Genomic DNA, 72089 nt, shown 5'->3' with positions numbered 1-72089 from the left:
CCAATACACTGTACTTAATGGGAACAGACGCGAGTGCTATTTGCAATGTGTATGGCAATGGGAGCGCAATAGTGACTCTTCTTACCAGAAAACAACTCTTGCTCGTAGGACCAGAAACTGCATGGGATTCAACTCCATTTAGGACTGGGAAACAAACGCTAGCTCGCCTTACAAGAAACACACTCTGCTTTTGAGTAAAGAGCACTCTTCTACTCTACTGTGTTTCCTATGGGGTCCGAACAGTGAGCTTGCTCAGAACAAAAGAACTGTGCTTCCTACACACACGGCCATATATAGTTCAATTCTGCATAGGAACCTGACAAGAACAGTAGATCCTTTTCAGTCCAATACACTGTACATGTAGGGAACAGACGCCAGTGCTATTTGCCCTGTGTATGACAATAAGAGCTCAATAGCGACTCTTCTTACCAGAAAACAACTCTTCCTCATAGGACCAGAAACTGCATGTAACTCAACTCCATTTAGGACTGGGAAACAAACGCTAGCTCGCCTTACAAGAAACACACTCTGCTTTTGAGAAAAGAGCACTCTTCTACTCTTCTGTGTTTCCTATAGGGCCAGAACAGTGAACTTGCTCAGAACAAAAGAACTGTGCTTTCTATCACAGGGTCCATATCTAGTTCAACTCTGCTTAGGAAACTGACAAGAACAGTAGCTCCTCTTCAGTCCAATACAGTGTACATGCTGGGAACAGATGCCAGTGCTATTTACCCTGTGTATGACAATGGGAGCGCAATAGTGACTCTTCTTACCAAAAAACAACTCTTGCTCGTAGAACCAGAAACTGCATGTGATTCAACTCCATTTAGGACTGTGAAACAAACAAGTGTTAGCTCGCCTTTCAAGAAACACACTCTGCTTTTGAGAAACGAGCACTCTTCTACTCTGATGCGTTTCCTGTGGGGTCCGAACAGTGAGCTTGCTCAGAAGAAAAGAACTGTGCTTCCTACACACACGGGCCATATCTAGTTCAACTCTGCTTAGGAAACTGACAAGAACAGTAGCTCCTATTCAGTCCAATACACTGTACTTGCTGGGAACAGTCGTGAGTGCTATTTGCAATATGTATGCCAATGGGAGCGCAATAGTGACTTTCCTTACCAGAAAACAACTCTTGCTCCTAGGACAAGAAACTTCATGTGATTCAACTCCATTTAGGATTGGGAAACAAACGCTAGCTCGCCTTACAAGAAACACACTCTGCTTTTGAGAAAAGAGCACTCTTCTTCTCTATTGTTTTTCCTATGGGGTCTGAACAGTTAGCTTGCTCAGAACAAAATAACTGTGCTTCCTACACAAATGGGCCATATCTAGTACAATTCTGCGTAGGAACCTGACAAGAACAGTAGATTCTCTTCAGTCCAATACACTGTACATGCTGGGAACCGACGCCAGTGCTATTTGCCCTGTGTATGTCAATGGGAGCGCAATAGTGACTCTTCTTACCAGAAAACAACTCTTGCTCGTAGGACCAGAAACTGCATGGGATTCAACTCCATTTCGGACTGGGAAACAAACGCTAGCTCGCCTTACAAGAAACACACTCTGCTTTTGAAAAAAGAGCACTCTTCTACTCTACTGTGTTTCCTATGGGGTCCGAACAGTGAGCTTGCTCATAATAAAAGGACTGTGCTTCCTACACACACGGGCCATATCTAGTTCAACTCTGCTTAGGAAACTGACAAGAACAGTAGATCCTCTTCATTCCAATACACTGTACATGCTGGGAACAGACGCGAGTGCAATTTGAACTGTGTATGTCAAAGAAAGCACAATAGTGACTTTCGTTCCTAGCAAACAACTCTTGCTGGTAGGACCAAAAACTGCATGTGATTCAACTCCATTTAGGACTGGGAAACAAACGCTAGCTCGCCTTACAAGAAACACACTAAGCTTTTGAGAAAAGAGCACTCTTCTACTCTACTGTGTTTCCTATGGGGTCTGAACAGTGAGCTTGCTCAGAACAAAAGAACTGTGGTTCCTACACACACGGCCATATATACTTCAATTCTGCTTAGGAACCTGACAAGAACAGTGGATCCTCTTCAGTCCAATACACTGTACATGCTGGGAACAGACGCCAGTGCTATTTGCCCTTTGTATGACAATAAGAGTGCAATAGCGACTCTTCTTACCAGAAAACAACTCTTCCTCATAGGACCAGAAACTGCATGTAACTCAACTCCATTTAGGACTGGGAAACAAACGCTAGCTCGCCTTACAAGAAACACACTCTGCTTTTGAGAAAAGAGCACTCTTCTACTCTACTGTGTTTCCTATGGGGTCCGAACAGTGAGCTTGCTCAGAACAAAAGAACTGTGCTTCCTACACACATGGGCCATATCTAGTTCAACTCTGCTTCGGAAACTGACAAGAACAGAAGCTCCTCTTGAGTCCAATACACTGTACTTAATGGGAACAGACGCGAGTGCTATTTGCACTGTGTATGGCAATGGGAGCGCAATAGTGACTCTTCTTACCAGAAAACAACTCTTGCTCGTAGGACCAGAAACTGCATGGGATTCAACTCCATTTTGGACTGGGAAACAAACGCTAGCTCGCCTTACAAGAAACACACTCTGCTTTTGAGAAAAGAGCACTCTTCTACTCTACTGTGTTTCCTATGGGGTCCGAACAGTGAGCTTGCTCAGAACAAAAGAACTGTGCTTCCTACACACACGGGCCATATCTAGTTTAACTTTGCTTAGGAACCTGACAAGAACAGTAGATTCTCTTCAGTCCAATACACTGTACATGCTGGGAACCGACGCCAGTGCTATTTGTCCTGTGTATGGCAATGGGAGTGCAATAGTGACTTTCCTTACCAGAAAACATCTCTTGCTCGTAGGACCAAAAACTGCATGAGATTCAACTCCATTTCGGACTGGGAAACAAACGCTAGCTCGCCTTACAAGAAACACACTAAGCTTTTGAGAAAAGAGCACTCTTCTACTCTACTGTGTTTCCTATGGGGTCTGAACAGTGAACTTGCTCAGAACAAAAGAACTGTGCTTCCTACACACACCGGCCATATCTAGTTCAACTCTGCTTAGGAAACTGACAAGAACAGTAGATCCTCTACAGTCCAATATACTGTACTTGCTGGGAACAGACGCCAGTGCTCTTTGCACTGTGTATGGCAATGGGAGCTCAATAGTGACTCTTCTTAACAGAAAACAACTCTTGCTCCTAGGACCAGAAACTGCATGGGATTCAACTCCATTTAGGACTGGGAAACAAACACTAGCTCGCCTTTGAAGAAACACACTCTGCTTTTGAGCAAAGAGCACTCTTCTACTCTACTGTGTTTCCTATGGAGTCCGAAGAGTGAGCTTGCTCAGAACAAAAGAACTGTGCTTCCTACACACACGGGCCATATCTAGTTCAACTCTGCTTAGGAAACTGACAAGAACAGTAGCTCCTATTCAGTCCAATACACTGTACTTGCTGGGAACAGTCGGGAGTGCTATTTGCAATATGTATGCCAATGGGAGCACAATAGTGACTTTCCTTACCAGAAAACAACTCTTGCTCCAAGGACAAGAAACTGCATGTGATTCAACTCCATTTAGGATTGGGAAACAAACGCTAGCTCGCCTTACAAGAAACACACTCTGCTTTTGAGAAAAGAGCACTCTTCTACTCTACTGTGTTTCCTATGGGGTCTGAACAGTGAGCTTGCTCAGAACAAAAGAACTGTGCTTCCTACACACACGGGCCATATCTAGTTCAACTCTGCTTAGGAAACTAACAAGAACAGTAGCTCCTCTTGAGTCCAATACACTGTACTTAATGGGAACAGACACGAGTGCTATTTGCACTGTGTATGGCAATGGGAGCGCAATAGTGACTCTTCTTACCAGAAAACAACTCTTGCTCATAGGACCAGAAACTGCATGGGATTCAACTCCATTTAGGACTGGGAAACAAATGCTAGCTCGCCTTACAAGAAACACACTCTGTTTTTGAGAAAAGAGCACCTTTCTACTCTACTGTGTTTCCTATGGGGTCTGAGCAGTGAGCTTGCTCAGAACAAAAGAACTGTGCTTCCTACACACACGGGCCATATCTAGTTTAACTTTGCTTAGGAACCTGACAAGAACAGTAGATTCTCTTCAGTCCAATACACTGTACATGCTGGGAACCGACGCCAGTGCTATTTGTCCTGTGTATGGCAATGGGAGTGCAATAGTGACTTTCCTTACCAGAAAACATCTCTTGCTCGTAGGACCTAAAACTGCATGAGATTCAACTCCATTTCGGACTGGGAAACAAACGCTAGCTCGCCTTACAAGAAACACACTAAGCTTTTGAGAAAAGAGCACTCTTCTACTCTACTGTGTTTCCTATGGGGTCTGAACAGTGAGCTTGCTCAGAACAAAAGAACTGTGCTTCCTACACACACCGGCCATATCTAGTTCAACTCTGCTTAGGAAACTGACAAGAACAGTAGATCCTCTACAGTCCAATATACTGTACTTGCTGGGAACAGACGCCAGTGCTCTTTGCACTGTGTATGGCAATGGGAGCTCAATAGTGACTCTTCTTAACAGAAAACAACTCTTGCTCCTAGGACCAGAAACTGCATGGGATTCAACTCCATTTAGGACTGGGAAACAAACACTAGCTCGCCTTGAAGAAACACACTCTGCTTTTGAGCAAAGAGCACTCTTCTACTCTACTGTGTTTCCTATGGAGTCCGAAGAGTGAGCTTGCTCAGAACAAAAGAACTGTGCTTCCTACACACACGGGCCATATCTAGTTCAACTCTGCTTAGGAAACTGACAAGAACAGTAGCTCCTATTCAGTCCAATACACTGTACTTGCTGGGAACAGTCGGGAGTGCTATTTGCAATATGTATGCCAATGGGAGCACAATAGTGACTTTCCTTACCAGAAAACAACTCTTGCTCCAAGGACAAGAAACTGCATGTGATTCAACTCCATTTAGGATTGGGAAACAAACGCTAGCTCGCCTTACAAGAAACACACTCTGCTTTTGAGAAAAGAGCACTCTTCTACTCTACTGTGTTTCCTATGGGGTCTGAACAGTGAGCTTGCTCAGAACAAAAGAACTGTGCTTCCTACACACACGGGCCATATCTAGTTCAACTCTGCTTAGGAAACTAACAAGAACAGTAGCTCCTCTTGAGTCCAATACACTGTACTTAATGGGAACAGACACGAGTGCTATTTGCACTGTGTATGGCAATGGGAGCGCAATAGTGACTCTTCTTACCAGAAAACAACTCTTGCTCGTAGGACCAGAAACTGCATGGGATTCAACTCCATTTAGGACTGGGAAACAAATGCTAGCTCGCCTTACAAGAAACACACTCTGTTTTTGAGAAAAGAGCACCTTTCTACTCTACTGTGTTTCCTATGGGGTCTGAGCAGTGAGCTTGCTCAGAACAAAAGAACTGTGCTTACTACACACACGGGCCATATCTAGTTAAACTTTGCTTAGGAAACTGACAAGAACAGTAGATCCTCTTCAGTCCAATACACTGTACTTGCTGGAAACAGACACGAGTGCTATTTGCACTGTGTATGGCAAAGGGAGCACAATAGTGACTTTCCTTACTAGCAAACAACTCTTGCTGGTAGGACCAAAAACTGCATGTGACTCTACTCCATTTAGGACTGGGAAACAAACGCTAGCTCGCCTTAGAAGAAAGACATACTGCTTTTGAGAAAAGAGCACTCTTCTTCTCTATTGTGTTACCTATGGGGTCCGAACAGTTAGCTTGCTCAGAACAAAAGAACTGTGCTTCCTACACACACGGCCATATCTAGTTCAATTCTGCTTAGGGACCTGACAAGAACAGTAGATTCTCTTCAGTCCAATACACTGTACATGCTGGGAACCGACGCCAGTGCTATTTGCCCTGTGTATGACAATGGGAGCGCAATAGTGACTCTTCTTACCAGAAAACAACTCTTGCTCGTAGGACCAGAAACTGCATGGGATTCAATTGCATTAAGACTGGGAAAAAAGCACTAGCTCCCCTTACAAGAAAAACACTCTGCTTTTGAGAAAAGGGCACTCTTCTACTCTACTGTGTTTCCTATGGGGTCCAAACAGTGAGCTTGCTCAGAATATCAGACCTGTGCTTCCTACACACACAGCCATATCTGGTTCAACTCTGCTTAGGAAACTGACAAGAACAGTAGCTCCTCATTAGTCCAATACACTGTACTTGCTGGGAACAGACTCAAGTGCTATTTGCACTGTGTATGGCATTGGGAGCGCAATAGTGACTCTTCTTACCAGAAAACATCTCTTGCTAGTAGGACCAGAAACTGCATGTGATTCAACTCCATTTAGGACTGGGAAACAAACGCTAGCTCGCCTTACAAGAAACACACTCAGCTATTGAGAAAAGGGCACTCTTCTACTCTATTGTGTTTCCAATGGGGTCCGAACAGTCAGCTTGCTCAGAACAAAAGAACTGTGCTTCCTACACACACACCCATATCTAGTTCAATTCTGCTTAGGATCCTGACAAGAACAGTAGATTCTCTTCAGTCCATTACACTATACATGCTGGGAACCGACGCCAATGCTGTTTGCCCTGTGTATGACAATGGGAGCGCAATAGTGACTCTTCTTACCAGAAAACAACTCTTGCTCATACGACCAGAATCTGCATGTGATTCAACTCCATTTAGGACTGGGAAACAAACGCTAGCTCACCTTACAAGAAACACACTCTGCTTTTGAGAAAAGAGCACCCTTCTAATCTACTGTGTTTCCTATGGGGTCCAAACAGTGAGCTTCCTCAGAACAAAAGAACTGTGCTTCCTACACCCACGGCCATATCTAGTTCAATTCTGCTTACAAACCTGACAAGAACAGTAGATCCTCTTCAGTCCAATACACTGTACATGCTGGGAACAGACGCCAGTGCTATTTGCCCTGTGTATGACAATGGGAGCTCAATAGTGACTCTTCTTACCAGAAAACAACTCTTGCTCAAAGGACCAGAAACTGCATGTAACTCAACTCCATTTAGGACTGGGAAACAAACACTAGATCGCCTTACAAGAAACACACTCTGCTTTTGAGAAAAAACCACTCTTCTACTCTACTGCGTTTCCTTTAGGGCCAGAAAGGTCAGCTTGCTCAGAACAAAAGAACTGTGCTTCCTACACACAGGGACCATATCTAGTTCAACTCTTCTTAGGAAACTGACAAGAACAGTAGCTCCTCTTCAGTCCAATACACTGTACATGCTGGGAACAGATGCCAGTGCTATTTGCCCTGTGTATGACAATGGGAGCTCAATAGTGATTCTTCTTACCAGAAAACAACTCTTGCTCGTAGAACCAGAATCTGCATGTGATTCAACTCCATTTAGGAATGGGAAACAAACACTACCTCGCCTTTCAAGAAACACACTCTGCTTTTGAGAAACGAGTACTCTTCTACTCTACTGTGTTTCCTATGGGGTCCGAACAGTGAGCTTGCTCAGAACAAAAGAACTGTGCTTCCTACACACACGGGCCATGTCTAGTTCAACTCTCCTTAGGAAACTGACAAGAACAGTAGCTCCTCTTCAGTCCAATATACTGTACTTGCTGGGAACAGACGCCAGTGCTCTTTGCACTGTGTATGGCAATGGGAGCGCAATAGTGACTCTTCTTACCAGAGAACAACTCTTGCCTCTAGGACCAGAAACTGCATGGGATTCAACTCCATTTCGGACTGGGAAACAAACACTAGCTCGCCTTTCAAGAAACACACTCTGCTTTTGAGAAAAGAGCACTCTTCTACTCTACTGTTTTTCCTACGGAGTCCGAAGAGTGAGCTTGCTCAGAACAAAAGAACTGTGCTTCCTAAACACAGGGACTATATCTAGTTCAACTCTGCTTAGGAAACTGACAAGAACAGTAGCTCCTCTTCAGTCCAATACTCTGTACATGCTGGGAACAGACGCGAGTGCTATTTGCACTGTGTATGGCAATGGGAGCACAATAGTGACTTTCCTTACCAGAAAACAACTGTTGCTCGTAGGACCAGAAACTGCATGGGATTCAACTCCACTTAGGACTGGGAAACAAACGCTAGCTCGCCTTACAAAAAACACACTCTGCTTTTGAGAAAAGAGCACTCTTCTACTCTACTGTGTTTCCTATAGGGCCAGGACAGTGAACTTGCTCAGAAAAAAAGAACTGTGCTTCCTACACACACGGGCCATATCTAGTTCAACTCTGCTTAGGAAAGTGACAAGAACAGTAGCTCCTCTTCAGTCCAATACACTGTACTTGCTGGGAACAGACCCGAGTGCTATTTGCCCTGTGTATGGCTATGGGAGCGCAATAGTGACTCTTCTTATCAGAAAACATCTCTTGCTCGTAGGACCAGAAACTTCATGTGATTCAACTCCATTTAGGACTGGGAAACAAACGCTAGCTCGCCTTACAAGAAACACACTCAGTTTTTGAGAAAAGGGCACTCTTCTACTCTACTGTGTTTCCTATGGGGTCCGAACAGTGAGCATGCTCAGAATATCAGACCTGTGCTTCCTACACACACGGGCCATATCTGGTTCAACTCTGCTTAGGAAACTGACAAGAACAGTAGCTCCTCTTCAGTCCAATATACTGTACTTGCTGGGAACAGACGCCAGTGCTCTTTGCACTGTGTATGGCAATAGGAGCGCAATAGTGACTCTTCTTACCAGAAAACAACTCTTGCCTCTAGGAACAGAAACTGCATGGGACTCAACTCCATTTCTGACTGGGAAACAAACACTAGCTCACCTTTCAAGAAACACACTCTGCTTTTGAGAAAAGAGCACTCTTCTACTCTACTGTGTTTCCTATGGAGTCCGAAGAGTGAGCTTGCTCAGAACAAAAGAACTGTGCTTCCTACACACAGGGGCCATATCTAGTTCAACTCTGCTTAGGAAACTGACAACAACAGTAGCTCTTCTTCATTCCAATACACTGTACATGCTGGGAACAGATGCCAGTGCTATTTGCCCTGTGTATGACAATGGGAGCGCAATAGTGACTCTTCTTACAAGAAAGCAACACTTGCTCCTAGAACCAGAAACTGCATCTGATTCAACTCCATTTAGGACTGGGAAACAAACGCTAGTCGCCTTTTAAGAAACACACTCTGCTTTTGAGAAATGAGCACTCTTCAACTCTACTGTGTTTCCTATGGGGTCCGAACAGTGAGCTTGCTCAGAACAAAAGAACTGTGCTTCCTACACACACGAGCCATATCTAGTTCAACTCTGCTTAGGAAACTGACAAGAACAGTAGCTCCTCTTCAGTCCAATACTCTGTACTTGCTCGGAATAGATGCGAGTGCTATTTGTACTGTGTATGGCAATGGCAATGGGAGCTCAATAGTGACTCTTCTTACCAGAAAACAACTCTTGCTCGTAGGACCACAAACTGCATGTGACTCAACTCCATTTAGGACTGGGAAACAAACGCTAGCTCTGCTCACAAGAAATACACTCTGCTTTTGAGAAAAGAGCACTCTTCTACTCTACTGTGTTTTCTCTATGGCCAGAGTAGTGAGCTTGCTCAGAACAAAAGGACTGTACTTCCTACACACGGGCCACATCTAGTTCAATTCTGCTTAGGAAACTCACGAGAACAGTATACCCTCTTCAGTCAAATACACTGCACTTGCTGGGAACAGACACCAGTGCTATTTGCCCTGTGTATGACAATGGGAGCTCAATAGTGTCTCTTCCTACCAGAAAACAACTCTTGCTCGTAGGACCAGAAACTGCATGTGACACAACTCCATTTAGGACTGGGAAACAAACGCTAGCTCGCCTTACAAGAAACACACTCTGCTTTTGAGAAAAGAGCACTCTTCTACTCTACTGTGTTTCCAATGGAGTCCGAACAGTGAGCTTGCTCACAACAAAAGAACTGTGCTTCCTACACACACGGGCCATATCTAGTTCAACTCTGCTAAGGAAACTCACAAGAACAGTAGATCCTCTTCAGTCCAATACACTGTACTTGCTGGAAACAGACGCGAGTGCTATTTGCACTGTGTATGGCAAAGGGAGCACAATAGTGACTCTTCTTACCAGAAAACAACTCTTGCTCGTATGACCAGAATCTGCATGTGATTCAACTCCATTTAGGACTGGGAAAAAAAACCCTAGTTCGCCTTACAAGAAACAGACTCTGCTTTTGAGAAAAGAGCAGTCTTCTACTCTACTGTGTTTCCTAATTGGCCAGAACAGTGAGCTTGCTCAGAACAAAAGAACTGTGCTTCATACACACACGGCCATATCTAGTTCAATTCTGCTTAGGAAACTGACAAGAACAGTAGATCCTCTTCATTCCAATACCCTGTACATGCTGGGAACAGACGCCAGTGCTATTTGCCCTGTGTATGACAATGGGAGCTCAATAGGGACTCTTCTTACCAGAAAACAACTCTTGCTCATAGGACCAGAAACTGCATGTGATTCAACTCCACTAAGCCTGGGAAACAAACGCTAGCTCGCCTTACAAGAAACACACTCTGCTTTTGAGAAAAGAGCACTCTTCTACTCTACTGTTTTTCCTATTTGGCCAGAACAGTGAGCTTGCTCAGAACAAAAGAACTGTGCTTCATAGACACACGGCCATATCTAGTTCAATTCTGCCTACGAAACTGACAAGAACAGTAGATCCTCTTCAGTCCAATACACTGTACATTCTGGGAACAGACGCCAGTGCTATTTGCCTTGGGCATGACAATGGGAGCGCAACAGGGACTCTTCTTACCAGAAAACAACTCTTGCTCTTAGTACCAGAAACTCCATGGGATTCAACTCCATGTAGGACTGGGAAACAAACATTAACTCGCCTTAAAAGAAACACACTCTGCTTTTGAGAAATGGGCATTCCTCTACTACTGTGTTTCCTATAGGGCCAGAACAGTGAGCTTGCTCAGAACAAAAGAACTCTGCTTCCTAAACACACGGGCCATATCTAGTTTAACTGTGCTTAGGAAACTGACAAGAACAGTACCTCCTCTTCAGTCCAATACACTGTACTAGCTGGGAACAGACGCGAGTGCTATTTGCACTGTGTATGGCAATGGGAGCCCAATAGTGACTCTTCTTACCCGAAAACAACTCTTGCTCTTAGGACCAGAAACTGAATGTGATTCAACTCCATGTAAGACTGAAAAACAAATGCTAGCTCGCCTTACAGGAAATAAACTCTGCTTTTGAGAAAAAAGCACTAATCTACTCTACTGTGTTTCCTATGGTGTCCGTAAAGAGCTTGCTCAGCACAAAAGAACTGTGCTTCCTACACACAGGGGCCATATCTAGTTCAACTCTGCTTAGGAAACTGACAAGAACAGTAGCTCCTCTTCAGTCCAATACACTGTACTTGCTGGGAACAGACGGGAGTGCTACTTGCACTGTATATGGCAATGGGAGCACAATAGTGACTTTCCTTACCAGAAAACAACTCTTGCTCGTAGGAACAATAACTGCATGTGACTCAACTCCATTTAGGACTGGGAAACAAACGCAGGTTCGCCTTACAAGAAACACACTCTGCTTTTGAGAAAAGAGCACTCTTCTACTCTACTGTGTTTCCTATGGGGTCCGAACAGTGAGCTTGCTCAGAACAAAAGAACTGTGCTTCCTAAACACAGGGGCCATATCTAGTTCAACTCTGTGTAGGAAACTGACAAGAACAGTAGCTCCTCTTCAGTCCAATATACTGTACTTGCTGGGAACAGACGCCAGTGCTATTTGCACTGTGTATGACAATGGGAGCGCAATAGTGACTCTTCTTACCAGAAAACAACTCTTGCTCATAGGACCAGAAACTGCATGGGATTCAACTCCACTTAGGATTGGGAAACAAACCCTAGCTTGCCTTACAAGAAACACACTCTGCTTTTGAGAAAAGAGCACTCTCCTACTCTACTGTGTTTCCTATAGGGTCAGAACAGTGAGCTTGATCAGAACAAAAGAACTGTGCTTAATACACACGGCCATATCTAGTTCAATTCTGCTTAGCAAACTGACAAGAATATTAGATCCTCTTTAGTCCAATACACTGTACATGCTGGGAACAGATGCCAGTGCTATTTGCCCTGTGTATGACAATGGGAGCACAATAGGGACTCTTCTTACCAGAAAACAACTCTTGCTCGTGGGACCAGAAACTGCATGGGATTCAACTCCATTTAGGACTGGGAAATAAACGCTAGCTCACCTTACAAGAAACACACTCTGTTTTGAGAAAACAGCACTCTTCTTCTCTACTGTTTTTCCTATGGGTCCGAAAAGTGAGCTTGCTCAGAACAAAAGAAATGTGCTTCCTACACACAGGGGCCATATCTAGTTCAACCCTGCTTAGGAAACTGACAAGAACAGTAGCTCCTATTCAGTCCAATACACTGTACTTGCTGGGAAGAGACGCGAGTGCTCTTTGCACTGTGTATGGCAATGGGAGCGCAATAGTGACTTTCCTTACCAGAAAACAACTCTGCTCGTAGGACCAAAAACTGCATGAGATTCAACTCCATTTAGGACTGGGAAACAAACGCTAGCTCACCTTACAAGAAACACATTCTGCTTTTGAAAAAAGAGCACTCTTCTACTCTATTGTGTTTCCTATAGGGCCAGAAGAGTGAGCTTGCTAAGAACAAAGAACTGTGCTTCCTATACACACGGGCCATATCTATTTCAACTCTGCTTGGGAAACTGACAAGAACAGTAGCTCCTCTTCAGTCCAATACACTGTACTTGCTGGGAACAGACGCGAGTGCTATTTGCACTGTGTATGGCAATGGGAGCGCAATAGTGACTTTCCTTACCAGAAAACAACTCTTGCTCGTAGGACCAAAAACTGCATGTGACTCAACTCCATGTAGGACTGGGAAACAAACGCTAGCTCGCCTTACAATAAACACACTCTGCTTTTGAGAAAAGAGCACTCTTCTACTCTACAGTGTTTAAATAAAATTTATATAGGATATAAGATATAAAGGTTTTAGATATAAAAATAAAAAATGTTTTAAAAAATATGTAAAATGCAAGTCATTAAAATATGTAAAAGCAAGGTATAAAGGTGTGAGGATAAAAAGGCTTAAATAATGATTTAAAAAATGACTTGAGATATATAAAAAAATGAAACATGTTTCAGATTTCTTTGTCTTGCTTTTCTGCTGTTACATTGAGACTCTAAAGGGTCATAGTTGTAAAAATGTCTGTCTACTCTACAGGTATGAATAAAAAATGTGGCCACATGTATGTGTGGTTTTGAATGTCTGAGTTTGCATGTCCTTTGTGTTAAGGAATACAAGTTAATACTAGTCATCTGGCTATTCAGATACTAGTTTAAAGCATAAACTCTTCTATTTAAATAAAAAAAACTGAAAGGTATATTTGACTAATATATCTATAGGAGAACAAATTGGCCTGATTATTGTTACCAAACTTAGAGATATTTTCAAGATTAAGCCTAGATTTGTTTGGCTCAGATACATTTAATAGATAATGGTTCTCAAACCTGTCAAAGATCTGATGAATATGGCATTTACATTATTTGATAAAAAGCTTACTATAGCAAACAGAGACTCCAAGCTCCCCAGCTCCTAGCAATGACTCCCAAGGTCTCCAAAGAAGATATGGAAAAACAACAAGAAGATGCCACCTGAATTGCGGGCAACACTGACCACTGGGCAAGACGCTCTGACTCAAAACCTGCTGCCAGGGATCCAGCATAGAAGAATGGACAAATGAGACACTGACAAGATAAGGACAGTCTTTCTCTTCCACAGGGAAAATTTCACACTATGGGCCCAGCAGCCAAGACTGATGCTGTCCTGACACCTGTCCAGCCAACACTATGAAGACTATAGGAGCCTTGGATGATGGCAGTCTGGGTAATGGATAGTCTCTGTTGTTTTTAAATAGATTTAAAAGTCTGCACTCAGGTAGAGTTTATCCTTTTCAGATCTTTGATGACATTGATGACTGGGCTAGCAATACCTTTGTCAGCTTAGTATTTGATTGATCAATGGATTAATTAATTAAAGATAATAAAGAGAATAAAGCTAATAAGGAGGAGAATAAAGCTGGAAAATGGAAGGCTGAGAGGCATTGCCAGCCGCCACGATGACAAACAGCATGTGAGGATGCTGGTAATCCACGAGCCACGTGGCAAGATATAGATTTATAGAAATGGATTAATTTAAGCTATAAGAACAGTTAGCAAGAAGCCTGCCACAGCCATACAGTTTGTAACCAATATAAGTCTCTGTGTTTACTTGGTCGGGTCTGATCGGCTGTGGGACTGGCAGGTGAGAGAGATTTGTCCTGACTGTGGGCCAGGCAGGAAAACACTAGCTACAAGTCTCTTTAAAAAAGATAAACAGGCCGGGAGGTGGTGGCGCACGCCTTTAATTCCAGAACTTGGGAGGCAGAGCCAGGTGGATCTCTGTGAGTTCGAGGCCAGCCTGGTCTCCAAAGCGAGTTCCTGGAAAGGCACAAAGCTACACAGAGAAACCCTGTCTGGAAAAACCAAAAAAAGAAAAAGAAAAAAAGATAAACAGGTTCTAAATACAGACTTACAGATGCTTTTCATTGGGCCAAAGAAATTTTAGGCCAATCTATACTTGACTCTCTAGATAGAAAAGACACTATGGATTTCAGGGCAAATTGATAATACTACAATTACTAAGACTATGGGTCTAAAAGTTCCAATTAAGTTCATAAGTTTTAACTTCTGTTCCTAGTTTGTATGTCTCAACAGGTTTCTATTTGGCTGACAGATACATTCAAGCATCATTTGCTGGTGACAACCTACTGCAAATGACTGTGAGCCCTGAACTTGCTGAAAGCTGATATGGACCTATTCAGCCGATACACATACCTTCTCTTCAGCTGGTCAATAGAACGTTCCCTCTTGTCTTTGACTAACATTCTGGCTTTCCATGGTCCTGACAACAATGTCCCAATGTCAGCAGGAAGTAATTACAGAAGAGAAAACATCGCCCTTGTTTCCCCCCCTTGGAATGTTAGACGAAAAAGGAATTTCTTGTCATAGGGAAGCTGAGATAAAGTTCCAAGTTCCTTGAGGATAAAAAACTGTCAGCCATCACAAGGCTTTTGGCCCTTGTGCTTCTGCTAATTGCTGTTGGCTCTTATATCACTGGTGTCTTAACTAAATGAAGATTCCTGTCTGGGTACCACTAAACTGAGGATGCTAGAATTCCAATATCCACTTCTGAACCCATGACACACTTAAAGATGGCAAAAACTGAATAAGGAAAAGCTCATTTTGCCATTGATAATGAAAAAACTCTTATGTTCTGGTCCAATTAGTCTCTGATATGATCTACTACCCTGATGATAAAGTCTTTTACCAAAAGCAACATCTCCATAATTGGAGATGATATACAACTCAAGGGGGGAATGAAAGGACCAAGCAGATGCCATAACAGGCTGCTCAGTGTTCTCTCAGAGATCAGGCCTCAATTTCAGTTTCCTGAGACTTGAGCAAGCAGTTTCTGGGAGGGCCATGAACAATAGAGTGCTCAAAGTTCATCCAGATGTTTACTGTCTGGGGCCCCTCACCTACTTAGAGTTATGTGCAGTATGTGCTTGGCCAACAAGCCCCCATAGTGGCTCAAGGACAAAGCCTGGGACTTGTGCTGGACTGCCCCCAAAGCAATAAATTGTAACCACCAACCAGTAAATTCAAAGGTTACATACCCTCACCCAATTAAAAGAGAACAGAGATAAAAATAAATCAATCCGAGTTGCACCTGTGCAAAACTCCCCCAACCCCCCTGAAGGGCTTGTGGATATTGCCTTTAAAAAGCTAGCCACACAAAGAAAAAGCAAGTTCCTCCTGGCCTCACAGTTACTACGAATGAGTGCTTTGGATCAAGCTTCCCTGCCCGCAGCTTGTAAACAAATAGAAATAAACCATGCTATTGCATTCTGTACCTAAGGTCTGTGGTGGAATCTCTGGGGTCACAATCTGGGCATAACAAAATGACTGTGGTATCTGCCCCTGTATCCAAGATACCCTGAAACTTCTTTCCCTCTATAGTAAGGGTGAGAGTAGGGTGATCCTGAGTAACAGGCTGGACCCATTAGGCGTCCGAGGAGCCCAATCCAGCTGACCCCTGAGGGGTGTTTGTAATTGAGAGATTATCACAGACAGAGGAGGGTAGAGGAACTAGCTGTGCCAAGCGCGTACCTTGAGGAATTGTGACCATGCCGTTTTCAGCAGTGGCCAGAATCTTAATTTCACCTTTGAAATCACTATCTATTACGCCAGGGTAGACCTGTACCCCTCGGAGGGCCACAGAAGCACGGCCAAGGACAAGCATGCAAACATTAGGAGGCAAGGGCCCTGTCACCCCTGTAGGGGTGACCTGAGCCCCTTCAAGGGAGTTTAATACTGTTTCAGCGGCGGCACACAAGTCCAATCCAGCACTGCCTAGAGTTGCTCTCAGGAAGGAGGAGAATGGAACTGGGGCAGGAGAATTTGTTGTGGCTGGGGAGGCAGGTGGTGAGCAGACCTCAAGGCCCCAGGGAACGCTCTTGGAGGCATTGTGGCCAGGGGCTGGCCCCTTTGGAAGTTTCCCAGCACCTGCAGAGGAAGAGGCTGACCGAGATAACTGATTTTTGACCTGCATTTTGTAGCCCAATAACGGACCTTGTTGCAGCAAGGGCAGAGAGTGGAAGGCAGGGGCCTCATAGAGGTGGCCTCCTGAGCAGGCTGGGCTAAGGATGCAAGGTTGTTACCTTTCTGGGGACATTCCCTAGCAAAATGTCTGGGTTGTTTACAGAAGTAACAGGTGCAGCCTCCAGGATGTTGTGAAGCCCTGAGGGCAGCACCTATTGCTCATCCCATGGCATGGGCAGCGCCAACACCTGAACAGAGTCTCACATATTCAGAGAGGTCTGCTCTGTTTTTATGAGGGTGGAGGACTTCCTGGCAGGCTGGGTTTGCATTTTCAAAGGCCAAGTGTTTAACAAAGGACTTTCGTGTTCGTTTGGCCCCAAAAGTCTCTCAGTTGCATCATTTAAGCGAGAGACAAATTCACTAAAAGGTTCATCAGGGCCCAGACAAATCTTTGCTAATAGGGTGGTAGCCGAAACCTTTTGGGGCAGGCGTTTCCACGCCCGGACTCCTGTGTTTTGAATCTGGGCCAGGAGGCCAGGAAGGAATTTTGCCTGTGCTGCATTTGTATCGTAAGGGGGGTTGCCAAGGAGTTTCTTTAGTGTCCAAGTTTTTGAGCACACCTGTTCAATATTTTTTTGAGCAAATTCTTGACAATTTTCTGTAAATTCTATTTTCCAGAGGATAAAGTCACCCCCAGAAAGAGCAGCACGGGCAAGAAAATACCAGTCATTAGGGGTCAACCAATGTTCGCTCTGGTTTTCCACCAAGGCTAATGTAAAAGGAGCCATAGGACCATACTGAGCATAGGCGGATTTCAGCTTTTCAACAAGGCAGAAATTTAAATTGTGATAAGTCTGTCCTGGCGGGGGGGGGGGTCCTCTGGTGACAGCTTCTCCTCTTCCTCCATCTCCCCCTCCTCCTCCTCCTCCTCATTTTGATCTTCCAAACCCCCTGAGGGGCCGCTCTGGGCAGCAGCCTCAGATGAGTCCCCAGAGGTCTGGCTTCTGGTAACAGGAAATGCCAGGACAGGCTGAGGCTTACTCTTCAATATACTAGATTTTTTGGATGGTTTTAGCGGACCAGGAGCCACCACTTCAAGGGAAAGATCTTTAAATTCTTTGTCAAGATTTTTCAATTCCCTTAAAAGCTCAACATGTTCCCTACGAGCCTGGAGGGCCCATCGCAGTGAGCTGAGATCTGGGACAGGGGGAGCCAACCCATCAAGAATGGGCCCACAAAAATGGGAAGACAGAGAAACAGGCAGGGGGCATTGCGGAATGGGGAACTGCCGGAGATTTTTGAGGTAGTAAAAAAGGGCCCAAGGACTCCTGTGTTAAGGGGAGATTTTTGCAAGGGGTCAGTCTGGATTATGGTAACTGGGCAACCATTTATCTGGGGAAGCCTCCTTGGTGGGTTCTAGAGGGGAGATAGAGGTCAAATTAACAGAGGAATGAGGATGAGCAGAAGCGGACTTCTGGAGATTGTTAGGTTTAAAAGTCGTGAGCATCCCCTCTTCCATAGAGCTGAGGTCGTGAACCCAGGGACAGACTTAAGGCAGACCAGAAATCTCTGGGGGGGTTGTCTTAGGGCAGGTAGAGGGGGAGCAAAAGGCTTCTTTGAAGATTTTTTCTCCTATATTAATAAGCTTTTGTATGTTAGGGGAATATTTATAGACCCTGAGAATGTCATTAATAATCAACAAAGGCTTTAAGGTCTTTTTTTTTTACCCTAGTTCCTTGTATCTTGAGGGGCTCATTTAGGCCAGAAAGAAATAAAACTTGTGACAAAATTGCCTGTCCCATGGCTCATCACTTTCTTACCTGCATCGTCTCCACTCTCCTCCGGGATCCAGTCCTGAACCGGGCAATTTCAGGGGGATCCAACAACTTCACCAAGGCCTTGATCTTCCTCCGGGAGATGACAATCCAAATCCTCAAGAGGTGGTTTCATCCATGTGGGGTGCCAGTTGCCCAACCTGCAGGGCTTCAATGGGTTCTCGACCACCCTAAGGATGGAATAATAGGGACAGGAGATACAAAGGAAATACACCAAGTCTAGATTCTGATCAAGGTGCCACTTTATTTTTCTCCAAGAGGGTTTATATAGTTCCTGCAGGGTGGGGGGAGCAAGAAGCTGTTATTTGCATAAGGTGGGGCAAGCTAACAGGATGTTTGAATAGGATGTTTACAGGGTGAAAGGGTCAAGGGCTCTGCCTCAATGTCCTCTTGCTAGGCAACCTGATTGTAAGATGATCTAGTTGCCTGTCCTTAGAGATTCTGTCCTTGTCCCAGACATTGTCAGGGCCTTGGAAGGTTAGAATGTTAGTCAAAGGTAAGGAGGCAATTTAGAAACTTCTGGTTCATTGACCAGCTGAAGAAACAGCATTTGCATCAGTTGGATTAGTTTATATCAGCTTTCATGAAGTTCAGGGCTCATAGTCACATGGAGCAGGTTGTCATTAACAATTGATGCTTGGATGGGTCTGTCAGCAAAGTGCAAACCTGTGGAGACAGATATAAACTAGGAACAGAAATAAAAATTTATGACCTTATTTGGAACTTTTAGAGCCATATAATGCAAGCTTTTATGTCATCAGACTTTTACATTTCTCAGACCCTTTTCAGGAAAATCCAACATGTCAAACAATACCTGAATAGGGGAGTGTAGATTAAGAAAAGACAGAAAAAACAGAGACATACAAGAAACACAGAGACATAGGATAGATTTGGGAGGACTATCACTGAATACTGTTGTATCTAGTTTATTCCACCCAGTGCTCATATACAGCTGAGCAATAGACAAGAGAGCATCTGCAAAGCATACTACATTGTTACAGACTTCTTTATATGAAGATTGATTGGGTTCAAGGAGCAGTTAAGCGACTTCCCTGCAGCACAGATCTTAAAAGGTCTTATTAATAAAAAATCACAAGCTAGATATTGTGGTAAAAGCTGGAAGATTAGAGAGGTAGAGAGCAAGCTACTACATCTTAGCCCTATGAAATCCTGTGCCAAAAGAGAGAGTTAGCTCCTCTATGCACCCTGCCTTATTACTTCCTCTCTTCAGAACCTCTCAACATAGTTACTGAATCTCAGTATGCAGAAAAAGTGGTCCTACATATTGAAACTGCAGAATTTATCCCTGATGAGTCAGAATTAACTTTGTTAAATAGGCAATTGGAATTAAGCTTAGAAATGGAAACCTGTTTTGAACACCTTTCCTACTCTAAATATCATGTTATGTATTGCTTATTTTTTATTATAGAAGTTTAACAGAACGTTCTTGATTTATTAGAAGTTGACTTAAGGTGATAGATCACAATCTACCTTCATTCTACTATTGGAGATGCTATCTTTTTATCCAGCATGCATGTTTGTCATTTTTATTAAATAAGTATCTATAGTTTTGTGCACATATATTTGGATCTTATAATTTTTACATTGATCTCTATGTCTGTTTATATACCAGTGTCATACTTTTTTTTAAATTACTATATCTCTGTAATTTAGCTTACAATCTGATACAGTAATGCTGCCAGCCTTATGTTTTTAGCTCAATATTACTTTGTATATTCTGAGTCTTCTTTGCTTCCATACAAACTTAAGATTTTTTTTTCTATTTCTTTGAAGAATGTGGCAGTATTTATAAATATGTTAAAGAGTTTTTGGGTATATAATTCATAATGGTATATTATTGAGATTCATCTGAATAATAAAACCTAATATTTATACAACTGCAAAAAGTCATGTGTTAATAAATAAAATTGGGGACTTTCAAGATAAAAAAAAAAAAGACATAATCAGAAACAGGAAGTATCCCTTATATATAACTCACATCCAATACCATCTGAGTCTGTCAGGCCCTTTAGCACAAGAAAATGAGGAGATTGATCAACTATTGATAAGAAATGTACAGGAGGCCTCAGAGTTTCATAAAAAAAAATCATGTCAATAGTGAGGTTTTAAAAAAGGATTTTTCCATAACTTGGAAACAAGCTAAGGAAATTATATGGAAATATCCTACTTGTTCATTTTACAATCAGACTCCACTACCCAAAGGATGTAACCCAAAGGGCACTCAGAGAAATGAAATCTGGCAGATGGATGCATTTCATTTTGTAGAATTTGGAAAATTGAAACATGTGCACCACACCATTGATACCTACTCAGGATTTCCATGAGCAACTGCTCTGAGTTTCAAAAAGGTTGATTCTGTAATCCAGAAATTGCTAGAAGTTATGGCCATCATGGGAATACCTATATATGTTAAACCTAACAATATCTAGCCTATGTCTCTGGTAAAATGAAACAGTTTTTTGCTTATTACAATATAAAACATATTACAGGTATACCAAACAATGCTACAAGAGAAACAGTCAGAGAAACATCAAATTGAACTCTAAAGGGTATGCTAAATAAACAAAAAGGAGCAACAAAATCCCCCAGAAATAGATTACATAATGCTTTATTAACTTTGTATTTTCTGAATGATAATGAGAAAGGAACAATAGCTGCAGAGAAACATTGGACATTAGGAAAAAAAAAACTACAGAGTTAAATCAGCCTGAATATTTTAAGGATGTGCTGACCTCAGAATGAAAACCAGGATATATGTTACATTGGGGATGAGGTTTTGCTTTTTTTTCTGTCAGAGAAGGTAAGCTATAAATACCATCAAAATTGATAAAGGGCCCAGCAGTGGTGGCAGTGCATGCCTTTAATCCCAGCACTCAGGAGGCAGAGCCAGGCTGAACTTTGTGAGTTCAAGGCCAGCCAGGTCTACAGAGTGAGATCCAGGAAAGGCACAAAGCTACACAGAGAAACCCTGTTTCAAAAAAAAAATTATGGGCTTAGGGATTTAGCTCAGTGGTAGAGTGCTTGCCTAGCATGCACAAGGCCATGGGTTTGATCCTCAGCTCCAGAAAAAAAAATTGATAAAAGTTCGATTTGAACAAGACAGACCTCTTAATTAGAAGAGGTGATAGTTTCTCAACCAGCATGACCATCCAATTGAAAGTAAGTTGGCCTATTGGTATTACATCACACGTAAAATTCATAAGTCTTCCTAAATGTTTGTTTTTGTTCTTCTCTACAAACACTTATCACAAATGGTGTTTATGTAGTCCCAGATCAATTAAAAATTAAAGCTGGCTTTGGAGTTGGATAATGACTCTCTCCTTCTTTAAAGCCAAGCATGTTATTAAAAAGAAAATGCATAATCTCTGTATCATGTCAGAAGAATCAACTGATATGGTGCAGAAGAAAGCCAAAATTAAGGGATGATTCTATCGCCACTGTTCTCATAATACTTTGATGCTATTTTGATTATTTAAACTTTCCTTAAAGTATGAATTTTATATCAAAATTTATATATATATTTGTAACTCAACATAAATCCAGTTACTCTGATCCTGATAGAAGAGAAAGTAGGAAATAGTCTTGAACGCATTGGCATAGGAGATCACTTCCTCAATATAACAGCAGTATCACAGTCGCTGAGAGAAACAATCAATCAACGGGACCTCTTATACCAGAGAAGCTTTTGTAGAGAAAAGGACACAGTCAACAAGACAAAGTGACAGCCTACAGAATGGGAAAAGATCTTCACCAACCCCACATCTGACAGAGGGCTGATATCCAGAATATATAAAGAACTCAAGAAATTAGACATCAAAATATCTGACAGTCCAATTAAGAAATGGGCTATAGAGCTAAACAGAGAATTCTCAACAGAGGAAGCTCAAATGGCAGAAAGACATTTAAGGAATTGCTCAACCTCCCTAATCATCAGGGAAATGCAAATCAAAAGGACAATGAGATACCACCTTAAACCCATCAGAATGGCTAAGGTCAAAAACAATGGAGAGGATGTGGAGCAAGGGAAACACTCCTACATTCTTGGTGGAAATGCAAGCTTGTACTTTTCCACTTTGGAAATGAATATGGCAATTTCTTAGAAAATTGGGAATCAATCTCCCCCTAACACACCTATACCACTCTTGGGCATATACCCAAGGAATGCTCAATCATACCACAAGGGCACATGCTCAGCTATGTTCATAGCAGTATTATTTGTAATAGCCAGAACCTGGAAACAACCTAGATGCCCTTCAACTGAAGAATGGATAAATAAAATGTGCTACATATACACAAAGGAGTACCACTCAACAGAGAAAAACAATGACATCATGAGGTTTGCATGCAAATGGATGGATCTAGAAAAAATCATCCTGAGTGAGGTAACCCATACTCAGAAAGACAAACATGGTATGTACTCACTCATATAAGGATAACAGATGTAAAACGAAGGATGACTAGAGTGCTACTCACAACTCCAGGGAGGCTACCTAGAAAACAGGACCCTAAGAAAAACACAGGAATCACCCAACAACAGAGAAATGAATGAGGTCTACATGAGCAAACTAGACATGAGGGGAGTTAATGAAGTGCAAGTGTCAGGAGAGGAAAGCTTCGGGGAGCAGGAGGTCCCAGCTGGATCAGGAACAGAGAGGGAGAACAAGGAAAAAGAGACCAAGATAAATGAAGACCCCATGGGAATAGGAAGAAGAAAAGTGTTAGAGAAGTCCCCAGAAAACAACAAAGATACCTCCACAATAGACTACTGGCAATGGTCAAGAGAAAGCTGGAACTGACCTTCTCTGGTGATCAGATGGCTAAACACCCTAACTGTAGTGGTAGAACTCTCCTCCAATGACTGATGGAAGTGGATGCAGAGATCCAAGGCCAGGCCCCAGGTGGAGCTCCAGGAGTCCAATCAGCAAGAGAGAAGAGGGATTGTATGAGCAAGAGATATTGAGACCATCATTCGAAAAATCACAGGGACAAATAGCCAAACTAGTGGAAACACATGAACTATGAACCAATAGCTGAGGAGCCCCGAACTGGATCAGGCCCTCTGGATAAGTGAGGCAGTTGATTAGCTTGAACTATTTAGGAGGCCCCCAGGCAGTGGGACCAGAACCTATCCTTAGTGCATGAGCTGGATTTTTTGGAGCCCAGGGCCTATGCTTGGACTCTTTGCTCAGCCTGGGTGAAGTGAGGAGGGGACTGGACCTGCCTCCACTGAATCTTCAAGGCTGAGCTGAATCCTCAGGGGAGTCCTTGCACTGTTGCAGATGGGAATGGGGGGTGGATTGGGGGGAGGGCGAGGTGGGGGACCCGTAGTAGGGAGGACAAGGCAATACATGGCTGATACATAAAATTAAATTAATTATAAAATTAAAGAAAATGAAGTGCTTCTTCCATCAAAGTGCTAAAAGAAAAAAAAATCTGTTTTTGCAAGCTTGGCTGACTCTGATGTCTGCCCCCAGCATGTAACAGGATCCTCTTAAATTCTGATTTTTTTTTCAGTGGAAAAACTTTTATAACTCCCAAACATATTCTGTTACAGTAGTTTATTTAAAAATTTTTCTCCCATTTAAATTGGAGCGGTTCACTTCCACTCAAACAAACAAATGTTCCAAATAAGAATACCAAGACAGAGAAGAAAATATTAATAGCTGGACTCAATACATACTACATGAGTTATAGTAAGTCACCAAAATCATTTATGTGCTTTTATTAAAATACAACAATGGGCACAGGTGGAATTTATTTGTTATTAGATTAGCCAGATAAGGATTAGAATTCTGAGATTGGAACAGGCAAACACAACTCTATATTTAGGATCAAACATGTTGATTTCTACCTTCCCTCTCCATCTTCTTTACTTTTAGCACCTGAAAGTGGCTAATCAATAAAGAATAGCTAGCTGGTGAGTCCTTCCAAATGGCAAAGGACAGGAGGCACACACAATATTTGGTAATGGTCATGAAAAGAAGTGTTATTTTTTTTCAACCAAGTGAAGTGATTCTCTGCTCTAAAGTATCATTTTCAGCATTTTTGCAAGTTTAATATCTGATTCCTTTGTTCCCAGAAAGAGATGTTCTCCAGAAATAGATGTGCAGCTTAGGTCATATAAATGCTAGCTTGTAACTCCACACACAAAAAGAAACATGAAAAAAAAAACAAAGTCCCACTTATGAAGGAAGTGATTTTGTAAGTCATGCCTTGTGACAGCACCCATCTCCATGGTGTATCCCAACCCATCTTTCTCTAGGTAGAAGAAACTGGCATGCAGAGAGGCTAAACTGCCAAAGACATAACCAAAAGTTTCCTGGGTGTGCCTGCTGTCCTGCCCTTGTTTTGCACTCTGTTCCTCAGACCTGCATTCTAAACCTGTACCTGTGGCTATTTCAGACCTTATTTTCCTTGGATAACCTTTCATGTAGCTCAAAAGGGCCTGTTTCATGTCCTAGGAGGAGAAAGACAAAAAACAAAGTGACTTTTCACATCTGATAAGGTCTATTTACTTTCAAAGGAAGAAATTTGTCAAAGATCCGTTTACAGAAACCTTGTTGAAGAGGCACAGAAGTTAGAGTGATACTGACAAATTTTTACAGGGATCTACATACATCAGCCCTGGAGTTAATCTCCAACATGAGGTAACTAGTGGACACATTGCCAGTCATTACTTACACCCCCACTTACCTGGAATTTATGGTGCTACATTGCTCTCAGCTTTAAGGAGCCTCTTCTGACCATCAATGAAGGACATAGCATAAGATTGAAATTCATTGTCAAGGCAGTGAATTCAGACCCAGTTTCCCATATCTGAAAATTCCAATGGTCAGGAAATTCAAGGAAAAATACATTCTTTGAAGTGAAGCTTGTATATTAAACCATTAGAAGAATTTAGCATGGTACTTGTTATGGCAAGACAATTTCAGGGCACACATTGACAGGGTGAAGTGGTTTGTGAGTCTTTGGGTGTCTCTGGGTCTTTGTAAAACTGTGACAGGGAAACACAGGTTGGATTCAGGAGGAAGTAGAATCTCTTCCTCTGAGACAGATAAGGTGCTGTTGAGCATTTCATGAAACACACATCTCACTGACTTGTGAAAACCCCTCTGTCATATAGTGCTTTCTTAATATCTTTATTGCACTGAATTATCAGGCACAACAACTTAGAATGGAAGAAATTGATCATAGCCCACAATTCCAGGTAATAGTTCCATTTTTGGAAAATCAGGATAGGAACTCAGCTAATCATATCACATCCACAGCCAAGAGCAGAGATAAACAAATGTACTCATGCTACCTGTTTGCTTATGCTTATGCTCTAGCTTCTTCATACTTACACAGTACAGGTTGCAGACAATGAAATGATTCTGCCCATTTTAGGGAGTCTTATCTCAATTGACAATTAATAAAATCCCACAGAGACAAGTTCAAAGAAAAATCTGATCTATATAATTCCTCATTGAGTGTCCTTCTTCCCAGGTGACTAGTTTGATTCAGTCTGATAATAAAAACTAAGAATCACACCATCCCAGCATCACTGCCAGGATTTTAGGAGATTTCTGCCTGCATTCAGAGCTGTGGTCCTCAACCTGTGTGGGTCACCACCCCATTGGGGGTCACATATCAGATATACTGCACATCAAATATTTGAATTACAATTCATAACAGTAGCAATATTAGGGCTGGAGAGATTGCTCAGAGGTTAAAAGCACTGCTTGCTCTTCCAAAGATCCTGAATTCAATTCGCAGCAACCACATGGTGGCTCACAACCATCTGTAATGAGATCTGGTGCCCTCTTCTGGCCTGCAGGGATATGTGTATACAGAATACTGTGTACATAATAAATAAATAAAACTTTAAAAAAAAACAGTAGCAAAATTAAAGTTAAGAAACAACGAAAGAGTTATGTTTAGGGCTCACCGTAATGTGAGAAACTACTGTTCATGCTATTTAAAGATTTAAAGGGTCAGAGAATTGGAAAAAAATAACCATTGATCTAGAGTGTCCAGTGGAACCTGAGTGTCTATGTTGCTAACTATGAAGGTGCTTGCAAAGGATTTTCCTGAATATCCTTTGCTCTAAGGGAAACTCATGTTCTGTGTGGAAGACTCCAGCTATCTGGCCATCTTTACTACCCAGTAATAGCAGACCACTTTGAGCTACTGAACAGAAAGTACAACACCATTACACACATGCTGATGACACAGATTTTAGTCACACTGGGCTCCATGACCATATCACGCTCTTATGAGTGCTTGTTCCTAGACTGTATCAGACTCTTCCTCTAGCATAACTCTGCCTAGCTGTTTCCTGTAGACTCTTCACCAGGAAGTTCTTTAACAAGTGTCCTTCTCAATCAGCATTAAGTCTATAATGTCTTCTGGCTAAGGAGATAAGGAGATGTAGGTACTTTTTTTTTTATTTTACATCTTTTTTGATATTGTTTTGTTTTTTTTTTTCATTTTACATTATTAAGAAATTTTCTCCTCACCCCACATACTGTCCACAGAGCCCCCTTCCTCCCTCTACACACCCCCATCCCTCTCTCCCAAGCCACTGCACATCCCTACATCCCCCAAATCCAGGTCTCCCATGTGCAGTCAGCAGAGTCCAGAACACTGAGTCTAGGCAGGTCCAACCCCCTCCACACTAAACCAAGGCTGTTCAAGGTGTCACACCATAGGCACTGGGTTCCAGAAGCCTGCCCATTGAACATGGATAGATCCCTATCCCCTGTCTGGGTGCCTCCCAAACAGTTTGAGCCAAACAACCATCTTTTGTATCCAGAGGACCTAGTCCAGTCTCATGGGGGCTCCACAGCCACCAGTCCACAGTTCATGGGTTTCCACTACTGTGGCCAGTCACCTCAGTTGCAGGTACTTATGATGTACTTTAGCATATATAAATTTCTACGATATTATTACCTTGTGTACATTAAATTTCAGTAGGAGATAAAGATTCAGTTCTATACAGGGAAAGAACTGAAGGATGTTCAATCAATCAGGGAGAGATCTCTGGCTTTGGATGAAGGGGATGCTGAAGGGCTTACCTTGTATCCCAGGAGAGGCTCCTGCAAAGGACAACTTGACATTTAGCGTAAGGAAAGCTCTTAGCAATCTCAGTTCCCATGACATCTGCAGCTCTTCCCTAGACATTCTATTGTATCCTGGAGAGCCATGGCATCCTCTGTGATGTCACTATGTTGTGGCAACACCCACTGTCCTTGGGAAGTTTATTCAGTACTATCACCATTTACTGATGAACATGTTGGCATACTGAACAGTCTAATTCAGAAAGAGAATGGAGAGGTTAGAGAAACCAGAGAGTGACTGAGGAAAGCTGACATTCAGGCTCAATGTAAAACATCAAGAAAGAAGTGGTCAAGAGAATCATGTAATGAGTTCTGTGCAAGAAAAGGGAATCTTTCTGGAGAAAGTGGGCTTGTGCTGAATCTTCCAGTAATGGGGAACAGAAAGCTGGAGTCTCTGGGAACCAACAGAACTTCCCTGCTTGTCATGCCTCTTGAAATTCAAGGATTCCAGGATAGTAAATGTTCTGGCTCAGAAGTCGGAAACTGGTAAGGCCAATGCTTTATGCTGGGAAATTTTGGCTTTCATTCCTTTGGTAGATAGGCATTGATGTGTGAACATGACGCCGACATTAAAGCGGGAGGGATTAATGAGATGTGCCCATTTCAAGGCAGGACATCACTCTACTTCAACCACAGTGGCTAACTTTAGTTACTTCCCAGCTGCTCTGTGTTCCTCAGTTGTCAGTGAGGAGACTTGTTGAGTCTGGTGACCATGTTCTCCCCTTATATGTCTTCTCCATCAATAGTTATATGGTTAAAGTGACCTGTCAAGATATTTGGGGAACCTCTAAATGACTGGGGTGATTATGAACTATTGCAATTTTTTCCTGACTTATAAACCCAAAGGCTTGTGGACTCTGTAGCCAAGTTGAATTCTGAGTCTGCAGCTGTGAATCAGCCTGAAGAGGCTATCTTTTTGGTTACTTGGAGCATGTGCTATGAGGGCAGAGAAAACCAGATAGCTGGGATAACCATTTCCCTTCAAATAGAGGAGACAGCCGAGTTCCCCAGAGGGGGCATCTGAAGCACAGGACAAAATAATTTGCGGTTTCACCGAGTCACTGGTAAACAAGCTTTCTCAAACATTTGATTAGGACTGTGTGGTCTGTCCATTATCTTTGCCTTGTGATACTGCAAGCTCATTTATGTTCATCTACCCACAAGGAGCACCAGAGAGCCACCATCCCACCAAACCTTCCTCACCAAGATGCAGGTGAAGCAGAAAGTGCAGACTGACCACTCAGCTACAGGAAATGACCATTGAAAGAAAGTAACAGTGAGATTGCCTGATCTTTATCACAGAAGAGAGCATGAAGAAGAGGTATTCATTCTTTCAAACGCTGTGTTTTCAATCTCAGGTCCACTCTGTCATCATTACATCATTTTATATAAGGTCTGTGTTTCTGGTAGGCTGCATCTTCAGGGTATGCCTTCAGGGTATGCCAAAATCATGTCTCTGAACTCCTCCCAAAGGCAGAACCTCAAATGTGGACAGGAATGATATGAGGACAAAGACTCTTCTGCTTCCTCTAAAAAGAAACAAAAACAGAGCCTGTGACGTGAGTCACAGTACTCATGGACTGAGGCAGTAGTATGAACTCCCAGCATGACTTTAAGAGAATCTATCAAGTGCTGTCTAGTGTGAGATGTTAGTTGCTGTGAGTTTGAGTTAATTTTTTGTTACTTGCTTTAAAAGGTCTTGTATGTTTGATTCCTCAAGCAGCAGTTGGAGAGGCCTGGTCACACATCTAAATGTGTCCATACAGGGACTCAGACTGATCCCTGCTCCTTTTGTTCCCCTCTGAGAGGACACACCTGCATGCATTTGTTCAGCATCCAATTGATAGAGTTCTCCCACTTTCACTCAATCTCTCTTTCTCTGTCTCTCTAAGTTTCTCTTTCTCTGTCTCTCTGTCTCTCACATACATGTGTTTACGTTGTATATTTTTCTATGTGTTTGTGCATGTATCTCCCTCTAGTCCCTGTAGTCAGGGATCTGTGGTTGGGCATGTGCAGTTCCGTATCTCACAGTTCTCCAGTGATACCTTGGTGAAAATTGGGAGTACCACTTTGAGTATTATAGTTCCGCCAGTGTACTTACTTTAGTGACACATAGATATTTTCTTGGAGGTGTTTATAAATTTGTCATGATGCGTCCCATCCTCAAAACTGTTCACGATGTTATTTTGGTCTCCATTGTGACAGGTCCCATCATTGAGAATTTGTTTTTGAGACAGGAGAAACATCTTCACAGACTCTGAAGGGTACACACCTGTGGAGTAGACACCAGGGAAATTCTTAGACTTCTATTTCAGCAAGCCTCCTGAGAGAGCTCATGCAACTCCACCTCCCATCATCTAAACAGCCTGCCTCTACTGACATAGGGTCAGCACAGGCGTGAGTAAAATGTTTTCAAATTTGTGGGTTTGGTCCTGGGTTTGGGTACCAACAATATAAGTAAATTTGTTGTAACAACTCTGGGGAAAGGTGTCCTGAATACCTGGGGAGTCAGGCAACACCTTGATGTGCTTAGGACAGCTCTGATGGCTGAAATTGCTAGGAGACAGTTCAGCCCTGGATGGTGAGATATCCTGGACACCTCAAGCTGCTCACAACCGCTCTTCCCTGAAGGTATCCCAGAGACCTGGAGCTGTTGTGCACAGCTCTGACAGCTGAAACTGCAAAGAAGCAGCCTGACCCTGGAAGGGACAAATTTATGACTTCTTTGGAAATTCAGGCCTGGAACTAACGGAGGATGATCTCCCTGCAGGATACAAAAATCCTGCTCTTCTCCTGGAGAGCTGTTACAGCTGAGCTTTGCTCAGTCCCCTCTTAAGGGGGCTACCTTGCTGAGCTCTGCTTCTCTTGCCTATGCTGTGACTTTCTTTTGCTTCACTCTGCAAAAAGGGAAAAACCCCTGCAGAAATGTAGCAACGTACTCTGGCTCTGGAGAAAAGTGTTACTTTTTACCTCTTTATGGCTCTGTTCACTGAGGGACATCTCAGCAAAGATCTTCTGTTCAGCTCCTCCTTGCTCTGCTCTTTCAGCTCCCTCTTGCTCTGTCCAAGGGGGACATCTCAACAAGGATCTTCTATATGCCAGTGAATGAAGATCATCACACCGAAAATTCTTTTGAGAAAGATATTTATTTGGGAAGGAGGAGTCCAGAAGAGTAGCTGCCTCTACCACGGTGGACAGAACAGGCTTTTTTTTAAATACTGACAAGACACGGCGGTTTACACTGGATGTTTTGGGGGTGCAGTCAACCTCAGGTTGACTTGGGGCCCAGGGCTCTACTGTTCTGCTCTGTGATTGGTTGATTTCACAAGGCAGTTGGCCAGGGGCAGAGACGGCTCTGATCTGAATAAGCCAAACTGTGTTTCCTTCTGCCCTGATCTGAGTATTTCTTCCCAAGTTCTGGGCTCCAGGATCAGGATGAGTTTCTTTAGCCAGCCCCTTGTCCCTACAATAGCAAGTTTAATAAATACCAGAAGTTCCCATTACTTAGGAGACAGGATGTGGCATCCCATGACATCCAGTAGTCTAGAACACACCCTGAATTCCTGTGATACTTAAGGACTATTTTCATGGAGTTTATTACCTCTAGGTCCAGGACCTACTATCAGCCAAATCCTTTCTATGAAAAGCTCAAGATGGGGCATGAGCAGGTCATGTCACACATGCAGAGCTTAAAGAGTGAGAACACCAAGGTCTCAGAGAAATTAAATGGTCTGGCCGAAGAGTCAGTCATCCATTATTAAGTGCCTGTCTTTCAGGGGACCACAACATTGTGCAATGGCCATCTCTGGCTTTCCTTGTTGCTGTACTGCAGAGTCTGAAGCTCTGGCTCCAGGCTTTCTGTCTCTTAGCAAGCTTCCTTAGCAAGTAGTGCTTTGTCTTATGCTTCTCATTCTCAGCGTTGCCAATAGTGAAAGAGACTGTTAGCTACTCCCAACACCAAATTGTCATACTTAATAGTCTACAGAAATACTATTTTTAACTTTCTTAATGGCATGACCATTGATGTACAATTCCTCATGTTTTGACATTTCACCATAAAATTATTTTTCTTGCTATGTCATAACTGTAATCACTACTGTGATCAATCATAATGTAAATATCTGTTATGCAGAGTATCTGAGATGCCTCCCCCTTGAAAGAGTAATTCCATCACCAAATGAGTCATGACACTTAGAAGTCCAGTTTGCAACATGAGATGGATATCATGTATGGTCTTGGGCAGGGGTCTATTGCAATAGGACTGCTACACCACTTGTGTCTCCTACCCTCACTCAGACAGGATTTGTCCTCTGCTTGCTGATGTTTACCCACTTCCATGGTCAGAGAAGGGCAAATGGGGAATCTGTTTTCTTACTATAGGTTCTTGGATTCCTTTGTTGTTGGAGTTTTCAGAAATAGTATGATTATTTCGGGAATTCCCTTTTCTCTGCCATTGGCCAAGAGGAAAATGTCAGAGACCCCCAGACACAGAAAGAGCAGGTAAGAACAAGCAACAGGGTCAAGGTTAGGTCCAGCATCATTATTACCTATAACATTAGCCTGTTTAACATTCAACTCACCTGTGTTTACTTCATCACTTTAGTCATACACATTCCCACACACACACACACATTCAACCCCATCACCACTTTCATGACAGGCAACTGTTTATTTTTTTGTTCATTCACCAGTAGTTCTGGAAAGTGAGTCTTTTGTGAGAATCATTTGGCAATCAATCCCTGCTTCTCTGCCTGAAGCTGCAGTCCAATGATGGAGATGGATCAGTCACACATCACACACCTTCATGTCATTATGAGGATAGAGGTGCTATGAACAGCCTTGAGGGAGTAAGTTCAAAGTCCAGCACCATTTGCTTTTTGCACATTTGCTTTTCAGGGTTTATGTATGATCACAGTGGGGATAGCAGTTTGCAAGTAGGAGAGGCCCCTGCAAAGGTCAAGTGAGTCATTCTCTTTGTCACCTCGTTGGGTGGCATGTGGCCTTCTTCTTCCCATTCTCTGCATGCCAAGGTGGTCTCTTCACTTTGACAAGCTGTTGGTTCACACTTACAGGGACCTCACTGGGAGTTGGGCAGCAGTATTTACTGTGTGTTCTGTTCTCTTTTGTTTTGTCCTCTCCCATAGTAGTTGACCAAATTCCCTATCTGATACTCTACAAAATGTTGGAACCACAATGTCAATAACACTAGGGAAGACTGAATTTATTGTCACTTTTGAACGTGATGCCCATATCACCGCAGAGGAAATGTACTACTCTCCATGTCAGTATGTAGCTCTGCCACGCTGAGAGGTCTTGAGCTCTGCCCCTTGACCCAGCATCAGTGATTTTTGTTTCTGAAGCTGCTGGATCCTGTCCCAGCTAATTGTCGGGTTCCATACATCCTTCCATTTGTGTTGTCTCTTAATTTGATATGGTGTCATTCTTACTAGAGGAGTGTGTCATACATGGTGATCCATTTATAGAACTATTTCATTGGTTCTTTTGTATGGTTTATTCAGGTTTGATTTTATTAGTATTGGCTGAGTATTCTCTTGTACAGTATGAGTTAAGATTCAGAACTAATTTACATGAGTTCTGATCTTTGTTATTTCTTGCTGGCTAATGACATTTCATTTTAACGTTTTCAACACATAATTATTTGTGTATGAACTCACAGACATAGCATTCACTCAGCTGTGCACACACTATAACTCACATGTAGATGGTGGATGGGAATAGTTTACTAGAGTTCTATGCCTTTATTATACCATGTTTCCCAGGAGTTGAATTTAGACTTGTTGGCATGTAGCTTTACTTTTTAAACCCTCTACTAGTCCCTAATTTTTTAAATGTTTACCTTTATACCACTAGACTTCTACTTCCCTCTTGCATCACCTTTTTTTGTAGAATCCAATGTTCTTTTATTTTTGTACATTTCAAGAATGTTATGCTCTTCCTACCACCATTTGTGTCTAAGAACTTTGGAACCCACTCCCAATTTCTTGAGCATCTCACTGATTGATCAATGTTTTATTTTCTAGCCTCCATGTGTCTTTACATTTTCTATAGTTTATTTTTGTTCTACTTTGTATTTTTTATACTCTGATTTTATAAAAATAAAAGTTATTTCAATTACCTTGTTTTTGAGAAGATTTGCTTTGCATAAAACCATTTTGAAAAGTAATTGCTCAGGCTGCTGATAAAAATGAATTCTGCTACTGTTCCTTGAGAAGTTGTGTAAATGTTAAATCAGTCCATTTATTTGTATCTCGGTTGTTCATTGGTTTGTTTTTCTTTTGATAACTCATATAATCATATATTAAAATCACCCAAAATAATGTTGAGTTCTATCTGTTATATCATATTTAGTAGTGTGTGCTTTATAAAATTAGGAACATCAGTGTCACAAGGACATGTGTTTATGGACTCTTGTTGAAATTCTCACTTCATCAATATATAGTGACCTTCATTTTCTCATTCAGTAATTTAACTTTAAAGTGTACATTGTGGACTATCAGTATGATTGGACTTGTTTGTTTCCACATGTGATTTTCTACGTATTTCTTTGGCACTGAAATTCATTTGTTGCATGTACCAAATAGCTCTATGTAGTAGAATATTATTTTAAGGTGTACTGTTTTTGTTCATGTTGAATTTGTTTAACTCTGTAAAGCTATATTACTGTGCCTTTGTAAAACATCTGATGATTTAATAAAGAACTGGCCAATAGCAAGAAAAGAGAAAGGATAGGTGGGGCTGGCAGGCTTAGAATATATATAGAAAGAGAAAACTGGGTAGAAAGCTCTAAAATCAAGAAGTCAGAGGAGGAGGAGGGCTCCAGGAGCCAGCCACTGAGCTACACAGCAAGCCACAGAGTAAGAGTAAGATTTACAGAATATAGAGAATATGAAAAGCCAGAGGCAAAAGAAAAAAGGGTTCATTTAAGAAAAGCTGGCTGGAAATTAAGCCAAACTAAGGGCTAGGCACTCATAAGTAAGAATAAGTTTCAGTGTATGATTTACTTGGGAGCTGGATGGAGGTCCATCAAAAGTGTAATAACCTCCAATAACAGCTCTCTTTCATTTATGTAGTCTATTCTGTCAGGCTATTTCTTCTAATTGGAATGTGAGACACTTAAAAGATAATATTATCTCAAGTTGTAAAATAATTACTATCATTTTATTTTATCTCCTTTATTATATGTTTTAATTGTTCAAGATAGCTTTTACTTAAATATTTTTAGTCTAATGATGTATTTGGACTCTCTCACATACATTTATAATCAATCTTCCCATTTCTCTTCTTCTTGTTTTGGTTTTGGGAATGCTTTCTTCTAACTTATTATTTTTGTCTCTTTTTATAGGATACATTTATAGGATTCATCGCAATCTTTGTCTTTAGCTACCTTAAATCCACCAAAGATGAATACATTCTGAATGTAAGTTTTATTTTATATTATTCAATACAACAATTTTTTAATAAATAGAGTTTTCAAGATAGCACTACTCAATTTCACTCAAGAATAAAAATTACATCGTTGTAGGCTATGATAGGCAAAACTGACGGTATTAGAAAATTTAAGCTGCCTTATCCAGGCTTGTAAAATTCTAGTTGTGTCCATATTCTGCAAAGCCTTTTGATAGTACTGCATAATTTATTTGTGGCATAATGACATTATAGGTTACCCAAACTATTGATCGTATTTGAATGACTGATGTAATAGTAAAAGTTACCCTAAAAGGTTTCTCTTTTAATCACCAGTAACCTCATATGACAAATTATTGGAATTATCAGTAGTTTTTAAAAACTTAATTTTTGCATAATAGACATACAGCCTCAAGTGGAAAAATATTAACATTTAAAAGGGGTAAAGTAACAAAGGCCTGAGTATATAATGGGCACAAGAATGGGGTTGTTTCCATTTTCCTGATATGAGAAGTAGATTATATGGACCATGTCTTAAGGTTCAACAATCTACTGGGATAAAAAATGATGCCTTCAATAATGCTTGGTTTACTACAGCCATATTAAAGGTAGAAGGAAAAATACCTACAACTCACAGAGAGACCTGTGTTTTCAGGAGTAGAAAAATGAGGATATAAAGTGAGGTAATGATTGGGTGGGGATGATTTGCCATGTGGCTATTGTGACAGACTGTGAGATCAATGTTGTTTCCTGGCAACTCAAGTGGGATTTTCTCTACCCACATCATGGGACCAACAAACAGGGAGCAGCTGAAATGCAGTGTTTTCTTAGGACATTTTATTATCCAAAATATGTATACCATATAGTCTTTATTGTACACAAAGTGGGAGGTGATTCCAATCAATCCCTGGCAAAATCTTTGGACATTACCCTTGCACCTAGTACTATTACTTAATAAAGGGTCCCTGATCTCACTGGATACTGCCTGAGCAAAAGATATTCAGAGCCTTTTCTGGGTGGATGTCCTACTAACTGAGAAGTAAACTATGGAATAAGAAATAAAAGCCTCAGAGTTATCTTCCAGGGTAACAGTTATTCTATTGTTACCTTCTTTCTGCCAGGTTTTAAGCCATTTCTTTTACTAGATTGAGGTAGAAGTGGGAGTTGCATTTCTCTGAGACAGATGCCCAACTTAACCAATCTGATAGACTCCAAAACCCTAGATGAGTGGGGACAGTACCACCTATGAAAATTGAAGGCATTGTGTGTCACTTTTGAACTTGGGGTCTGAAGATAGGTGAGGTTCCTGCCACATTGTTCAAGCTAGGATGTTATTGTTACTTATTGAGAAGTCTTAGTCTCTGGCTCTAGGCCAATTGTTGATATTTATTCTGATGCTTCTGTACCCTCTTACTGCTAATAATGGGATTACATTAATTTTTCAATATAGTTATTGTAAATTATGAAGGTGCCATTACACTAGGAGAGTGACTCTGGTCTTGGCATCAAGTGAGTAAACCTATGTTAATTGTATGGAAATTCTATGCTGAAACTGAATTGTCTTAGTGATACACTCAGTTTTTCCTTTGGTTTCATGTGAGAGATTGCAAGTAATGGAGTCTGCATTCTCCAGGACATCCAAGGTGATTTAAGGTCTGTGGAACTGGTGGACAGTGTACATTCCCAAAGCATGCAGGGCTCTTGAATTCTTGACCAAACAGAAAGAGAAAAACAGTCTTACAGTTATCATAGTTGTTGTATTTAGCAGGAAAACAAAAATTATCTCCTGAGGAGTCTACAAATGGTGCTTAGGTAAGAAGAGAAGTTGCCTGGGCTTTCTTTCTTCACACTTGATAGAAAATGGAGATACAAATTCTACAGAGCCACAGTCAGTGTCCCTAGCTGTTCTTTGGTTCTTTAAACTAAACCATTCCACATATCCAGAGAACCCAACATATCAAGGTTGTTCTTCTCTCTTCTCACCTAAGTTGAAAGAATACTGATATTTCTCCTAGTGTTTGTTTATGTTTGGCCATTGAGATTATAATATGATTATGTTATTTCCCCTTGATTTGTGGACTCACAAACATCCCATTTATGTTTTATGTTCTATCTATTTGATAAAATTTTAACAATGTGAATACCCAAACAGGAGCTAAATAATCCAAAAATTGCTGTGCCAATTTGCATGATAAAAAACCCAGAAGGTTGCAATCCTATGTAACAATCTCGCAGAAACTCAGGGATGTTGGGCACGGGAGAAATTGTCTTCCCAATGGAATAGGACAGTATGTTACCTGATATTGTTCTTTTTTTTAGATTGCATTGTACTATATTAAAATCCTCTTTCTATGTGTGAACAATACCACATATATTCCTTTATTTACACATTCAGGACTTCTTTTATCAGTAATTTTTTATAAAATCTAAATCATTTATAAGCACTTACATTTCTAATATCATAAATATTATCTTGTCATCTATCTGTTCTTGCTGCCTTTCCTTTCTCCTTCCTTGATTCTTCCTACCTACTTATCCTTATCCACTTTTCATCCTTTATCTTTTATTATTATTCACTATACTCATATTCAATTTATTTTCCTTTACATATTTTTTCTTTTTACTTTATTTCCTCCTTACTTCCTTTATTCTTTCATTCTTCCTTCCCTCTTTTCTTCCTTTCTTTCATTTTTCTTCAATGAAATGTCCTTCTTTACAAGAGCTGAAGATTTAGTTCACAGACTAACCTCATGACAGAAAAAATTACAAGTAAACCTCATACACATGATTAATAGAAGATGGTGGAAAAACTGTAGTTTGCTTTGCTTGCAGGCATCTGTTTTTTAGTGGATTTGTAGTATCAATGAGCAGAAGGCAGTGTCTTTTCACTGGGTGAACATTAATAGGAGACATCTATGCTATAATGGAATATTGTTTCAAACCAGTGAAATAAGAATAGCTTCCTTTGTCCACTTTCCATTGCCTTTGTGCCTCACCAGCAAAGATGCACCTTGAAATGATTGATTTTTTTAACTTTGATGGCATTATACACCAACATGATAAAAATCCCATACAGGTCTTTCAGGGTCAAAATTTAAAAAGTCTCACATCAATGCTCTTCCATACATAGAGATACTGTCTATTTAATATATTGTATGATCACAAGTGCAATAATGAGGAGCATAGGGCCTACTTATAATCTAAGATTGGTTTGAACTCAGAGAGCCCATGAATTGGCAAAGAAGAAAACATTCTATATACTCTAGAGATGAAGCCAAACTTTAAAAGATTCAGAAGACATCACAGAGTGATTATTGTATGTAGTAGGTATAGGATACCATATCTACTGTTAGCATTATCCAAGTTTAAAATATTAACAAAATGGGGTTTTTGGTGAAAGCCACATAAAACCACAAGGTTCAAGAGTAGCTGAATTTATAGCAGGCCATAGTCCAGTGATGAGAAAAGAGACATACCTACCTTTCTCAGGGTAATTATTTATTCTTTTGAGAGAAGAGGTAAGACTGTTGGCTCAAAATGTTGAAATTAGATTCTCAGAGATTTGAATTATATAACAAGCTGCTTTTTATACCTTACAGGTTGCCCTCATGAATAAAGAAGATTTGTCAGCAACAAAAGGGATTCTAAGACCTAGTTTAGTAAAGAGGGAGGACCTCAAGTCTCTAGTTACGATGTAAAGCAAAGGATAACCAGACTACAACTCACAGCTCCAGAGAAGCTAACTAAGAAGAAGGACCCTAAGAGAGACACATAGATAGTCCTGCAAAGAAGAAATAGATTAGATCTACATGAGCAAACTGGTATTAATGGGGGTAATGGAGGACAAGGAATGGGGAATGAGAACACAGGGGAATGGGATGGTCAAGCTGGAAAGGGACAGAGTGGTAGAGCAAGGAAAGAGATACAATGATAAATGAAGATATCATGGGAATATGGAGAAACAGGGTGCTAGGAAAGTTCTCAGGAACCCACAAGGATGATCTTACCTTAGAGTACTGGCAATAGTCAAGAGAATGCCTGAGCTGGCCTACTCAGGGACTGGATGGCTAAATACCCTAACAATCATCATAGTACTTTCATCCAGTGACTCATGGAAGCAGATGAACAGATCCACAGCCAGGTGCCAGGCCAATTTCCAGGTGTCCAATTGATGAGAGAGACAAAGAATTCTATGACCATGATGGAAAAAAGTACAGAGACAACTAGCCAAAGTAGTGGAAATGCATGAACTGTGGATCAATAGCTGAGGAGACCCCATGGTACTGGACTAGGCACTCTGGATAGGTGAGACAGTTGTTTATCTTGAATTGTTTAGGGGGCACCCAGGCAGTGGGATCAGGACCTGTCCCTAGTGCATTAGCCAGCTTTTTGGAGCCTAGTTCCTACTGTGACACACTTTGTGAAGCCTTGGTGCAGGGAGGAAGGGCTTGGACTTGCTTCAACTGAAGGTACCAGGCTCTGCTGACTGCCCATGGGAGACCTTGCCTTGGAGGAGGTAGGAATGGGGTTGGGTTGGGTTGAAGCCTGGGAGGTGGGAGAAGCAAGGACAGGGAAATCTGTGGTTGGTATGTAAAATGAATAGAAAATCTATCAATAATAAAAAAAAATGAAAAGAAAAAAATCTTAGTACCATTACATTATCTGGCATCTCTGGAAAATTCTCTTACTAGGTAGTACTTCAATATGATGTGCCAAATGAATAACTGATGGGAAAAGGAAGATGCACAGAACTTCAAATTATATATATATATATATATATATATATGCATATATATATATATATATATGTATATACACACACACACATATATATACAATGAAGCTATGATGTAAAAGAAACAGCTGATTGCTGATTATCCTACTTTATTACATTTCTACCAGACACATGAAAATATCTCTTTGAATACACACATAAAATTTTTAATGTTTCTTATATTTTCTATTAAGCATTTTAAAATTAACATTGTTGTGTTGACAAAACAGCTCACATTGGGAGTAGATTATCTACTCTTGGACTTGTACACTGGAGGTAGACACATGAGGATCATGAGTTCAAATGTATCCTTGAATCATTACTGAAATCTATGCCAGGCTTAATATACACAACACTATCTCAAGGGGACTTGCGAAAATATGAAATCAAAACCACAACCCACCACCCTTTTCACAGAAAATCTTACTCAGAAAGTATGACTATACACTGCCTGATATTTAAATAAACCTTAGACTAGTAAGATGATGGATTTCCCGTTTTATGTGTTATAGCAGAAATATACATATCACTAAGTAAAAACACAATGGAAGATGAATAAAAGACATAGAAGGAATATAAAGACCACAAAAGTAAATTTAACTAAAATAAATTTGCCACACATATAGCACACTTTGGTATCTACCTCAAATGTTTCAAAATAGAAATGAAAATGCATTGATCTCCCCAATCAGTCTTGACTAAAAATAGTAACTAGTTTACTTCCTTCAATTCTATGATGAAAAGAAAATGAAGTAAGATTTTTTTCTTTAAGCTGAAGACAACTGTGATGTCTAAAATCTGTACCAAATTGTTTACATGAATAAAATTTTTCTTGTGTATGAGTTTGTCCTTATTTCCTGATTTTAACATGATATAAATAGGCTTTAAAATATTTTCATGGCTAGAGACATGGTTGAGCAGTTAAGGAAAGTTCATTCCCAGGAATAAGACTTGATTTTGACAACTTCCTTTAGTTCTTGCTACAAGAAGATTCAAGAGCCTAACATTTTCAGAAACTACCATGCAAATTCACATACCCTCAAAACATGTACTGACATCACATTATTAAAACTGAAACAGCTCTTTAAAAAACAATTTTTCACTGATGAAACTTTTTCATTTGTAAGCATGCATTCCTATAACACAGGTATTGAGACATTTAAAGGCTTACAGAGATTTTCTTCATTGTGAATTGGTTCATGTAACAGAAAGCAAGCATGTGTGCTTGAAGTCAGAGAAATCCTTTTCAGTTGGCAGTATAATTTGTGAAGGTTTAGGAAATGCTGTTCTGCTGAGGAAATATGTCACTGGGGGTATGCTTTGATCAATCACATCCACACATCATTTTCAGTTCCCACTCACTGCTTCATGCTGCAGGGTAAGTATGTGAGCTCTCAATTTAGCTGCTATGTCTGATAATTGTTGCCATGCCACTAACACGGTGATACTGTATCCCTCTGGGGCCAAATAAAATTCATTATTAGTGAACATAGACATTATATAAAAAGAACAGGACAGGAACTAATAAAAATACATCACATTTGACACCTGAATTAGTTATTTCATTTAATTAAAGAGGAGTACAAAATCTAAAAATACTACATTGTTATTTAAATTCATAGTGGAAGTGTTTAGCTCTGAAAGAAAAATTCCCTGAGTATCAAAAGTTAGGTTACACCTATAGTTGGGTGTGGAAGGTATCCTGGATATATACAATTGAGAGGAGAAAGATATCCTGGCTGCTGGGGTGTCAGGCTCTACCTGAAGCTGTGGAGGAAAGGTTTTCAGGATACCTACAGCTCTCAAAAAAAAGCTGTGAAAGGAAGCTGGATACCTAAAGCTGTGAGGAGATAGGAATACTGACTTAGAAAGTTAAGCTAGTCCTGAAAGCTTGTCCCAGTGTGGGATGGTTTACTGGAAGGACGTGACAAACCTGCTCCTCTCCAAAAATGAGCAATTACAGATTATCTGAGCTAAGACAGATTTCCAGCAGATCTATTCTTTGCTGCTCTACTCCACTCCCCGAAGAGAATTTTCTAGCAGAGGTGTCCATTATTTCTCTGTTCTACCCCACTAGTGAGTTTTCCAGCAGAGATATCCATTGCTTCTCTGCTTGACTCCACTGGGGAGATTCCCAGCAGATTCTGCTCTGCTCTGTCAAAAGATCTTCACCCAAATCTAATTCAAAAGATTTATATAGGGGAAAGGGATCCAGAATAGTAGCTCCCTGTGTCAGTGTGAAAAAGGGCAGTTGCCTGCTGAACAGACACAGGACTTATATGGGGCTTGATAGTGGTGGAGATTTCCAGGGAAAAGATTTTGAGGATAGTTATTGGTTGGATTTCAAGCTCAAGCTCAAAGATTGGGAGGCTTTCATGCAGTGATTGGTTGGTTTTGTGCTCAGGAATTGGTTGGTTTTTCTACTCATGGATTGGTTGGTTTTGTGCTCAGTTGGTCAGAGGTAGAGTGTATTTCTTTGGCTCTGGTTTTGGTGCCAAATTGAATGTTTTTTTACTGCCTCTGGTTTTAGTTTCCAGGTGTGTTTCTTTAGCTGACCTTTTACCCTACTCACAGGGATTTATGAACTAATAAGTTCATTTATTCCATGATTTTACAGGAGCAAACATAGTAAAAATGGACATCATAATGTATGAACAGATTGCTGACACTGTTACATGCTTTTTTACAGAATGACCACCATTGTGTAACTGAAAGCAAGTGTTTTGGATAAAGATCTTGCCAAATACTTTATAATAATAAGCCCTCAGTACTTTTTGCAGGTACTCAAAGACTATTGTAATGTGCAAATGCTAAATGAGATTGACTGCACAGAAAAAGGTTTATTTGTGTACAAAGAGCAAAACTGTATGACACTGACTATATTTTTAGGGTTTCTCTGCAGTATGTCTTTTTCTAATGATTTCAGAGACTACTGATACATACAAAGGCTTTATCACACAGATTAAATTCATACAATAGGTGTTGTTTCATGCATTTGAAGAGTACTGTGTGTGAAAAGACCTCACCACATTGATTAAATTCATGGGGTTTCTCTCTAGCGTGTGATCTTTCATGCATTCGAAGATGACTGTGATGACGAAAAGCTTTACCACATTAATTATGGTCATAGGTTTTTCCTCCAGCATGCCTTCTTTTATGTATTTGAAGAGTACTGTGATGAGCATAGACTTTACCACATTGATTACATTCACAGGTTTTCTCTCCAGGATGTCTTCTTTTATGTATTTGAAGAGTACTGTGAGGAGCATAGGCTTTAACACACTCATTACATTCATAGAGTTTATCTCCAGTATGTGTTCTTTTATGAATTTGAAGAGTTTGGTGATGTGCAAAGGCTTTACCACATTGATTACATTCATAGGGTTTCTCTTTAGTATGGGTTCTTGTGTGCCTTTGAAGATTGCTAAATCGTGCAAAGGCTTTATCACATTACTTACATTCATAGAGTTTCTCTCTTGTGTGTGTTCTTTTATGACTTTGAAGATGAGCATGTCATGCAAAGGTTTACCACACTGATTACATTCATAGGGTTTCTCTCCAGTATGTGTTCTTTTATGTATTTGAAGATGAGCATGTCGTGCAAAGGTTTACCACACTGATTACATTCATAGTGTTTCTCTCTAGTATGTGTTCTTTTATGTATTTGAAGAGTATTGTGTTGTGCAAAGGCTTTACCTCACTGATTACATTCATTGGGTTTCTCCCCAGTATGTGTTCTTTTATGATTTTAAAGATTATCATGTCGTGCAAAGGCTTTACCACATTGATTACATTCATAGTGTTTCTCTCCAGTATGTGTTTTTTTATGCCTTTGAAGATGATTGTTATGGGCAAAGGCTTTAACACATTGATTACATTGAAAAGGTTTTTCTCCCATAGGTACACTTTCATGCCTTTGAAGATGACTCTTATATACAATGGTTCTTTACCACATTCAGTATTTATGAAAGGTTTCTTCTCTCCAGTTTGACTTCTTTCATGCCTGCAAGCACATGTAAAATCTTTATCGTACTAATTACACTGTTGATTCTTTGTATCTGTATGAATTAAATTAAATTTGGTCTAATTGTAAAGAGGAATCAGATCTTAAGATTTTGTCATTGTTTTTACACCTATGTTTTATTTACGCAGTCCTAGTACTCATAGGGCTTCTCTGTAGTGTAAGTTTGTTAATGCATTAACAGTGAAGCTAGAAAATCAATTACGTTTATACTAGAATCAAATTCAACAAGTATACTCAATGTGGGGACTGCTACATCTCTACTCATTGTTATGAGAATGAGGTATGTTATGTCTTCCATACCCCTAGGCTCATATGTCTTGTATCCAGAGTGACATATGATATACCTAGTAAAGGAAGAATAATAAATAAAAGATTTCCGCATTGAATTCCGTTTGACTTTCTGTCCTCATAGACTTGTGGTATAGGGATTAAGGTTTATCCTCAACAACATCCCTTGACTTTTGACTCTAACTGTCCCACTCACTAAACAGCACATTCACAACAAGTATATGAGTTACACTAGTTTTACTATGGACTATTTGCTCAATAGAAAGTTTTGACAATATACTTATCAGCTCTTCACTGTGTATAACTTTTGTAATATGAATGTTATGAAATAAGAAGACTGACAGTTCTACAGCATTGCTGTCATGGTGCTATGATTTTAATGGTGGTCTCTTTTGGGAAACTGTTTCTTTGACATTGTTCTTAACAGAATGCCTTGAAAATTCCATTCACCAACATCAAATTGAGGTTTATGGTGTTGTGAGAATTTAATAATCATCAATGCACTTTAAGTGGTACTTATTTACACTACTGCTTTTGTTTAAAATTTTTAGGACACTATATAATTTCTTCACAGGTTTTTTTTTAATCAGCTTGCACAAGAAAATTACCTTACATGTCTTCTAGAATTTTGAAAATGTTCTTCAATATTATGATATTCCCAAATGTATCCTAAAATAGAGTACCAGAAAATTTATATTATTCAAAGCATTGTAAAATTTATGTTACTGTTTTCAGTGAATCTTAGAAACATGCCTGATTTATTCACCTCACTCTTCTTCCTCAATCAAATTACATAGTAACATCCAAAACCAAGAAACACTTGTCACCCTTATTTTAAAATGTGAAGTAAAATACACTGTCTTACCTATAATAGTGAGGTTCCTGTAGGTCTCAATCATCACATCTTTGTAGAGATTCTTCTGAGAAGAATCCAGCAAAGTCCACTCTTCCCAAGTGAAGTTGACATGCACATCATCATAGGTCACTGCATTCTAAAAGATACCATACATATGTACAGCAGAAAGCATGATACTGAGAACATTATAAATGTATACCTCTTTGACAGTATATTCATACAATTCTGGTGCTCCTCATATTTATTTCCTGACATACATGTTATAATGTAACTGCTAAGTCACTTTAGAAGGAAACTGAACAGGAGGGTAACCTCTGTCATTTATGTTCCCTTTGAATAGGATACCACCTTACAAGAGAAGTACCTATTAACAAACATAGCGACAAGGAAACTGGTGAACAGTACAGAGAATACATGCGAGAAAATGTATGAACAATAACTAACTACAGAGAAGAAAATAAGATGGACAAGCTGGGTGTATTGTCTTATGGCTTTAACCCCAACACTCCAAAGTCTGGCGCAGGTATTTCTGCTTCTGACTTGAATGCCAGAATAGTCAATGCAATCAGGTCCAAAACAGCCAGAACCTAGTTGAGCAATTATTCTTGTTGTAAGATGGAGGGATATCATTGCGTATATGCACAAGAGAAGTATAGCTGGGTCTTGAGGTATATTGACTTCCAATTTTCTAAGAATTGCATAGTGATTTCCTCAGTGCCTGTACAAATTTCAGCTTGTGATAGCAATGAATTCCCTTGCTCCATTTCTTTGCTAGCACTAGCTGTCATTTGTGTTATTGATCTTAACCATTCTTATAAGTGTAAGATGACAGCTCAAACTAGTTTCCATATGCATTTCCCTGATGGCTAAAGATGTTGAACATTTCTTAAGTCTTCTTCAGCCACTTTAGATACCTCTACTGAGAATTCTGTTTAGAGGTGTACCTCATTATAATTGCATTGCTTGGTTTCTTGTTGTCTAGTTTCTTGGGTTCTTTATTATCTTGTGTGAGAAGACACAGAAGCACATAGACAAACATGTTGAACTCACTTATATGTGGAAATTATGAGTTAAGTAAAGTACAAACACAGTAAAAATAGTTAATTACATTAAACCCATAGATGCATAGAGGCTTAGTTACAAGAGCAGCTCTAGAGTATATTCTCCCTAAAGACCAAACTATGCCACTCTTGGGCATATACTCAAGGAATGCTCAATCATACCACATGGACACATGCTCAACTATGTTCATAGCAGCATTATTTGTAATAAGTAGAACCTGGAAACAAACTACATGCCCTTCCACTGAAGAATGGTTAAAGAAAACGTGGTATATATACATAATGGAGTACTATTCAGCAGAGAAAAACAATGACATCATGAGGTTTGCAGGAAAATGGATGGAACTAGAGAATATCATGCCGAGTGAGGTAACCCAGACTCAGAAAGACAAACATGGTATGTACTCACTCATAAGTGGATATTAGATGTAAAGCAAAGGATAACCAGACTGCAACTCACAGCTCCAGGGAGGCTAGCTAGTAAAGAGGACCCTAGGAAAGAATTTGATTTCCAGCATCCACACAAAAGCTCACAGTCATCTTTAATTTCTGTTCTAGGGAATCTGACATCTAATTCTGGCTGAAATAAGCACCAGAAATGCAAGTGATACAGAGACATACATGCAGGCAAAGTACAAACATAGGAAACCTTAAATTAAAGCTACTATCTTCTAGTAAGAAATGTGCTATGAGCCGGGCTGTGGTGGACCACGCCTTCAATCCCAGCACTTGAGAGGCAGAGGCAGTGGATCTTTTTGAGATCAAGGCTAGGCTGGTCTACAAAGTGAGTTCCAGAAAAGGGGCAAAGTTACACAGAGAAACCCTGCCTCAAAAAACCAAAATAAATAGATAGATAGATAGATAGATAGATAGATAGATAGATAGATAGATAAGAAATGCGCTAAGAAAAAAAAGTGGCGCAGGAGTGGCTACATGTGGTGTGGACTATAAACATAAAAAGGCAATAATGTATAAACATGCACCAGGATTGCATACATAGTTTTACTAGGCTGAATTAGAGACAAGGAGCTCTCTTAGATTCTGGTAATGCTTAATTTTTTGTTCACCTCCTTCTTAACCCAGTGCCCCTACATTCACAGAAAACACCAAACTGATCCTAAAGTCACACTGGCTAACTAGGTCTAGTGCTGTGACAGAGCAAGGCACTGAGTTACCCTACAAGGAGCACAACCTGTTTTCAGAGGCCTAGAAGAACATTATTCAGGACTGCAAGAAAACTTTATTCCTTAATTTGTATTTTTCTGGACCATTTTCATATATTGTTTCTGTTACAGAAAAGTAATTATAACCTCACTTAAACATACATAATGTCTCCACATTCCATAGGACTAAAAACATATCCTGAATTTAATAATTGAACTCAAAAATGCCAATTTCCAAGTGAAGAATAAAAAACATCTACTCCAATGATTATCTACTTGCAAGAGCTACATTTATTAGCAGATTTCACATTTGCTGGAGTACACAATCATTTATTTAGACATTTATGAGGGGAGAAAATAACTGGAAGATAAATGATAGTTTACTGGACACACACTTGTAATCCCAGCTCTCAGAATGTAGCAGTATTACCCCAAATGTGAGAACATCCTGGTCTATATAGATGAATTCAAGGAAAGCCATCCAGCAAAACTAGCTCAGATATATTGATCAACTCATTAATTATAATATTAAAAACAGGCAAATGTAATTTAGCTACAACAGTTTTTAGGTTTTGTGACAAGATGATTGACACTTTCTTATGCACAGTCTCAATATTATCCACAAGAAAAGCATGAGTCTTTGTTCAAAAATAGGATATATGAAACAAATAGCCTTAAAAACCAAGAAATGAAGTCATGTAACATCATAATTATCTTAATGTAAGAAAAGTAGATGAAGTGAAAACTAATCCACAAGATTCATTAAGCAAAGGACAAGATCTATTTACTGAGATTGTACCAAAAAAAATATTTTCATGCCACACAGCAGTAGTGCACCTCTTTCATCCCAGGATACAGGAGGCACAGCCAAGTGGATCTCTGTGAGTTTGAGGCCAGTATGGTCTACAGAGCAAGATCCAGGACAGGCACCAAAACTATGCAGGGAAAACCTGTCACCAAAAAAGAAAAGAAAGAAGGAAAAAAAATATATTCACATATCAAACAAGAATTCCTAAGGAATAAAGCAGCACAGTGGTAGAGCCACTGCCTAGCATGAGACCTGTCTGGGTTTCACTCCATGATGAAATTGTCTAAAATAATCCATAAAGATATACAAAAAATCATAATTCTAAAAGCAAAAAAACTATTTAAAATAAAAGCTGAATAATAATAATAATTTATAAATAATTTGTGTAGACATGGGCCAAAAAGGACAAAAATCAAACAATGATAACACAGACAGAATGAAAAACAATATTATTCTTCATCTCTGAATCAAAACTTAGACAATGTGAAAAAAGGAGCAACATTTTCATATTTTATATTTATAGATCATAAACTGGACACTGGCTGGTATGGGGCTAAGAGCATGGAGACAAAGTCATCCTCAGGTAAATATAGAGTTTAAGGTCATCCTGACTTTCTAAGAACAGGTTGCAAAATAAGTAAATCAGGCCCCAAATTTTTAGTCCACATGTGTTGCTATACTTCCTCAAAGTAAAACCAACACTGACATTTAGTAGCCATAAAAAAATATCTCAGTCAGGTATGGCAACATATATTTGAATTCCAGGGCTCTGGATTCAGAAACAAACAAATCTCTGTGCTTGAAGTCAGCCTGCTCTACTCAGCAATGCTAGGCCCACCGGGGTACATATTGAGACTGTTTCATAGAACCTAAATAAAGACCAGACATGCTGGTGTAAGCTTTCCTTCCCAGCACTTGAGAATCAGAGACAGGAGGATCTGAGTTCAAGGTCAGCCTGATCTACATGTAAGTTCCAGGACAGCCAGGCCTACATAGAAAGAATGTGTCAAAAAACATCAAAACAAGGTCTGTTTTTAATATAGAAAAACATTAAAGTTTTTTATTATAAGCCTAAATAATCTTTAAAATTTCAGTGTCTTCAACAGTTGCACCCTTATATGATACTGATAAAGATTTAAAAAGAAAATTTCTAAAACACAAATATTAATGCAAAAATGTTTTATGCAACTCCTCCTCATAGAATCCAAATTATTCCAAGTATCACACGTTCCAAATATTTGTTTTATGGCTACCAAAAAAGACTAGTTCCATGAGGTCAGAATTTTCAGAACATACTGTCATGTTATACAAAATAGGTGAATGCCAAATACTTTCCAGAGTAAAAGCAATATAATTAGATGATAATAAATCTAAAATCATAGATGAGACCACTGAAAAAGAAATGAGATATAAAGACATACCAACAAATATATATCATGCTCCATTAAAAAAGAATGACAAGATTCTAATAAAAATCAGCCACAAGAAAGCACTGGCCATCATTAATCGTATATACTTATTCTCTCCTTTGTCAATAATAGAAAATGTGTTCTGTGAGGAGCATCTTCACTGAAATTGGAGAGATTCACTTGAAGTCCTCTGATATTTTAACTTTGAAGAAAACATTTTTGACTACTAAAAGGATCTCAATCTCTTATGGTCAAGAAAAGTATACCTGTTAGGATCACTTAAACAACATCTTGTTTCCTATGACTGATTATTGCCTGTAAGTCTGCACCAGAGTGATGAAATGAAAACTTTTTAAAACAAAATTCAAGGTAAGAGATTTTTAAAGAATCAGTGTACAATTAAAGCACTTTGGTATGCTGTAATTACTTTATAAGTCACAAACTATTTTCAAAACAAGTTTATTGCTATTTTAGCATATGTTTTTGTATGAGAGAGTATGCTTCACATCTGTATGCAGGATATGCAAGAGTAAATAGTTATGAGTCTCTCAATTGAATGTTGGTATCTGAACTCAGGCCATCTCCAAAATGAATAGGTGCTGAGCCACCTTCTAAAACCCATAATATGCTTTATCCAGTAAACCAAAAGGCTTTCACAGATTAACAACAAGAACAACAAAACCTAAATAAATAAAAAAGAAAAAAAATTTTCTTGGAGAATATGATGCACCAAAATTAAGATGTTGCTTATGGTAAATCTGCAGCATAAAATGAATACAATCTAGTAACAATGAACAACAATTTATAACAGGGAAGCTGATTACAGAGCTAATTTCACAGAGAAAACACTCAGGATGATCAATGGAATTATGAAAAAAACAGTACACAGATTGACCTAATATGAGTTCTATACATTCCGCAAGGCTATAACAATCAAGAATGTGTACAATATCTGTGAAAGAGTAAAGGAAATAGAGACAAAAACCAAGAACAAAGGCAGGAATGTGCTGTGGGATGTATGGCAAATGTGTTGCTAATTAATCAATAAAACACTGATTGGCCGTTGGCTAGGCAGGAAGTATAGGCGGGGCAAGGAGGAGAATAAAGCTGGGAAGTGGAAGGCTGAGTCAGAGAGACACTGCCAGCTGCCACGATGAGAAACAGCATGTGAAGATGCCGGTAAGCCACGAGCCATGTGGCAAGGTATAGATTAATGGAAATGGATTAATTTAAGCTGTAAGAACAGTTAGCAAGAAGCCTGCCATGGCCATACAGTTTGTAACCAATATAAGTCTCTGTGTTTACTTGGTCGGGTCTGAGGCTGTGGGACTGGCAGGTGATAGAGATTTGTCCTGACTGTGGGCCAGGCAGGAAAACTCTAGCTATAGGAATGTGCAGTCAACTATTAATCAGACAGCAAAAGAAACTGAAACACGAAAGGTGTGATCTTTACAAATGTTACCCAGCTAATGGTGATTCTCTGAGTATAGAAACTAAATAAGCACAGACTTCACAACTACCACAAAAAAATAACTCAAAGTGACCCTTGAACAATTGTTTCTGACCTTGAAGCTCATCATAGTTTTTCAAAGACATAAGCCCCACACTCTAGAGCTCTCACTGCAAAAGGAGGTGATCTCTTGCTATGGCTTGGCAGCCCCTTATGCCTCCTTCTGCTTTCATGTAAACCAAGCCCCACTGTTTTGAAATCCCAAAGCAACACAGAAGAATTATTTATAATCTGCTTCCTGTCTCATGGATTATAGCACAAGATGTCAATTCTACACTATCTACCTGCCCAACACCATGCACACCTGAGAAACATCTGTAGCTCAGAAATGCCTTTTGTCCCTGGAAACTAAACTTCACTGAAACACACCATTGCAGCTGGTGTAGCAGAAAGTTAAAAGCACTTTAATCATGTATTTCCCAAAGGGTGATCCACATCACCATCTTTCTAAAAGTTTTTAAATTATTTGTAGCATTTGTAGGCAAACCTGAAACTGGAATGCAATACTCACAACTTCTAGAAACAAGACACTCATTTTTCCAATCTGTCTTCACACTGCACACCAAAAGCATGCCTGTGTGTACAGAGTGAACTGTGATATTGCAAGCTTCATATTCTCCCATGGTAGGACTGCAGAGTCTCCTACCTAGGAAATCCATATGAAAGGAGGCACAGAGGACAAGGGTGACTGACCAGGTCAGCACATGGACCAACAAAACCATAGCCAGGCTAATGGTCCATTCAAATCCAAGCAGAAATAACAGCTCAACACACCTTCTCTGAATACACTATAATCACTGTGGAATAGCTTGTGGTTTTCCTTACAACTCATTACAGCAGAAGCAGAGGATTATCCAGGAAAGAACCTCTAAGCTTACTGCCACTCTTTCTACTGATTGCAAAAGATTCTTAGAGTGCCACATTGGCTAGGGCCACACAGCATGGCCTCAGAATATTTGCAGCTCATCTACTGGGTGAGTAGAAGTCAAATGGCTCAGAGAGAGAGTACTTACAGCTCTGCACTCCTAGGCCAGCAGACAGGGACCTAGTCAAAAAAATTTCTATTTTTTGTAGACATTCTTCTATTCTCCTAGAACATATCCTGTTCCTCATCCAAAGCAAAGGATCCTATCTGTGCCCATTCCATTATATACTCAATGTTCACTGCAGCCAACCCATTGCCTCATAGCTGGGAATTTTGTAGCCAAACAAAGGTCACATTCACACAGTAAGTGTTGTTACTGTATAACTGTTTTTAAAGAAAAGCAGGTCAAAAAAAATCAGGCCATGAATTAGAAAACAGAGAATGTGGATATGATGCAGTTATGATCACAAAAATATTTTGTAAAGTTGACACAGACTTTATGGCCATGTGCTCCACAGTCTAGGGATTTGTATTAGAGCACATGAAAGATTTCTCAAACTTTTTATATCTAGTTGTATATCTAAAACCTGATAAATGATAGTTCCATTAGGCATGTCCACAACATTTTACCTACATCTATTATGAGTAAATTACTGTAACTATAGCAATTTGGTTTCATGATAAGTTCAGTCCTTTATCCAGATTCTTGATTGCCCTTTTCTGTGGACCCCAAGAAATGGCCAATCAGGACATTTATGGAACATCTAAAATTGATTACCTAATTCCACTTTGCTAATCTAAAATACTGTTGAAGTAGGAAATCTCTCAACATCCACCCTACCTCTCCCTTCTTGCACTGTGACTCCACTAGCTTCAAAGTTGGTCAATGAACTCAATTCTTGCAGAGGTTCCTCTTCATTAGTAAGTCACCCATAAAAGACAGAGTGATTGGGGGTCACTCATTTTTTGGTTTACTTTTCCTTCTGACTGACAAGTCAAGGCTCAGAATGGAAGGAGTTACACGACTATTTTCCCAGCACTGGACAGCAGAGGAAAGATTAGGTGTTCAATGCAATTCTCAATTACATAGAAAGAGGCAAGCCTACACTAAAGGAGACATTTCTCTACACAGAAGTAATATCAATAATCAACATCACTTGAGAGAAAAGCAATAAAGCTCTTGATTACCTGGAGACATTGGAGAACAGAATCAAATAGAGATAAGAGGAGGAATGGACTAAAAGAAATTATTAAAAAGGATGCCAATAAGTCATTTTAAATGTTATGAATAATGTATTTTTAAGATAAAAAAATAGCAATACTGATTTTGAAAAAGACTAGGTTCTTCCCTAGTAGAGGGAATGTCATTAATATGAGATAGAATGATCTTGCCAAGATACATTATTTGGCTGCTGAGATCTACACTTGACACATCGACTTACAGTCAATTATCCATTTCTCAAACCTTTGAGCTGACATAACAGTGTCAAGCAGGAATGGACAAATCTGCATAGTTGAATTGTCTTATAGCAAGTTCAATATTCATTGGCTCAAATTAACCTTCCCAAACTCCACACTCACCCAATCTAGTCTATGATTATTCATGTGATATGAATTAAATTGTGAAACAACTCCTGCTACCATAATCAGGTCCTTTTTTATAACAGTGACCTCAGCAGCTGATTGCCTACCATGCTTCCCACAGCAGTGTGCACAATAAACTGTTTCTGCTCTTTGGTCTGGAGTCAGAAGCAATGCTCCACATGCAAAACCTTTTCTGATGACTGCATTGGATAATCAACTACATGACTCTAATGGATAATTTTAAAACTCTGATAGTCATTTAATTTAAGAATTTTGAAGGTGTAGTCGAGAGAACAGTGAGATCATTGGCCTGGAGAGCAAGAAAAGGGAATCAAGGACACCGGAGTCAACATAAAAGAGTTTGTCTCAGAAACATTTTTCCAACAGGATGAAAATGCAGCTGTCCTGGAATTAATATGACTTCCCAGGGAGAAATCACAAATGGGATATTAATAAAGAAAAATACCTTTAATAATAGTATGCATCCATCTCTGGCAAATGCTCAAAGAGGAGACAACTTAGAAACAGTTTGCATTCAACATATACTGTCATCCTTGTGTCTTTTAGCTACATGTTCCAGGTTTCACTTTGAACAATATAAATAGAAATGGGCAACTGTAGGTCTATCCATTTGGCCAGATGGGTGAGTTAGACAGCAAGAGTTTTCACAGAATTGTTTCTTAAATATACCAGACACCTGAGACTGTAGGTCATTCTTTAGTGATATTGTGCTGGGGAGAAGCTGACAGTGGATGAGAATAATGGGAAAAGTGGAAGGTAGAAAAAAGTAAGCTGGGCACTGGTTGACATGCCTGTAATCCCAGCACTTAGGAGGCAGAGGCAGGTGGATCTTTGTGAGGTCAAGGCCAGCCTCATCTACAGAACAAGATCCCAGACAGGTGCAAAGCTACACAGAGAAACCTCATCTCCAAAAACCAAAAAATAAAAATAAAAAAATAAAAAAAAATAAAAGCTGGGGTGGGATGGTCTTGTACAAGCTGTGTTGCATGAGACGTAAGCTTCTTAAAAAGAATAGCACCTTGAATACTACTTCCAGGGGGGAAATGGAAGGATATGGAGAACTTCTAGAAAGTCAGCAGAAACTACCATAGAGTGGGACAGACTCAGGAGGAGGCTAATCAAACAATGCTGCAAAATGGAAAAGGATGTTTCAAGACCATTACAGAGTAAGCCCAACATGGTCTTGGGACTAATAACCATAGCTCCATGTGGGATCTGAAGCAACCCCACCATAGAAGCCCTTGTTCTAGACCATTATCAGTTCCCCCAAACATGTTCCTGATTCTATGGAAGAAGCTCTGTTTTATTGTCAATAAATCAGGCACTTAGGGAAAGCTCCCAAGGCCTAGGCCCCAGGCTGTTAATAGCTCTCCCAAGAATGATCCTTTTCCTGGTCTGAGGACCTAAATGAAAGCCTTGATTGATCAGTCCAGTCCTTAATATAACATTGTTTTACTTTACAAATACTTGTCACCTGGTGTCATATTGACCTTCTGGCAGAACTATGCTTTTCTCAAGAAGAAAAACGGAACTTTATGGCAGAACACACCTTAAGATTAGCTGAGACCCTATAATGTCTCAATAAGCAGCTTGTTAGAATCTCATTCTTTGATATAAGTTTGGGTCTAGTTGCTGGTTGTAAATTAGCAGTGGTTCCTTTGTAATATTTGGAAGACAAATGTCTGGACAATCCTGGTGAACAAAAGTGTATCCTACTGTCCTAATCTCTAGGAGGCCTGGCAAAAATATACTTATCTTTGGGGTGTTTTTTAGACAGTCCTCCCTCCACTGAATTCTATTTTATGAGACTTACTATCTCCTAAGCATTAATAAATCCTCTAAATCACAAATTCTACTCATCTACATCACATGTTAGTAGTAGAGTGCCACCCAATACATAGATGCCTTTTATAACCACCCACAAAATTAAGTATAAACTGACATTACACATAAAAATTAAATGTAGGGCCTGGAGAGATGGCTCAGAGGTTAAGAGCACTGAATGCTCTTCCAGAGGTCCTGAGTTCAATTCCCAGCAACCACATGGTGGCTCACAACCATCTGTAGTGAAAACTGGTGCCCTTTTCTGGCCTGGAGACATACATGCAGGCAGAACACTGTATACATAATAAACAAATAAAGTCTTTAAAAAAAATTAAATGCAAAATACTGGTTCTCTATATGGTACCAGTCGGTACTCTCCAAGTTTGGCAACATGCTTTCCATGGGTGCACCAAAAGCATGTTGACGTTCAAAGATGGTTTTAAGCACATATCCTTACTTCATTCTGTGAGCAGGTTCAGCTATAGGCTTTCCTAGACCTGATTGCATAGACTAGACTGGGATTCAACTCAGACTCAGATATACCTGGCTCTGCCTTCTGAGTCCTGCCATTAAAGGCATGAGCCAATACATCCAGTTTGTTCATCTTATTTTTCATTATAGTTAGGAATTTTTGATACAATTTCTCTCATGTATACTCTGTACTATTGATCTCTCTATATTTGTTAATAAGCATTTCTCTTACAAGGTGATGTCCCATATACGAACATATATGAACCCATTCTGGAGAGAAACCCTATGAATGTCCCATTCAAAGGGTACAGAAATGACAGAAGTGATCTTCCTATTCAGCTTCCTTATAAAGTGAATTGTTGATTGCATATAATTTGAATGTCATGAAGTAAGTGTGGGGAGCATCAGAATTATATGACTATACTCTCAAAGAAGTATACATTTATAATGATGTAAGTATGAATAAAGTGGAATAAGATGAGTGTGAACAATGATAAACCTTAAGTTCTGGTTATTCTTTACAACTGAACCAAACTGTAAAATTAATTCATACAGATATAAAGATTAAAGAGTGTATTAGATGTGATAATGCTTTTACATGTCCCATTATTTTTGCAGTGATGAAGAAAATCAAGCTGGAAAGAAATATATTTTAAATATTCAGTGTGTTAAAGACCTTGCATATCTGAGTACTCTTCAAATGCATGAAAAAGCACATACTGGAGAGAAACCCTATGAATGTAATCAATGTGGTAAAGCTTTTGAATTTCAAAATCATCTTCAAGAACTTAAAAGAAAGCATACAGGAGAGAAACCGTATGAAGGTAATCACCCTGGTAAAGCTTTTTCATGTCAAAGTAGTCTTCAAATGCATAAAAGAACACATACTGGAGAGAAACCCTATGAATGTAATCTGTGAAGTTAAAGCCTTTGCAAGATTCAGTAGTCTTCAAAGGCATACAAGGATCTATTCTGGAGAGAAACCCTATGAATGTAATCACTGTGGTAAAGCCTTTAAATGCCAGAGTAATCTTCAAATGCACAAAAGAACACATACTGGAGAGAAACCCTATGAATATAATCAGTGTGGTAAAGCCTTTGCACAATTCAGTCATCTTCAAACGCATACAAGAACCCATTCTGGAGAGAAACCCTATGAATGTAGAGAATGTGGTAAAACCTTTTCACATCAAAACAATCTTCAAATGCATAAAAGAACACATACTGGAAAGAAGCCCTATGAATGTAATCTGTGTGGTAAAGCCTTTGCACAATTAAGTCACCTTCAAAGGCATAACAGAACACATACTGGAGAGAAACCCTATGAATGTAATCACTGTGGTAAATCCTTTGCATGGCGTAGCAATCTTAATATACATAAAAAAAACACACTGGAGAGAAACCCTGTGAATGTAATCAATGTGGTAAAGCCTTTGCATGTTACAAAGTTTTTAAATCACATGAAAGAAAACATACTGGAGAGAAACCCTATGACTGTGATCAGTGTGGTAAAGCCTTTGGATATCTAAGTAATCTTCAACAACATAAAAGGAAGCATACTGGAGAGAAGCCCTATGAATGTAATCACTGGTAAAGCCTTTACATGGCACAGTAATCTTCAAATGCATAAAAGAACACATACTGGAGAGAAACCCTATGAATATTATCTTTGTGGTAAAGCCTTTGTATATCACAATAGTCTTCAAAGGCATATACGAACCCATTCTGGAGAGAAACCCTATGAATGTGAACAATGTGGTAAAGCCTTTACATGTCAAAAAAGTCTTCAAAGGCATAAAAAAAAACACATACTGGAGAAAAACCCTATGTATGCAATCAGTGTGGTAAAGCCTTTGCCCAAAACAGTACTCTTCAAATGCATAAAAGAACACACACTGGAGAGAAACCCTATGAATGTAATGAGTGTGGTAAAGCCTTTGCATTTATTAGTAATCTTTAAAGGCATAAAGGAAGACATACTGGAGAGAAACCCTCTGAATATAATCAGTGTGGTAAAGCCTTTGCACAAAACAGTACCCTTCTAATGCATAAAAAACAAATACTAGAGACAAACCCTATTAATGTAATTAGTGTGGTAAAGCCTTTGCATGTCATATAAATCTTCAAATACATAAAAGAACACCTACTGGAGAGAAACCATATGAATGCAATCAGTGTGGTAGAGCCTCTGCACAACTCAATTGTCTTCAATGCATAAATGAGCACAAACTGGAGAGAACCCCTGTGAATGTAATGCATGTGGTAAAGCCTTTGCATATCACAGAAGTCTTCATATGCATGACAGAACACATACTGGAGAGAAACTATGAATGCAATCACTGTGGTAAAGCCCTTGCTCTTCTGAGTACTCTTCAAAGGCATAAAGAGAACACATACTAGAGAGAAACCTATGCATGCAATCAGTGTGGTAAAGCCTTTGCATGTCTCAAAATTTTTCAAATGCATTAAAGAAAACATACTGGAGAGAAGCCCTATGGTAAAGCCTCTGTATGTATCTTAAAAATCTTGAGATATCCCAAACTCATACTGCATAAAAACCATATAGGCATAGTCAGTGTGGTTAAGTTTTTCACATTATACAGGAATAATACTTTTGTGTGTAATTAGTCTGTTAAAGCCTTTTCATATATTACAATAGTCCTTGGCTATGTGAAAAAGTTATGGTGGCCATCTGCCTATAAAGAGTTTGGTAAGATCTTTAGGCAACACACTTATCATCAGTTACAGAAGAGTATGTCTTCAATAGAAAAGTATTTGACAGTGTCAAAAAATGTTCAAGCATTATGTTATCTGCTTTTATATTGTTTACAGCAGCACATTCATGGAATAAACACATATTTATGAATTTATGAAACCTTTTGTATAGGGTAAATGAGGCAGCCACAAAAACAAACACTGACCCTGAAAATAGGGCCAGTGAAAGACACATCCTTTGGCCCTGAAATCAGAGTGAAAAATATCCTGACACTGAAGCCAGAGTCAAAGAAACACACTTTGTTTCTGAATCCAGAACCAGTTTATAGAAACACCCTGATCCTGAAACCAGAATCAAAATTTTAAAAGGGGGCATTAAAATAAACACACTTTGGACCTGAAACCAGAGCTAAAGAAACACTCTATAAACTTGACCAAGTAAACACAAATCCAACCATTCCCTGAGCCTGAAATCAATCAATTCATGAGCATGAAATCCACCCAATATTTCAGCTTTTTCAAGCCCTGTGTCTGTTCATTTGGCAACTGCCTGGGAGATTCTGGAGCTCTCCTAGATTCCTTCCTTCCAAATATGTATCTTGAATGCATTTTGCATGAAGATTTTTACTGGAGTAGATGAGAATCTGATTATAGGATTGGATTAGAGAAGCAGCAGACCCCTCTGCTGGCAAACTCTCTTCAAAGATCAGAGCAGAAGTAACAACTTTTCACCAAAGACAGCTACATTTCTGCAGCATTTCTCTTCTTGCTTGAGTGAAGCATAGAAGTAAGAATTTGAGCTCTAGCTGAAAAGAAATGGACATCTTTGTTAGAAACTCTAATAGAGCAGAACAGAAAATGAATTGACAGCTCTGTTGAAAAACTCCCTCAGGGGAGTGGAGGAGAGCAGCATTGGACATCTCTCTTGGGAGACTCTTAGCAATGTGGAGCAGGGTGTAAAGGCTCCCTTTTGTAGAGAAGCAGGATTAATATCTTTTGCAGGGAGAGCATTTCCCACTGAAGCACAGCATCAGGTGTACCCTGACTTCTCCATATTCAGGTTACCTTTTTTCTCACAGCAGTAGGTATCCAGGATATCTTCCCTTCATAGCTCTAGGTAAAAGCTGACTTCTGACACTTGAAGTATCTTTCCCTCCAGAACTGTAAAAATTTGTATTATTTTTTATTTATTTTTTTAATTTTCAAAACAAGGTTTCTCTGTGTAGTTTTGGAACTTGCACTACTGATTTAAATGGTAATGTAACTGTTTTAGATTTTGTACTTCTTTTAAATTGCATTAAATACCTAATTCAGGTATAAGAATTTATGTATTTATATTCCTTTTCTGTTGTGATATAATGTCCAAATCAACTTATAAATGATTATAATTTGGCACTTGGTCCGGAGAGATACAATATCAATGGTAAAGATCACTGCATTGTGATTTTTATCTTGAAACTTTTGAAGTAGATACTAAAGTGTTCTATATGTGTGACAAATACATTTGGTGATGTTTATTTTATTGCCTTTTTATTTCTCCTATGCATTTTGTTCATTTTCTTTTGTACTTTCTTAGTGATAGGTATTGTTCTTCTGTAATGTATGGAATGGTATACCCATAATCTAAGTGTTCCACTGTTTACTTAAATATTAGGCTATGTGTGATCATACATTTCAAGTTAGGTTGTCTGTAAAATGGTGGTGGGTTTTGTTGCTGACTTTGTTTTTCATATTTTTACAAATTCCCTTGAGATATGTGCTTGTAATTCTGTTTGGCTTGGATGTTAGTAATGATTCAGGGATACATTTGAACTCATGATTCTCATGTATCCACCTCCTGAGTTCAAGTCCAAAGGTAGATGATGTACTCCCATCATGTATGCTTTTTTCAACCAAATTTAAGAATGTTAATGTTGAAATGCTTAATGGAAGAGAACATAAGGAATATGAAATACTTCATGTGTGTATTCAAAGCAGTATTTTCATTTATCTGATAAAGTTGTAATAAAGTAAGATAATCAGCAATCCACCATACACCTCATATCATAGCTTGCTATGTTATATATGTATATTTATGTAATTTGATGTTCCAAGACTGTCCCATCCACATGAGTTAAACATTTGGCATTTCATCTTCAAGTATTTCCTTCCAAGAGAATTATCCAGAGATGCCAGGTGATGTAATATCACTAAGATTTCTCTTTTAAGAAACATTTATGTGGTGTGTGAATGATTATGGGTTGTTGGCTCATTTCAGGTATGTGAAGACCAGAAGATAGCTTTGTGGTCTTCCTAATAGTTTGATCATAATCTCGTTTCCAGCTTTGCACACCAAAGACTTTACCAAGGAGCCATCTCACTGGTGCTCAAAAAAGATTCTTAAAAATACTACAACATTAAAATATTGTCTTATTTTCAGATTGTAAACTTAATTTCATAGAAGGATACAAGAACAAAGGAAAAATTGAATAATAAATAAGAAAATAATAAATTTTCTTTGCATATTAAAATATTTGTACAACCACATATTTTTCAAAATTGATTATGGGGACTAAGCATTTGTTTATAACATTGTCTCAGAACCACAATCAAATGTCAGAGAATTGGCTCATTCCGTAAAGTTGTTTCCACTAAGCCTGAGGACCTGAGTTCTATCTCTGGGTGATCCAAACTACTCCTACAATTTTTTTTTATTTCTACACTTGGGCATTGACATGTGCACTCCTACATCAGCACATATATAAATTATTTTTAGACTTGAATAAGTGCCATTGAGGTCTTTTGCAACTAAATGACACCACAAGTTTCATCACTAGAACTCACATAGGGGAAGTAGAAAACTGACAAATGTAAGTTATCCTCTCGGTGCTACATACACATCCTGGCACAAACATAGACACACAAATGCAGTTCAAACATTTTTAAGTGGATGAAAATACGAGCATGGAAAATAACCCAATTATTGAGAATATATAAAATGATTTGCCCATTTAAATTATTGAATTTTAAGAAATAATTCTGTTCTTCAAAACAATTATGGTTTCTTTTTAAATATTGTTTTATCCTTTCATGTTCCGATTCCATTGTAGGTCACTTAAAAACCCATATTTCTGGACTTAGAGGTGCATGGATGTAATTCCAGCACAGGGAGAATATGTTGGGCCAATCTCTGTGATTTTGAGGCCAGCTTGGTCCTCATAGTGAATTCCAGGGCAGCCTATTTGGACACATCCTGTCTCACAAAAATTCCAACAGAAAAGCATATCTCAAATTATGGGATTTTTCATAATATAATCTGGCTGGATTGTGACTGGTTACAACAAAAGCTTTTATTATATTTACTCACATCATGAGAAATCTGTTAACAATGAAAATAAAAAAACAATATAGAGAGTCCATTCACAGAGGTATAGAAATCCATTGAATCCTTTGACAACCATCTAGAGGGGACTTTCCTCACCTTCAAGTCACAGGAGACAGAAAGAGCAGTAGGACATCTTCATCATTAAAATTATAATGACATATTTGTGACCTGAAGAGTTGGCTCAGTAGTACTGGTACTCTTGAGTACCCAAGTTTGATTCCTAGCACCTACATCAGATTTATCACATCTCCCTGTGTTTCCATGTACTTGAGTGCATTTGTCTTGCCTCTTAGGAGATCAGATATGCAAATAGTGAAAAGACAGATATGTGTGTGATTCCAAATTGTAAGAAAGGCTTTATTCATGTGCCTGTTAGCTTAGAAAAGAATGAAATTTAATTTAAGTGCATAAGTTTTGCAAGTTAGTATACCATGTTCCTGCTAGGTACCAATGGTGCCCCGAAAATGGTGTCTGATTCCCTGTGACTGGAGGTACTGTCAGTTGTCAGCTGTCTCGTGTGTGCAGGGGATGAGAGTCAGGTCCTGTTTATAAATGGTAGTGCCCTCAATGCTGAGCCTTCTATTCAAGCCCATGAACATGTTATTAATAGTAGTAAGGTGTGGATGGCTGATCTAAGTTCATCCTTATACCAGCCCAGGTTACGCAGAAGAAATATAAGATTGATAGAACCTGAAACTACTTCACACTTGGTGCTTCAAGAATTTGTTTTTACTCTTCCCCAAATGAGAAATTATTGGTTGAGAAGCAGAGTATACAGTCATTTCAATTTTGGAAACATCTACCCAAACTCTAAGAGTCATACATTGTGTTCATGTATACAAAAGAGCCATGTGTTGTTTCTCTTTGAACTTATTCCAGTGATGGTCCATCCTAAACTTGGCAAGTTTTCCCTAAGCCCTCACATAACAATCAAATGCTCGCAATTATCAATTCCATTGACTCACAGTTTTATGCCACATACAGTTCATATTCAAAATTTCCATTTTTACTGCATGTTATCACAAATGTTAGCAAACAAAAACTGTATAACCAGAGACAGTTCTGACAAGGCAAGGCCCAAGGAGTTGTTTTTTAGGAAACATTTCTACTAGAAATATGAGACCAGATATAACTAAGAATATTCTGGATAAAAATGGATGACCAAAAGACTTCAAATTACCATTTAGAATGCTTTGTGTTGTAGGATATAAAACTAGCCCCCTGTATCAAATGTTATGCTGACCTCTGAGACAGTCACACCCTCTCTTCATTCAGTATCCTGCTATTTTCTGGTTGTATTAAAAAAACAAAAAACTGTCAAGGGATTTAACCTCTTAAAAATTATTTACACTTAAAATATGGAATGAAATAGGATTTTTACCCACCATTAAAAATATTTATACAGCTACTAAAAAACTTACATTTACAAATAGTTGGTTAAAATATTCCTCTGGATTTTACAAGTAGCGAGGCAGGGATACTGACAGACATGATGGATGGTTAGTCAGACTTGGCTTCTTTCTCTTCTACTTCAGAGACTGGACTCTGTTTTTCAGTGTCTCCACTTTCCACCGGCAGATCTGTAGTTGTTGGTCAGCCACTTTAGCCTGTTGCCTTTATTTTCCTCTTCCCTTTTGTTTGCACTCTTCTGTGTGATCCTTTATCCTTTCCCCTGGCCTTTTCCAGTGTTGCATCCACCTTGGCAGGGGCAGGCTTGGATAACAGTCTCACCGAGCATGACTTGGGCTCTGACTTCACCACTCCTTCTCTCGGGCAATGATTGTGGTGTCACTGGGTAGGAGGAACGTGTGATGTTGAACCTGTCATGGTGCTGCACTGCCTTAGCTGCCACCACATGAACTGCAGGGGCAGGGGGAGAACTGATTCAAGAGTTTTCTAAACCCAAATATCCACAAAATGAGGGGAAAATACAAAGAATACAAAGAGGAGAGGAACTGACACTAAAAGTCTTTAAAAGATAGTTGACCATTTAATCCAAGCCACAAGAGTAAGTTTATCTCCAATGTGGTAAATAGGCAGCAATTGGAGCCCAGAATCTCACATGTCAGGTGTTCCCCTTCTTGAGTTTATACATCCTGTAAGGAGAGAAAAGGAACTTGCAGGCATAGAGTCTGACTTGTCTGAAGGTGATCACTTTCTGCTTCACTGATGCCTGCAAAATATTCAGTTTGGAGCTCTGAATGGTGGTGACTTTAGAAGACATCCAGGTTATGAGAAGATCCTGAGACTAGAACTGAAGTCTGTCTAAGGCTAAGACAATCAGGCATCTACAAAGAGCTGTGGAGTTTTGAAGAATTTTTAGGGATGGACCTTTGTGTGTGAAAGCCCAAGCTTCAAATGCCAGAGTAATTCTTGAGGTGTACCTGAGGACAAGCTGGCATGAATTGTACTCAACAATCACTCATCTGTGGGAGTGAGCTACCTCCATATGCCAGAAACTATGGTTGCTTATAACTCCAAAGTCTCTGATTCCATCTTCTGATCTCTGCAGGTACTGCACACAGACACAAGCAGGTCTCATATACATAAAACAAAACTTAAAAAATGAAATTCTTGCTGGAAGATGGTGGTGCACACCTTTAATCTAGGAAGTTGAGAGGCAGAGGAAGACAGAGATCTGTGAGTTCAAGGCCAGCATGGTCTACAGAGTGAGTTCTAGGAAAGACAGGGCTACACAGAGAAAATTTTTTTGAAAAACTAAAAAAAAAAAATGAAATTCTTGAAAGCCAGGTGGTTGTAGTGGATGCATTTAATCCCAGCTGCCAAGAGACAAAGGCAGGTGAATCTCTGAGTTCAACGTCAGCCTGGTCTATAGAATGAGTTCCAGGAGGGCCAGTGAAGCTACAGAAAAACCAAAAATAAAAAATAAAATTCTGTACAGTAATGTCACAGCCTTATGATAGACAGCAGTCAGGGCTTAGAAAAGTGAACTCATTCTGGCCCTTCATAGAAGCATTTGTGGTCTTCTGAGCCAGCTTACTTGTAGGCAAAAGAAGCCTTATTCTCAGGTTAGAATAGCTCAGAATAGCTGTTCATTTGAGACCACCATTCACAGTATGAATAGGTGACTTTCCCATGCTGGTTTTTGTATTTGTGTTCTATGTCCTTTGTGTGGGAACTGTGGCATTGATACATTCTTTAAATATATCCTTTAGGTTATACATTATGTTCTATTTCTCTTTTTAGTCATGCATCATGATATATTTGTATTTAGATCATACTGCATGATCTAAAAGATAATTTTGCTCTATAAATCTCCATCTGCCTAAGTGGCTAAACTTGCATTCTCCTGGCCCTATTTAAATTGTTCAATATGCTACTTCAGGCCAGACTTAGGAGAGACTTAAGGATGACAGCACAAGTGGCATGCAAAATCTGTGCCAGACTGGCTTCTCTTCTGACATTAACCACCACTTGATGCATGTTGTTATTTAAGATATTCTTGTTCATTAAACTTTTAGGTGTGTGGAGAAATTTATCCCTGGGGAGGCATATTCTCTAAGAGCAGCACCTCCAGCCTTGTAGAAAAAAAAATTCTGACACAAACTTTCTTATGTTGGATCAGGCAGCCATGAGCACAATCAATTTCACTGTGCTGTCCTTATGATTGCACTAACTACAATTTTAGATTGAAGAACTCAATTACCACTGAGATTTTAAATTAAAAATTTGGGTTATGTAGTCAACTGTCCATTTCAGTAATAGGAAAAGGATTTTTTGTGTGCTTGGAGACTAGAATAGAAAGAATAATTTATTGGGTACTCTGCTGGGGGAAACAGGGTAGGCAAACAGCTGCAGAAGTCACCATTATGATATAGGACCTGATTGTTGCAGGATCAGTGATTTTGTAATTCCCCAGCATGTGTTGATCCATGTCATGTGAGTGAAGGCAGGCTAGATTTTGGGTGGACAATTTGGGAAGGTTAGCTTGAGGCCATGAATATTGAATTTTGAACAAAGAACTCTCCTATGTAGATATTTTGAATCCTGCTTGTCACGGTTGTTTCCATTAGCTGTAGCTGTGTGTGCCAGGTCACAGGTCTCAGCAGCTAACTTTGCACATAGGGCCATGGTGATCTTATTAATACCATTCCCTCTACCAGAGAATGGTATTCTCTTTCTGAAAGTCAGTAGAGCCTAGTGTTTTTTTAATTCTATTTATCTTTTTAAAAAGTCAATTATTTGTTTCACTGTTAAAATTTGATTTTGTTTAAATGCATCTCTGCTCTAATCTCTTATTTGTTTCAGTTCCCCATTGTTTTCAGGTCATTAAGAATTTCTTCCCTTTTTTCTCAAGTGAGTTGATTATTTCTGTTTAGAGCAATGTCTCCTGTTGCTTAGGCTTGCCTCATACTATGCAGTTGAGAATTGGTTTGAACATCTCATACTTCTTCTGCTGCCCAGTGTGGAAAAGAAAGTTCTGCAAACTGCTTCAAGACTGGTCATTGTGAAGTAAATGAGTGTCCTCCAACTTCTCTTGATTTTATTGTAAACTTGCATATGAAGAGGGATCTGTGTAAGAATTGAGTTCACTGACCAACTATAAAGCAGGTGTGCTGTCCTTACAGAAAGGGATGGGCAAGAAGAAACATGAAAGCTCTCTTCCTTTGACTGTAGCTCACATTAGAAATAAGTAGTGAGGTGATCAATTTTATGTATTTTAGATGATTATTAATTGTTCTGACTGGCCATTTGCATCCACAGAACAGGAAATCAAGAATCTGGATAAAGAACTGAACTTATCACAAAACCAAACTAGAGTAGTTACACTAGTTGACCCAAATAGAACTGGATAAAGTGGTGTAGCCCTGCCTAAAAGAACTATTATTTTACAGGTTTAAGATGAACAACCTGAGAGAAAATGTGTGACTAAACATGTGGTGTGCTCTAACACAAACCCCTAGTCTCTGAAGCACATGGCCGTGTAGCCTGTTTAAATTTTTTAAAATAATTTTTGGGGATTATATTACTTCATTTGCATTGTTGCTTTTCTATCTCTAAGCCTTTCCATAGACACTTCAATGTTTTTTTTTTTATTTCATGGTCTCCTTTTCCTTTAACAGCACTTACTGTTTAATGTGACTTAAGTTTGGCTGCAGGATTTCTGAGCTATGAAGAAAATGGTAGGCTGCACTGGCCAGTGACGGTGTAATAAAACACACTCCTCTTGGAATAGGAACAGAAAGTCCTCTGAGAGACTGGAATAGTTTCTACTAAAATACATATTTCCCAGACTAGAGTACTGTCTGCCCCTAGGGTAGAATCCAGAGCTGTGAAGCCCTGTGCTGCCTTAATCATTTGATCTTCCCTTATCTAGGAGAGAAGCTACTACTGTCCTGAGGCCCTGTTGCAGACAAGCTATTGAGGAACTGTAGGCAAGCCTAGCAATCAGGAGCACCAGTGGGAGGTAGATTATGAGTTTTTTCAAGGGTTCTCCTCTATTTCAGACACAGGGAAACATGAGGTAGACCATCAGCAATGCCATGGTGAGTGGGGGTACATTGCCTTCCATGTAGGAGGAGCAGGATGGCTGAGCTGTCAGATCTGCTGGGAGTTCAATGGATCATGTGATAGACTGCTTCTGTTGGAGAAGCAAAGAAAGAAAAGAAAATGTCACCATGAGGCAGTCTCAAATAAATGGAGGGTTGGCTGAATGAAACCTTTCCTAGCATGTGTGAGTCCTATATTCAAATTTATCATGAAAAGGTACAAACAAAAATTTGGGCTAGTCAGATGGGTAAGAGTGTGGGTAAAGGTGCTTGTCCTAAGCCTGCATCTGCAGGGCCAGTGTGGTGGAGAGTGGGTACCAATTTCCATAAGTTGTCCTCTGACAGCTGTATGGACATATTGGCCTGAACCTTGCCCCTAATAAAATAGAAATGTCATGTCTTAAAATGTCACCACAAGACTCAGTATTTCCACAATCAATGCTAATTAAAATGTTTCAACCAGGTGATGGTGGCACATGCCTTTAATTCCAGCTCAGGAGGCAGAGGCAGACTGATCTCTGAGTTTGCGGCCTGGTCTAAAGTCCAAGTTCCAGGACAGTCAGGGATACATACAGCTACTCTGTCTTGAAAAAAACCAAACCAAACCAAAAATTAAATATATAAAAATAAATGTTTCAAAAGCATATCCTTAATAATTTCAGAGTGAAAATACCATGTTTTGTAACCAGATAACACACCTAAATGTCATGCATGAAGCCCTGTAGGGAAATCGGAGAATTTCCACATGGTAAGGCAGGCCATGGTGTTCAGGGCCTTGATGACCCTCAACATCAGCACACCTTTGACACTGACTCATGATTCCACAATGTCAAACCATGGGAAGGTTCTGAACTCTCACCTGGAATATGAAAAGCCTGGGTTACATCTCCACAGGCCTGTGAACACACATGACCAACAAGCAAGGATGGATGTGGTAGTCCAAGTCCAAATTAGAGTAGTTACACCATTTGAACCTAAGAAGTAGAACTGGATAGAAAACATGACTGTGTTTTCCAGGTTTAAGATGTATACCCGAAGAGAAATGGTGTGAGCAGTACTTGGTGTCATCTAATACAAATCCCTCGTCTCTGGAGCACATGGCCATAAAGCCTGTTTCAACTTTTTAACTAAATTATTTGGGATTATATTTACATTATTATCACTATATTTTCCCTGCATTCATATCTTCGCATAGACCCTTCATTGTGTTCTAATTAATGACTTCTTTTTGTTTAAGAACGGTTACTGTTTGAATGTGACCTGTGTTTGATTCCAGGATTTCCCAGCTATGAAGCAACAGGTTGGTTGCAATGGACGATGAGTATGTAATGAACTGTGCATCTATAGGACCATGTGCCTTGGAAGAAAAACAGGAAGTGCTCTAGGATATTAGAGAATTTTAATAAACTGCCAAATCCCCTGGTTAGTGTCCTATCCAATCATAGTGTGGAAGGACCCACCTGAGAGGGTTTTTTCTCTCTGAGTTCTTTGAACTCTGCTCACCCAGTAGGGAAACTGGTAATGTCCTGAAGCCCAGCTGGTGGTCCTAGCTGATGAGGAACTCTGGGGAGTGTTAGCAATCAGGAGCATCAGCAGGAGGTAGCTTCCAGTTTCTTTCCAGGATTCTCCTCTGGTTCTGCTGTAGTGAGCTATAAGAAAGTCCACATGCCATGTCATGGTGAGTGTAGCATGTTCAAAGCAGGTCTGTTGAGCTTTCTTTTCTGCTGGGACTAGGATTAACCATGATCCAGACTGTGGTTTTGTTGGTCCATGTGGTGACATGGGCACTAGTCCTTGTCCTCTGAGCCTTCATGTGTATGGATTTCCTGGATATGTGGAGACTCTGAGGTTCTGGCATAGGAAGATATGATGCTTGTAATATCACTGTCCAGTGTGCACACACGGCCCAGTTTTTGTGTGTAGTGGGAAGACAGATTGGAAAACTGAAAGTCTAGTGTCTAGCAGTTCTGAACATTGCACTCCACTTTCAGGTTGGTCTTATAAATATTACAAATATTTTAGAAACTGATAGAAAGATGGTGATATGGACTGTCTTTCAGCAATACATGATTAGAATGCTTCTAACTTTGCTACAACCAGCTACAATTGGTATGATTTTGTAAAGTTTAGTTCTGGGGACAAAGGCAGTTTCTGATCTGCAGAAAATTCTCAGATGTGCATGGAGTTGTTTGGGTGGATGGGGCAGAATCCACATCTTGTGCCATAATCCATGTGACCAGGAAGCATTCATAACTAATAAGAAGTCTTTGTGTCATGATTTGGGAGCTGGTTGGTGTCCTAAAGAAGCCTGCTCTATGCCCCACTCATTCTGTCTCAAACTGGTTTTCTCTTTAGATACTACTATTGCATATGTATTTATATGTATATGAACAAAAATTAGTATGAGCTGCTAAGTCCATTTTTCATTTTTTCTATTTATATGGTTTCAGCAAAACCACTTTGTTTTGGATAACCAACTAGGAGGCTCATCCATGGGAAACACAATTCTTGCTCTCAATAGTCATTAGTTTCCCATAGTTCTTGGTCTAGGGAGAGGATTCATTAGATCCCTTTAAACCTCTATGTTAATATGTCTACTGGCCATGTTTTCTCTTCCACATGAGATCTTCTTGCAGGGCTCAGCATCTGTGTACTTTGTCAGCTGTGGCTTGGGTTCCCAGCTCCTGTATGAATGCAATGCAGGTCTAGAGTAGGTCTCCTCTTTCAGAGCCCTATGGTTGTAGTGGATGGGCTGCTCTGCTGTCTCCTCTGGCCTTGATCTTAGAGAAGCTCTCCACTTTAGCTGCCAAGTACTCCCCATTCTGCTACTTTCCCAAAACCTGAGGTCACTACAAGATTCCTATATCCTCTGAGTCTGGCTAAAAATAGTAAGTGTCTAGAAGGTTATTTCCAGGGAGGAGGAATGTCTGTGAGCATGTTCTGTGGGTGTGTCTGTGAGGGACTTGCCTGGGGGATGCATTTGGAGATTGCAGTGCTTGTGAGGAGAGAACTGGAGGAATTTCTGTTAGAGTTTGCCTCAGGGAGAGGGTGTGTTTAGTAGGTGATTTGTGGGCTTGGCCCAGGGAAGTAGGAATGCAGGGCTGCAAAAGCTCACAGGCCTTGTGCACCAACACTGCTCTTTTCTTGCCTATCTCAAATATCCTTGGAACTGAAGGAGGTGTTCATGGAGTGACACCTGGCCTGATCATTTGCAGCCCTGGAACTAGTCCCTGGTAACAGCAGACCTGGATCTAGCTGGAGAAGGACTCAACCAAGGCTGATGATGGAACTCAGAGATGTGGAGCTCAAGGTGCTGCTGCTGTAGTATTTAGGAGTAGCAGGATGCTGGGAACAGTGCAGGAACAACTTATCATGGTCATAGAGGTGAGAACCTGATGGAGGAAAAGTGAGACAAAAATCCACCTACCTTTTTTAAGGATCTTCCTGACACCAGGGTGCCTTCTGATTCTTTAGTATCTAAGCCAATCTCCAGGCCCTTGTTTGAGTCTATATGCCTTCCAAGTACATCCTAGTGCTCAGCTGCCATACTTACCTTTCCAGGAGACCCCATTATCTCTGAGACTTCAGATATTGCTGGAGTCTTGGATTTTCCTGAGACAGCATGGTCGATCCTCATAGGTGAGCTCCTTGGGAAAACTGCAAATGTTATAAGGCAAATAATCTCATTTCAGTTGTTTTGAGGCATTTGCTATTTTGTATTTAAAACTCTTGTTATATTGGCTATTATGAGAATTATGGAGTTTGTTGATATTATAAATTATTGCTGTTTCTATAGATTGTGGTTTTGGTCTTTTGGAAAGAGTTGTGGTTATTGAAAGGACCAAGCAGATGCCATAACATGCTGCTCAGTTTTCTCTCAGAGATCAGGCCTCAATTTCAGTTTCCTGAGACTGATCAGGCAGTCTCTGGGAGGGCTGTGAACAAAAGACATAGTCCTTGTAGTAGCTCCCTTTCTGCACGTACTCTGACTGCTCAAATTTCAGCCAGATGTTTACTGTCTGGGACCCCTCACCAACTTAGACTTATGTGCATGAGTTAAGGACAGAGCCTAGACCACTGAGCCAGCCCCCACAGTCAGTACATGTTTGGCCTGCCAGCCCCCATGCCACCTCAAGGACAGAGCCTGGACCCTGAGACAGCCCCCACAGTCAGTACTTGTTTGCCCTGCCAGCCCCCATGGCAGCTCAAGGACAAAGCCTGGGACTTGTGCTGGACTGCCCCCAAAATGATAATTTTATCCCCCAACCTGTAAATTCAAAGCTTCCACACCCTCACCCAATTAAAAGAACAGAGACCTTCAAAAATAAAAATAAACCAATCTGAGTTGCACCAGTGCCAAACCCCCCAACCGCTCTGAATGGCTTGTGATTTTTGCCTTTAAATAGCTGGCCTCACAAAGAAAGAACAACTCCTCCCTGCCTCACTCTATTGGGTGTAGGAATGAGTTCCCTGTCTAGACTTGTATCTATAGAATAAACTTTGCTGTTGCATTCTGGTATTCCATGTTCTTCAATGGTCTCTTTTGGGTTACAATTTGGGCACAATAGTAATTACATTCAGAATGGGAAAGACCTGCCAAACAACTGACAACAAGTGCTGGAGAAGAACTAGGGCAAAAGAGTAAAGTCATGAGCAAGAATAATATGTGTAGTTAATTGACAAAAATTATATTTTATGATGCTGATGGTCATCACACAAAGTTCACACTCCTAATTCCTAACTAAGGTCCTAAGACTCCTTCTTCAAAGCTGCTCACCTGTTTTAAGTATGTTTACTGAAG

General features: G+C 39.8%; 1 protein-coding gene and 1 long non-coding RNA gene across 6 annotated transcripts; one reads left to right on the top strand and one right to left on the bottom strand.

Annotated features, from left to right (window-relative positions):
* Positions 1 to 27734: 27734 nt before the first annotated feature.
* LOC131901147 (uncharacterized) lies at positions 27735 to 58188 on the top strand. 5 transcript variants are annotated; one of them, XR_009376387.1, is made up of 8 exons: positions 27735 to 28102; positions 29822 to 30013; positions 34980 to 35054; positions 38641 to 39557; positions 45324 to 45506; positions 48539 to 48598; positions 49557 to 49793; positions 56318 to 58188. It is a non-coding gene; the product is annotated as an uncharacterized LOC131901147 (long non-coding RNA). The 5 variants fall into 5 exon arrangements; XR_009376389.1 differs by lacking the exon at positions 56318 to 58188 and adding an exon at positions 55935 to 56306 and having other exon boundaries at positions 38641 to 38862; XR_009376386.1 differs by lacking the exon at positions 56318 to 58188 and adding an exon at positions 55935 to 56306.
* On the bottom strand, positions 42623 to 45369 carry LOC131901146 (zinc finger protein 844-like). Its single transcript, XM_059252400.1, has 3 exons — positions 44993 to 45369; positions 44736 to 44796; positions 42623 to 43818 (listed from the first exon to the last, which is right to left on the bottom strand). Exons 1-3 carry the CDS (start codon positions 45024 to 45026, stop codon positions 43389 to 43391), a joined length of 525 nt encoding a protein of 174 aa, XP_059108383.1. The 5' UTR covers positions 45027 to 45369; the 3' UTR covers positions 42623 to 43388.
* Positions 58189 to 72089: the final 13901 nt, after the last annotated feature.

The sequence above is a fragment of the Peromyscus eremicus genome, unplaced genomic scaffold (genome assembly GCF_949786415.1).
Source record: "Peromyscus eremicus unplaced genomic scaffold, PerEre_H2_v1 PerEre#2#chrX_unloc_4, whole genome shotgun sequence".
NCBI lineage: Eukaryota > Metazoa > Chordata > Mammalia > Rodentia > Cricetidae > Peromyscus > Peromyscus eremicus.
This window is presented reverse-complemented; position numbering and strand designations above follow the sequence as displayed.

What these genes read in the sequence shown, in the direction of transcription:
- LOC131901146 (XM_059252400.1), bottom strand. Translation starts at nt 45,026, where the DNA reads ATGATTGAGACCTACAGGAACCTCACTATTATAG. An exon ending in CAGGAACCTCACTATTATAG is followed by an intron (nt 44,797 to 44,992) that starts GTAAGACAGTGT and finishes ACTCTATTTTAG; the next exon opens with GATACATTTGGGAATATCAT. An exon ending in AATTCTAGAAGACATGTAAG is followed by an intron (nt 43,819 to 44,735) that starts GTAATTTTCTTG and finishes ATGTGCTTGCAG; the next exon opens with GCATGAAAGAAGTCAAACTG.